Here is a 71,194-nt window from a genome sequence, read left to right as displayed (position 1 = left end):
TATTACCACCCCAACATAATACATGTAATTTAAAATAATTTTTCAAATTTTTTAAGAAGCATGAATTAGAAACACCGGTTCCCGTATACATTGGGAGTTAGAACTTAACCAAAATATCTTCAGGAATTTGGGGCCAGTTCCTATGCGTCAAGTTCAGCACTGGTGCTTAGGCCTTCCCCTGACCTTACTGGATGGCATACAAGCCATGTCCAGGTTCGGTTATCTGGTTCTCTCAGCATTGTTTAGGGTTTATGGAGAATTGCTGCTAAGAATCAATGATAAAAAAGCAACTCTGTTTTTCCAGGGGAGAATCTCACCAGGAAACATTCAATGTCTGCTGTCTTTCCTAGATCCCTCAACTTTGCTGAAGTGTAGTGTCCTATGTCTAACTCTATTAAAGCAGTTCTCCTCTGCCTCACATGGCTTACCTTATAACTTAAAGGCCTATGTCTCCTTCTATGTACTTCCCCCTAGAATGTTTGCTCCATGTCTTGTTCTCTCTGATTCACTAGGCCCATTTCCTCCAGAAGCCTTGCTAAATGTATAGCTCTCTTTCATGTCAGTTCTGATTCCCAAGTACCTTGTTTTCCATCCTTCCCTGAGTTCATATTTTCTCCTGAGAGCTCACCTTCTGTGTGTCTTCATATGCTAAATCCCAGCTTCTTACTTGTGTCTTCTTAGTGATTTTTATGGACTCATGTGTGGCATCCCGCCCAACAGAGTAGGATATCCCATCATAGGGAGGGCTATTATCAACTGGGATCATTTAATCTCAACTTGTCGATCACATAGAGTCCGGTCGGTGACTCTGTATCTCAACCTCTCTGAAGCTTTCAGTTTGGGTTCAACCAGACAAACGAGCTGGCTATACATTAAGAAGGCTTGGAATTGGTTCCTGTGGTTGGGGCTTGCCTTAGCAGCTACAAACCTGAGCACACAGACACATGAGATTTTCAGCTTCTGAATAGAGGTGTTCCGGATAGCCCCAGGAGACATTTCTCGCCTCAGTCTGTAAAATTTTATCTTACAGAGTTAGCTGGGGCCATGGCGGCACTTCTCCAAAGAAGAAATTTATTTAAATGGTTAATAATTACATAATCACATGGGATTTTGACTTAGTTGGGTATGTGTTACATGTCTATGATCCTAGCACTCTGGGAGACTGAGGCAGAAGAAGGGCAAGTTCAAGGCCAGCCTAGGCAAATTACTGAGACTTTATCTCAAAATAAAAAGTAACATGGAGCCTGAAGAAGCCAGGTGGGACTTCCAGAGGAGGAAGGGGCACACCAACCCACCTACAAAACCTTTGACCCCAAATTTGTCCTGCCTAGAAGATATGCAGAGATCAAGATGGAGCTGATTGAGAGAAAAGCCAACCAATGATTAACCCAACTTGAGACCCACCCCAAGGGAGAGAGAGCCAACCCCTGACACTATTAATGATACTCTGCAATGCTTGCAGACAGGAGCCTAGCATAACTGTGTCCTCTGAGGCTACATCCAGCAGTTGATGGAAACAGATGCAGAGACCCACAGCCAACCAATAGACAGAGCTCAGAGAGTCTTGTGGAACAGTGGGGGGAAGGATTGAGAGAGACAGAGGGGTCAAGAACACCACAAGAAGACCTACAGAGAAAACTAACCTGTACCCATGGGGCTCACAGAGACTGAACCACCAACCAAAAAGCTTGCATGGGCTGGACCTAGGCCCCTACACATTTGGAGCAGATGTGCAGCTTGGTTTTCATGTGGGTCCCCTAACAGCTGGAGCAGTGGCTGTCTCTGACTCTGTTGCCTGCCTTTGGATCCCCTATCTGGGCTGCTGTGCCTCAGCAGGAAAGGATGCACTTAGTCCTGCTGTGGCGTGATGTGCCAGGGTGGGCTGCTACCCATGGGGGTCCTTCCCCTTTCTGATGAGAAGGGGATAGGGAATGGGGGAAGGGAGTGTGAGAGTGGGACTGGGAGGAGGGAAGGGGATTCGATCAGGATATATAGTAAATAAATTAATTAGTTAATGAAAAAGAAGTAAAACAACATCAACAGCAAAAAGTCCTAAAACCAAAAACCAAAAAAACAAACAAACAAACAAAGAGGCCAGGGCTACCACTCAGTGCTAGAGTTCTTGCCTAGCTTTAGGCTCTGGGATCAGGTACCAGGCTGGACAGATGCTTTGATAGGTAAGGATGCTTGTAACAAACCCAACCACCTGAATTCAATCTTCAGCCTCCACAGGGTAGCAGGAAAGGACCAACTCCTGAAAGTTTTCTTCTGACCTCCATTTACACGGTACACGGTTAATCAGTCAATTAAAAGCCAAAGCTAGGTAAATTTGATTACAGCTGTGGAGAAACTTAGGAGCCTCGTCCACCGCTGATGGGAGGGTTTTGGAAACTCTTCAGAAAGAAGACATAGAGTTGGAGCGAAATGGAGCAGCTGAGTCGAAAACATGTTCAGACAAAATTCACTGAATGAACATTGGTGAGAGTATTTTGTAAAATTTACAAGTTAGAAATGGCCCAAATGCCCACCAACCAGTGAATATGCAGACTCCATATGGCACAAACATACAGTGGGCATTATTTATCCCCTACAAAGAGTCAAATTTTGGTAGATGTGGTGGACACAGGTGATCTATGAAAACATTGGGAAATGCCACACTTAAAAGACTAGGTGTTATTTGATTCCATTATGTGAAATATCCAGAGTAGGAAAATGCTTCAATATGGCAATGAGAATGGTTGCCAAGAGCAAAGGAAGGAAAAGAACATTTATGTCTTCTTAAATATTTACAGTCTTTTTTTTTAAGTTGTGAAATTGTTCTGTATCAGATAGTGCTCGAGACTGCTGCAAATTGTAAATGCACACTAACATTTGTAACTGTGTGAATTTTATCTCATTAAGCATATCACATAGCTGGAGACATCCAGAGAGTCTGATTTAATGAATATGACTCAAGAGAACTGGCACTGGGGTTCTTTAAAAACTTCCAGGTGTGTGTAAGGGAGAAGCAGACATCCCGGCTTGCTGAGAGTGGAGTCTGGTGGGGTGAGCTTCCCTGGCTGGCAATACTCCATAGGCATCACCGTCCTTACCAAGGGAAAAAGCAAAATCTGCCCTTGTGACTCTACAGGGCAAGGACAACTGGGCTCTCTGTGGCTTGAGCCTTCTGGCCCTTTGCCTCGGCACTTCTTTTTTTGCCAATTTTTATGGATCTCTGGTTGCAGCTAAAAATAAAAGCCATAAGCATGGATACAATGGCTTTTCTGAGTTCTGCAAGTTCTTCTAGGAAATGTGAGCATGATCGTGGGGGATCTCCCAGGTTTCACAAACAGGATGATGGGAGAACAGAGAACTCCTAAGACACTCATCAGCATGTGATGTAACAGGAGCCTGCCCAGAGTATGTTCTCATCCACATTTTGTGAGCTGATATAGCACAAATATCCGGAATTTAGAAACACAAATTCTGAAGGTTCATTTGCGAAAAGCTGATGGTAGATATACAACAAATCATTCTTTACCACCAAGGGTCTCTCTCTCTCTCTCTCTCTCTCTCTCTCTCTCTGTATGTGTGTTTATGTATGTGTGTGTGTGTGTTTTATTTTGAATTTGGAGATGCTACATTTGACTAAGTCAACCAAATTATTTTAAAAGATTCATTTTTGTTTGTATGTATGTATATGACTGTGTATATATGTGCATGTGTGTTGGTGCTTTTCAAGACCAGAACAGGTGATAGGTACACTAGGCTGGAGTTACAGGCGGTGGTGTGTCACATATCTATGGATGTGGGAATCTCACAGTGTGTATGTGGAGGTCAAGGACAATTTGCAAAGTTAGTTTTTACATTCCATTGTGTGTATTTCAGGGTCTGAACTCAGGTCAGCATGATCGGCAGCAAGCATCTTTACCTGTTGAGACATCTCAGTGGACACAGATTTTCAATTAATGTACAAGCACACAAACTTTTCAATTATCAAATATAATGTCTGCATTTAATGACAGAAAAATATCTTCTGCAGTATTAGATATTGTTATTTTGGTTGTTTTAATTATATAATTTTATTTGTCCTTATTAGATAATGTATTTGGCCTTTATGCTTTTGTAGAAACCCACTAGGGCTTATAATAGCTCAGCCATGCGTTCTAGACCAGATTTACAGTACCAGACATGAGTTTCCTCCCATGGTGTGGGCCTCAGATCCAATCAGAAAGCTTGTTGGTTGACACCATGACTGTCATGCTCCTATTGTACTAGTGGGAATATTTGCCAAGCAGGTCACTACTGTAGCTCATGGGGTCCAAGCTGGATGGGACGATTGGAGACTTTTCTTTCCCAAAAGATTACATAGCATAATTCCTTGGAAGGTAGTGAGCAGAAAAGAAACTTCTACCTGAAATTCATCCTGCTTTCTCAGTGGCTTACAGCCCAGGTTCATGGTATCCTTAACATTAGGATCTTATGTTACCGCAGACACAATAACATTTAACATTCTTAGGATTTAACAGACAGCAAACTCCTAAGGGAGAAACAATGACTTCTCTTTGCCTGCCCAGTGCTTTGGTTGAAATCAGGGCCTTGTCCATAGTAGGTAAGTGCTGCCACAGCCCCAGTTAACTCTGTAAGATAAAATTTTACAGACTGAGGCGAGAAATGTCTCCTGGGGCTATCCGGGACACCTCTATTCAGAAGCTGAAAATCTCACTTGGCAATTTACTCTACTTCTAAACTCTCCTCCTTCTTAGTAGCCGAGACTAAGTAAAACCAAGCAAATTAAGATATAAAAGAATCCATCTTAAAGTAAGTCACTAGCCAGAAAATTCTGCAATGCTTTGCTCCAGTCATTTACATAATTACATTTACCTCCCAACAGTATGCAAATGAAGTATGGCTCTGACACTATGGTATGAAAAGCATCAATTAGCACAGTGGTATAAATGTATTTCACATGTCCTGACTGTATATTAGCTTATAAGTCATTGGACATAATTTAAAAGATATAATGTTATTAAGAAGAGGCTAGTTTAACCAGCGACACATGAAAAATACAAGTTTCTTTTGTTTTTTGATCCTTACAGTCACCCTTGCAGGACAGGTGGATTTGAAACAATAGGCCCAGACTAGAAGATATTTACATTTGAAGAACCCTATACAATGTCCTTGCCAAACAGGTGGGTGTTGGGCAAGGTAGAAAGAATTTACATTTGAGTTGGTGCAAAGCTCAGAGCTGCCTCATTGGAAGCTTGTGAGAAACTGCTTTCGTCCTGCAGACCCCACCTAGGGGGTCTTTGGCCAAAACAATATTCTTAACTTATTCAGATGTGATTCAGGATACTTATTACTCACAGAGACTCATTTAGACTCAGGGAGTTTGACAAAATGCCCTTTAAAATCTCTTTAAACGTTTATATCAAGAAGAATGTTGTTGTCTGTGTACGAGCTTCTAAATTTGTTACACAGGAAAATGTTTTACCTGGTTGAATTTATACTTCCTTGTGCCAAATGGTTATGCTAATTGTTCCTTGGGCCTGCTTTACTGGATACATCTTTTGATATGTAAATGTCAAACCCTCACACTTAAAGGCTCATGCTTCAAGACAAAAAAATACACTCAGATCCAAAAACCATCTCTGTGTCTGTGCATCATTTTGCTGGACCTGTGCCTTCCTGGACCAAAGAATCCTGGTTATCCCGCAGCTGAGTTTGGTCTGCGGCAGAGAAGCATCTTTTACACTCCTTTGCCCTTTTAAAATTGTGTCTTCTTTTTCTTGTCGAGACACAGAAACTCTTTACCTACTCTGACTTCTAGTCTTTTTTGTTTTTTTTAGAGACTGGGTCTCTCTACATAGCTTTGGCTGTCCTGAAACTCATTGTGTACACAGGTTATCCCTAAACTCACAAAGACCTACCTGCCTCTGCCTCCCAAGTGCTGGGATTAGAGATATATACCACTACATCCAGCCCAGTCCATTTTTAGATTTATGATTTGTAAAGATTTTCTCCCATTCTATGAACAACCTCTCATTTTCTTGGTCCTTTGATGCATGAAAGTCTTTAATTTTGATGGAGTCCAGTTTACTTATTTATTTTTTATTCTATCTGCTTTTTACACCACGTTTTAAAAATGAGTATTTAATCCAAGGTCAAAGATCCATATCTCAACATCTTTCTGAGAGTCTTTATTTTGAGAGAGGTATTTGTTTTGTTATGCTTTTATTGGTTATGTCATGTGTCTGTGCGCATACACACAGGCCACTCACACATGGAGGTCAGAGGAACCTTCAGGAGAACCTTGGGTTCTGGGTTGAACTTAGTTTATCAGAGTTGCATAGCCAACGTCTTACTGACAAAGCCACCCCACTGACCCACTGAGTGAATTTTTCATAGGATGAGTGTAGGGAATCCACATTTACTCTTTCATGTGTAGAAGTCCAGGGAATTTTCCAGAACCATTTATTGAAAACACACCCCCCCCACTTTGATTGATCATGGCATCCATGTTACATGTGCAGATCATGTTGAAATAATAAAGTGGCGGAGGGACATACAGACTGTGTCATTATGCCAGCTCATTTGCATAAACTATATTTGCTGAAGTCAAGTGTTTAAGTTAAAGCTTTTGAAAGATTTTCTCCTCCCAATAAAAATATATACTTGGTCTTGCTCAACCATTCAAAGCACGCACTAAGTAATGATTTATGTACCTGTGAGAGACACTCAGTAAAGGGCCTTTATTTACCAGGCATCCAGAGCAGGCTTCTGCCCGAAAGAACTTTCAAGGCAGAGTTGGGCTCATGAAGCCAAAACCCACAGTTACATAATACAAGAGGCAGGTCAACAGGCAAATGTTTCAAATTTTTCAGTTCTGTTGCTTTAAAACTCTGTTTTACATTGTAAAACAATGGACCCTGAAAAGCTGCAGGTTCTGCTTCATAGGAATATTCTGCACAACAGGGGGCACTTGCGGGGTGGGTGCTTGCAGGGGAGGGGGTGACTGGAGTCCCTTTTCGGTTCAGTAAAGAACTTTTTTTTCTTTTAATTTTCCTAAGACACACTCAGGCTAACTCTACCTCCTGTTTCAAACTCCTGAAGGTGATAAGCCACCACACCCAGCTCAGTGATGAACTCTTTCTATTCTTTTTTTTTTTTTTTAAAGTCAGGGTCTCACTCTGCAGAAGTTCAGGCTGGCCTTGAACTTGTGGCAATCCTCTTGCCCAGGCCTCCCAAGTACTGAGTCCTGGCTCTCACCACCTCCTTTTGCTCTGTTATAAACAGCACTTCAAATCATAAAACTGGAATAGCACAAGGTTATATCAGTAAAATCTCTTCTCTTCCCTTTTCCCTAACTCTACCGCATTTGACCATTCTTGACTTTTCTGTTTTCATCTTTCCAAAATACATACTGATGGCTGAAAAGCAAGTCCACAATCAAAGATGTCTAACAGTGAATGAAGGACTAGCTCCTGCTATCTCACCAGCCTCGTCATCCAGAGAGACTTCACTGCTCATCTCCCAGTGCATATTTTCCCACACTTCTGTGTTTATTCGGCACATAGTCCAGGTTATCCTTGAACTTGCAATTCTCTTGCATCAGCCTCTTGAGTGCTGAGATGTAGGTGTGTGCCTAGCCCTTTGTGTGACTTTTCTTGTATAACCCCTCTCTGTTGCTATTTATTTCTTTTTTAATTTATTTTTATTTCATGTGCATTGGTGTTTTGCCTTCATATATGTCTGTGTGATAGTGTCAGATCCTCTGGAACTGAAGTTATAGACAGGTGTGAGCTGCCATGTAGGTGCTAGGAACTGAACCCCAATCCTCTGGAAGAGCACTCTGTGCTCTTAACCAGCTGAGCCATCTTCCCAGACCCCTCCTATCTTTTTCCCAGTGGTGGGGATTGAACACAAGGCCTTACCCATGCTAGAAAGTGCCCAACTGTGACTCTGTACTCACACTCTAGATTTTAATATGAATAATGTTATTAACAGGAACCAAGGCTAGTTTCTTCCTTCCCTGTTTTCCACCTCTGTTCATGAAGATCTGGTTTGAAGTAATGGACTCTGGTCTCTACCTACTACTCAGTCTGGGAGCCCTCCAGCTCACCGCCTTTTCAGGGGCTCGCTCCGTTTCACTGGCACGGAACAGAACGCTCCGTCTGGGATCTATGTGGGTCAGTTTACAACATCACCATGTTGACAGTTGGAGTTCTAGGTTTCATAACTGACTAACACAGAACAAGATGAACTCTGTAACTCAAAGCCTCACTAACCCCAAGATGGTCCAGAAAATGTATTCCAAAGACTTCAGCTCTGAACTGATGCTGCGCTGGGAAGACCTTTGAGTCTCGGTGTCTCTGTCGAGCTTCTGCAGAGTCAGAGTGTACGTGTATCCTGAGTCTTCCCCCAGCGCTCATCCCATTCCTACTCAGTTCTCATTACCGTCGGAGCTTATGATCTCCTGGATCGGTTTGATGAGCGAATGTTAAAATGCCAACATGATTATTAAGAAAAATTTGCATTATATAAATTATTATATGAAACCGCTTATGCACATTGACCTGTATTTTAAAATACTCATATGGTTTGTTTTCTTACATTTACTTTGCTGATTAGTTTGGTGATAAAACAACATGCTCCCCCACAACACCTGAGGATTCTATTGTGGTCAGATTGCCAGACCACACAGCCATTGTTAGAGGCTTGCTTAAATGATTATGTGGATTTATTTCTACAGCAATTGTGTTTTACTGTCCTTGGTGGTCCCCTGCAGTCTCCCTCCCTCCCTCTCCCTCCTCTCTCTCTCTCTCCTCTCTCTTTCTCTCTCTCTCTGTCTGTCCTCATTTTTGTTGGATGCAGCTCTGACTGCCACAGATCCATGGTAAGTTCTTAGCGAAACCCTAACCCTGGCTGCATGATCCCTTCACTGCTTTCCTGGCTTCTAAGCTGAGTTATGGTGCTCTGGTGTCTGGGGGGTGGCGATGAGTCTATCCTAGGCCTACCCATTCATGTGTTGGACTTGAGGGAGACGCCTTGTTTCCTGATTTGTGTCTATGTGTTTTAAAGTTTGTTATTTGAATTCTCCAATGAAGAGTCAAAAATTATGTCAATGTTATACAGTTAAATCCACCTTGCCAGACTTAAGATGGAAATTCTCATCTTTGTGAGTTGTCTGATGATTCAATACTTTTGCCCATTTCCCTGTATTTTTTGTATTGATTTGTAAGGGATTCTACACATGAGTAGTTCGTTAGAGACTGTATTTATTTTATCTGGTATGCCTTTTCTTTCCACCCTCTGTGCCACTGAATGAAAATAAAATCCTTAATTTAAATGCCATCCGATTGACCTATTATTATAAACAGCAATATATTTTATAAACTATTCCTCATGGAGTCTCCCAAACTTTTATTTTATCTCTCACATTTAGGCCTATGATTTATCTGGAACAGATTTTGGGAGTGGCATGAAGTAAGAGTGATGTTTTCTTTCAGTTTATGCGAGTAATTCAAGTAATAAAACTCCTTTATTCAAAAAGTCATTTATAGAGAAAGTATCTTATGTCTGTATGGATGTAGGCACCTGTCATTAATAAATCGCTAAGGCAGGCTTAGGCAGGAAACAGGAGGTGAAACATCCTGGAGACAGAAAGAATTCTGGGATAGAATGAGGTGCCGGCAGTGACAGACAAGTGGACCAATGGAATAGAATTGAAGATCCAGAAATGAACCCACACACCTATGGTCACTTGATCTTCGACAAAGGAGCCGAAAACATACAGTGGAAAAAAGATAGCCTTTTCAACAAATGGTGCTGGTTCAATTGGAGGTCAGCATGCAGAAGAATGCGAATTGATCCATTCTTATCTCCATGTACTAAACTTCACTCCAAGTGGATCAAGGACCTCCATGTAAAACCAGACACACTGAAACTAATAGAAAAGAAACTGGGGAAGACCATTGAGGACATGGGCACAGGGGAAAAGTTCCTGAACAGATCACCAATAGCTTATGCTCTAAAATCAAGAATTGACAAATGGGACCTCATAAAATTACAAAGTTTCTGTAAGGCAAAGGACACTGTTAAAAGGACAAAATGGCAACCATCAAATTGGGAAAGGATATTCACCAACCCTACATCTGATAGAGGGCTAATATCCAATATATACAAAGAACTCAAGAAGTTAGACCCCAGGGAACCAAATAACCCTATTAAAAAATGGGGTACAGATCTTAACAAAGAATTTTTACCTGAAGAAATTCAGATGGCCGAGAGGCACCTTAAGAAGTGCTCAACATCATTAGTCATTAGGGAAATGCAAATCAAAACAACCCTGAGATTTCACCTTACACCAGTCAGAATGGCTAAAGTCAAAAACTCAGGAGACAGCAGGTGTTGGTGAGGATGTGGAGAAAGAGGAACACTCCTCCACTGCTGGTGTGGCTGTAAGATGGTACAACCACTCTGGAAATCAGTCTGGCGGTTCCTCAGAAAACTGGACATGACAGTTTCGGAGGACCCTACTATACCTCTCCTGGGCATATACCCGGCATGCAATAAAGACACACGCTCCATTATGTTCATAGCAGCCTTATTTATAATAGCCAGAAGCTGGAAAGAACCCAGATGCCCCTCAAAGAAGGAATGGATACAGAAAATGTGGTATATTTGCACAATGGAATACTACTCAGCAATTAGAAACAATGAATTCACAAAATTTTTAGGCAAATGGTTTGATCTGGAAAATATCATCCTAAGTGAGGTAACCCTGTCACAAAAGAATACACATGGAATGCAATCTCTGATAAGTGGATATTAATTAGCCCAGAAGCCCTGAATACCCAAAGCACAAATCGCATAACAAATGACTCCCATGAAGAAGTATTGAGAGGGTCCTGATCCTGGAAAGGATTGACCTAGCATTGGAGAGGAATATAAGGACAGAGAAAAAGGAGGGAGGTGATCAGAGAATGGATGGACAGAAGAAGGTTTATGGGACATATGGGGAGGGGATATCCGGGAAAGGGGAAATCATTTGGAATGTAAATAAAGAATATAGAAAATAAAAATATTAAAAAAAAAAAAAAAAAAGAATGAGGTGCCGGAGATTCACCGCGAGAAGATGTGAGGAGACACACACATGGTGCCTGAGCACAGGTGATCAGCCATGTGTCAGAATGTACACAGAGTAATGGGGTTCTAGTAAGTCATGCTCTAGCCAGACAGGAGCCTAGCTGTACACAGAGTAATGGGGTTATAGTAAGTCATGCTCTAGCCAGACAGGAGCCTAGCTATATGGTCAAGACTATCTTCAGCTGAGTCTTATTTCTGGGAACATGGTGCTGGGAGGAAGAACCAGACTAACTTCCACAGTCATTCTTTCTTTAACATTTGTTTGTGCTGCTGGGGCCCCCTTCCTGTAGACTGGAAGGCAGTTGTTTCTCTCACTTAGATCAGTTGCTATTGTGTCTCCATTTACAATACATTGTAAGTCTGTATAGAGAGAACCTTAAATCCCATGACTGTCTAGAATTATCTTGGTTATTATTGCCTTTTGGAATGCTCATGTAAATCTCAGAATTTTTTTTCATTTTAAAAGTCTTTGCAGTATTTTAACTGTGCATTCAATGTGTAGCTCAGTATCACACATGGAAGCTCCTCTAACCCTGAACAAGGTTTGTGTCTCCATTTGTTAAGTCTCTTAATTTTTTTATAATATGTAATTTTCAGCAGATAATTTGCTAGATTTATTCATGGGAAATTAATGCATTTTAACCACAGAATAATAGAGTTTTTTTAACTCTTACTCTCTTGTTCTCTTGTTCTCTCTTGCCCTCTTGGGCTCTTCCCTTCCCCCTTTACCTTCCCTTCCCTTCTCTTTCCACGTGGTCATGGCCGGACTCTACTTCTCTACTCTCCCCTTCTCTCTGCCTTTCTCTACCTCTACTACTCTCTTAAATCCCCTCCCTGTGCCCTAAATAAACTCTATTCTATGCTAAAAAAAAAAAGAATTTTTAAAAAACTTTTATGATATCTAAGGCCCAGACGCTTAATTGAACGGCTCTCCTCTTTCTAGGCCTGGGATGAAGCAGTGTAAGCGAGGACAGGGGTGGAGAGAAGGAAGAGGACCCATCACGATGAACTATAGCCAGCCCATTTGCCCTGGTCATCATTCCCTAGCCATGGATATATTTCCAAAGTTCCACCCCTCCCACAAAGGACAAACATCATTTTTTGCCAATTCTACCCACTAACTCTAGACCCACAGACACTTAAACTTCTTGATATTTAGCCACCAAATGATTCTCACAAACTAAATCTTTCCATGCACTCTTCACTGGACCAAGTTAATGACTTCATCCAAATCACACTTAGTGGTGTCCGAGTCTACCAGTTTGCACTAAAGATTGGTGTCCTGGCCCTTGGTCTGGAGGAAGCAGTCTGGGTTTTGCCTCAAGAGCAAAAATTAGGGACCGTGGTTGTGGAGTCCATTGCGCCATCTGCTGGCTGATACTATGTAGTGCAGAATGAGAGAATCCCTGCAAAGTTCACCTTTCTTCCCTTAATCTTCACAACACAATATTTCTAAATGAATACTACCCTTAGTTCAAATGCATAGTTTATGAATGGCCTAGCTGGTGTCTTTGCTTCCAAAGCCAAAACTCTTTCCTGCAAACCATGCCACACCTCACAAGAAGTCAATGTCTGTCTCTTTCTGCACTTTCCCCCTATGCTGCACAGAAAGATGAAAGAGGAAAAGCACCCAGCATTCCTGAGCAGTGGCCACAAATGTGACTCACAGCACAGCAATGCACTCGGGATGATTTCTTCTGCTCTGTGCAAAAAAAGAGAAACTCTTCCCTGTGTATCTTCCTTCTGGATGGTTGAGCTTTCTCTGTAACCCCCTCTTTCCCTAATCAGGTACCTAAAGCTACTCATGAAATGCCTGAAGTCCGGGTGGGGGCGGTATTCCGAGGCTGTCGCCATTCTCCTGGCCTGTGGGTATGCATGGCTGCTAGGTGTGGCGAGGTTTCTTCTGGAATCTCCCTGTGGAAGTCTTCCCTCACAAGCTCTGTCCATTCTTTCTTAGCTTTTTGCTTTCATGTAAGTTGCTTATGCTCCCAGAGTTTAGGTTTCCATATAATTGGGTCGAGAATATCTATTTTGCTGCAGGAGAGAAGAGTCCTCTCTTCAGAGCAGGAACTGAACTTTTAGAGAACCTGAGTTCAGTTCCCAGCAACCACCTAGGGCGATTGATAACCACCTGTAATTCCAGCTCCAGGGGACTGGTGCTCCCTGCTGGCCGCTGTGAGTTCCTACACTCACATGCACATACCTACATACTGACACGTGCACAATTTTAATTTTTGAAAAATAAAATAAAAAAATTAAGAATACCCATTTCATAGTGATGTCATGACAAATGGATGAGTCTTCATGTGAACCATTTATCTAGAGATGACACAATAATGTCTTGGATAATGGTAGGGAAAACACAGGAAAATGAAAGTGAGAGTGGCCTGTCTCTGCAGACATCCTTCATCAAGACGGAGTGTTACTCATATATGAAGAGAACCCACCATGTTTAGAATGCTGTGAATCTCAAATGAAATCCTAGAAAGTCTGCAGCCCTCTCCTCTTCTACCTTGGGCTTCTTGCTACAGGTTTGGATAGTATCTGTCACCCAAAGGTTCATGTATTTCTATCTTGGTCCCCAGTGTGACGGCATTGGCATGGGGAAGGGACATAATAGATGTTAGCTAGATCATTAGAGTCACACCTCTGTAATATCTGTCTCATGGGTAGGTTGAGTCTTGCAGGAGTTCGTTAGAATCGCCTGTCTGGAGTGAGTTGTTATAAATGTATGTGCCTAGGTTTTCCTGACCCCTCTCTTCCTGAAACACCATGTGATCTCTCCTTTCTACACGGGCTCCATACCAGGATGCCATCCATTCTGTTTTGATGTAATGAGAAAGCGCTCAACAGAAGCTGACAAGTCATACCTAATCTTCTGATTCTAAAATCATAAGCCAAATAAACCTTTTAAAAAGAGAGAGAGAGAGAAAGAGAATTGCCCAGCTTCAGGTATTTTGCTATTGCAACCGAAAGCAGGCTAATACACACCTCACTGACAGTCCTCCATGCAAAGCCATGGCACTGTGGCCCTGCTCACATTTATGAGTTTTAATACCTTTTAGACCTGCTTCACAGGACCCTTTAGAAGGTAAGAAATGTTAGAAAACCCACACAGTACACTATGCCAATGACCCAGTGATACTGTAAAATGGAAAATATTTTTACTGGCTACAACACGTTTGAGAAACAGTAGTGTAAAGTTGTTCTGTACTGTTTGGTGTTTTTAAGAGATACACAACCTCATGCAATACACCACTTCCCTAAAAGACTTATGGTCATCATAAGAAGAAGACTTAGCAATACTGTTATTTGGTGAGATATTTTGTAGCTCAGGCTGGCCCAGAACTCACTAAGCAGCCCAGGCTAGTGTCAAAGTCACAACAATCCTCCTCCCTCCACCTCCACAAGCAGGCATTACACATGAGCCACTACACTTTAGCTGGCCATCAAGTTCTAGGGCTATACTTCTGCTAGGCATTTTCTGATTACTGCTTTTAAATCTCAGCACTTTCCTGCAACGTTTCCAGTGTTATTATTTTACAGGTGAAGGGACTGAGGCAATAGACAATGGATAGGAAAGATGAGGTCTGCCAGGAAGTGTAATGAAATTAACACGAGCCATCTACAGTTGTCTCCATTGATAAATTAATGTGTACTTTATAATCTGATTATCTATTATGTGTAACACTTGTGTCAATACTAAATAAATCCTATTTTTTGATGTTTTTTGTTTTTTGAGACAGGATCTCCCTGTGAAGCTCTGTCTGTTCTGGAACTCACTCTGTAGACCAGGTTGGCCTCAAACTCACAGAGATCCACCTGCCTCTGTCTCCCAATTACTGGGATTAAAAGTATATATCACCTTGTCTAGACTATGCATAAACCTTATTCTTTGTGGAGTTTATGAGTTCAAAAGAATAGATTTACTGTAATTCACTTAACCAATAACCGCCTATGACCATTTCATTTACTTGACATTTTGCTACTGTGCTGATTGCTATAGTGAACATCATGTTGTTGAGGCCTGACCTTTTAACACAACTGTAGCCATTTTGTGCTCAGTCTCCCGTTTACTTCCCAGAAGTAATTATCTATAGCTGACCCTGAAGAATGCTACTAATAAGCCAAAAAGTTATACTCCTTTAGCTCAGTTTACTGGAACTCCCGGCTCACTGCCTCCACCTCCCTCCCCTCTTACCTCATCTAGGACCAATCGGCTCAAAGGTTAGCTGATTGTCTAGTTAGCCAAAAAATGTTGTATGACTTCTCTTCTCGCCTTTGAACTTTAGACCCTGGCTTTCCCTATAAAAAGCCTGGCCTGAGGACAGACTTGCTGCATTCATTGATTAATCCGCTCTAATCTCCCCAGCACTGACAGCACGAGTTCCTTGCTACCTGCCCTGCCCCTGTGTTCTGGGTTTCCGAATGAAACGCACACATGCAGCCTTATATTTAATATGCCTTAATCAGCTCAATGGCTGGGCCCCTCCCAAACTTCCATGTTGCTAACGCCTCCCCTCTGAGACTCCTGAGTTATTACTTTGCTACCCTAGGGCCCCCTGGGCCCCTCTTCCCCAGCTCTTACGTGATTGTTGGGCTCTCTCTTCTGCAGCTCTCAAGCCTGGATCTTATTCCTTTCACGGCATAGTCATTCTCTTTTCCTCTCTTGTCCCCTTGCCTGCAAACCCTAAAGTCTTGCCTCTGTCTCCCTGCCCAGTCATTGGCCGCCAGTAACACCAATCAAAGCCAGCTGGGGACAAGGACCCTCAGCATCTTACATGTGGAATCTGGGGCAATCTTGGGAACCCAATTAACTTAATACAAACGTTAACCAACTCCACCATACAGACTGGTCCTGATCGATCAGTCTTGGGGAGTGTGTTCAATAAACTATCCTAACTTAACTGAGATCAATGTCCCCACGGTTTGTGTGGCGATTTCCTGAACCCCAACAGTGTAACACTAATACTTGGTATTCTGGGGAGATTATTCCTGTGAATTACTAAGAATGAAATTGTAATTATAAATAATTATAAATACTATCAAACCAAGAAGCAAATGTGGGATCATAGATAGTTTCCACTCATTGTATTTAAAAGTAAAAACTTTATTGAGTGTACTTTGACAAAGGAAACACTTATTTTCCAGGCTCTATACTAAATGCTTTGTGAGATTTGCTTCTTTGGTCTTTAATGTCTTTAAAAAAACACATGTTTCTACTGATGTTGATAATACTCTGAAACATAAAGATTAGAGCTTTCCCATAGTCCTTTGGGAATGAGAACATGACTCCTGAGAGACTGTGGGGAGCAGTGGTGCTCCTTTGAGACATACTCCAGAATTACTAAAAGCCTCACAGATAGACGTTTCTTCAGGAGAGGAGGATGTTATAGTAAGCCTTTCAACAGAGAACTGCTCCATTAGCTAAAGGTCGTGGTTACAAAACCATACATTTTTTTCATGATGCACATAAAATAAATTATTAAGCGCATCATCTTTTTCTTTTGAGGTGTGGGGCGAGTGAGACAGAGTTTCCTTCATCCCAGGATGGCCTCAAATGTATCGCTTTCCTATGTAGATGAGGATGATCTTCTTCCACCTCCCAAGCATCCATTCATACGCTGCTGGCCTACGCCACCTAATTAAAACAATGTATCTAAATTTGGGGCTTATGGAAGGATTCTGATTACCCCACAGACACCTGACTCCTTCGTATACCCTTTCTTTTTTCCACAAAAATAATTCAATCATAATACAGTAACTATATAATATAATGTATAGTTATAACATTATATATAAGTTTTATCTAGATGAAAGACATTGTCATGTAAAGTACATTTCTGTAGAGGAATTTTAATCTAATAAAACGGCCACTCTGGCAAAGGATCACATCCAAACACCTTCTAGGTCTGTGTAATCCAGCTATGATGACACACCTTTAATTTCACTGGCTGGAATACAGACATGCCCTTATTATACACATAAAGTGGAAATTAGTGGTTTCTTTGGGGATTCAGTTAGGTTATAATGATGTTTTGCTGGGGCAGACATGCGAAAGAATATTTTGCTAAAGCCAACACAGGTGAAAAGGATGTTTTGCTATAGCAAACATATGAAAGGACACATGATGTTTAGAAAGAATATAAATATGAGGGCTGGAGAGATGGCTCAGTGGTTAAGAGCACTGACTGCCCTCCCAGAGGTCCTGAGTTCAAATCCCAACAACCACATGGTGGCTCCCAACCATCCGTAACGAGATCTGATGCCCTCTTCTGGGGTGTCTGAAGACAGCTACAGTGTACTTACATATACTAAATAAATAAATCTTTTTTAAAAAAAGAATATAAATATGAATCCACAGGTGGTGGGAGCTAGAGCATTGGTTCGCTTTGCTCTGCCTCACTAGACTTCACTGACAACACTTATGTATTGATTCACCTTACATGGGATCACTGAGCTTCACTTGTGGTGACTTTACAGAGAGAAATTTGCCAAAGAACTTCTTGTGAGATTCCTGTAGCTTCTTGTAGCTTCTTTGACCTTGGGCCAATTGGCAAGCCTCACATTTTCTCCTGGATTGAACAGACCTTGCTGTTTTAAGTGTGGTGTCTGCCAAATGGACTGACTGGACTGTAGCTGCCAATTTGTGTTTGGTATTTGCAACTGGGCTGGACTGAGAACAACAAAGATTGGAATTGCTCCCAAAGAACTATTTCTAAACAGGTCCACTTCCACCATATCCTAATAACCATTCTTTTCCTACCTATCTACCTACATCTGGTAGATGGGGGTAAGGAAGGAGATTGAACCCTTATTAAAGTATGTTGTGAAAAATATATGCCCATACACACCTTTAATCCATAACAATGAAGGCAAAGTTAGTCTTTACAAGGAAGCACCCATGTTTGAAAGTGACATCTAATTGACAAGCAACAAAATGACAAATCAGAGGAAGGTGTGACAGAATGGGTCATGAGAACAACTCAGGAGCTACCTAAGAGAGCAGCAGGGGTCAGGGAGGAGACACTTTTACAAGGACAGTTTTACAGAGACCAGTTGATAGGTTGTAGGTGAAGACAGAACAAATTAGAGAACAAGGAGACAAAGGATTAGAACAAATTGCCAGAGTTAGTTTGAGGCCAGGCAAAGGAATTCAGTGAGAAGCCGAGAGAAGCCAGATCAAATCCGCCATCTTGGAGAGGTGTTGAGCCAGAACAGCTGAGTTGAACAAGCCAGCCAGAGTTCAGAAAAAAGTAGAAAGGCTGAGCTTATTCAGCAATAAGTCTCCGAGATGACAATTACATATTTATCTCCAGAACAGGCCAATCTGGATGTCAAGATTTGGGGGAAATTATTGTTGCATCTGCTCCTGTGTCCACTAAACCTTCCATTCCAATGACATTTATCTTTATTTTTAGCTCTGCTCTCTGGTCATCTATATAAGTTTGCTTAGAATACGTGTTTTCTGGTAAAGCTGCTCTGTCCTTATTACATCCAGAGCAGTCTTGTTTTTTTTTTTTTTAACAATAGGCATTAAATCTTTTAATTGCTCTGTGGATGAGTTTTTCTGAAGATGACAGAAAACAATTAAATTGAATTTGATATCAGGGATCTTAGGGTTTCTCCTGATGGCAAAGGGTTACTTTGTCCCTTGTTGATCTGCATTCATTAGTCCAGTGCCAGCCTTTGACACACCTTCTGCATACTCCAGAAGGCTTCTTTTTGTATTATCCCTAGGAAAAAAAAACATTGTTTCTAGGAATACCTTGTCTACATTCCCTTTTCAAATGACCTTGCTTACCACAGTTAAAACTGCACTCGTTTTTATTTTTCTTAAAATTTTTAGAAATTACTTCTCCTATTAGAGTAGCATCATAAACATGAGATCCATTATCTGCCCTATTTCTAATCCACTCATCTGTTTCTCCATCAGCTTGTTAAATGCTGAGTTCATATGAGACTGACAGGAATATCTTACAGAACTTTTAACCCAAAACACTTAGTTCTAAGACTGCCAAATACAACCAACCTGGACATTGTGGAAAGCTTGGCAGAAATAGATTCATTTTTGTAAATAGTTTTACTGTGTTATAGTTAAAATCTTTTCTTTTTATTTAGACGAAAGGGGGAAATGTTGCAGAATATTTAGTCACATTGTAAACCTTGAGATTGTATAATTTACTGGAAAAAAAAAACCTGTTTCTCTTTGTAATGTGACTCAACCCTACAAATGTCTTTAATCCAAGAGATTCCTGCTTGAATATTGTAAACAGGATTAAATAAAATCAGCCATAGGTCAAGGGGCAGAACAAGCAACCAGTTGACAGGGAGTAGACATGGAAAAAAATCATAAAGAGTGAGAGGAGTCAGGGGGACAGATAGAGAGATGCACAGGAAGTAGAATGGGGGGACATTCAATTTGAGGGGTTTTGAGGTGGTGTGGAGAAGGAGCCCTTTCCTTTGGGGACATCAGCTTGGCAGAAGGTTAGCCAAGTGCTTCTTCTGCCTCTCTGAGCTAGCAGGCTTTCACCCCAGGGTCTGGCTCCCAAGTCTTCATTAGAAAAAAAATGAACAATTGAGATTTTGTCTTTTTAAAAATACCACATTTTTATTAAGATACATACATTAGATATAGTGAAATGAACTATATCCTATTTAAACATTACAGAACTGCCACCTGGTGATTGGACAAGACTAATGTTTCCCCAATCATGTGGTTACTAAAAGTGCAGCAGAAATCTAGCTGCATCCTTGTGACTTCCCCTGCCCTTCTCAAAGCATGAGAACCTTTGGATGTAGTTAACATTTAAATCTCTCAGTGAATACATATTTATCCATACGCATTACGGGAAGGCTATCCATCTGTTAGATTGGATATTTTCTTTATTTACATTTCAAATGCTATCCCCTTTCCCAGTTCCCCCTACGCCCAGAAGCCCCCATCCCATCCCCTCACCCCTACTGAAAAACAAGATCTTAAAGAAAGCTTTAATGCCACCATCAAAAAAGAACCATCCTTATCTTTTTGGGCCGCATGTTTCTTTTCTTTCCTGTTGCATAGCATAATCATATGTGGTTACAATTTGTGATTTTCCTGGATTTTTTTTTTACTAGTATATATAGAACCACTTTCTCAGACCTGCAACACAAGTTAACATTATTTCCAAACGAGATATTTGTAAAAGTGGGCACAAAGACACACACACACACACACACACACACAGAGAGAGAGAGAGAGAGAGAGAGAGAGAGAGAGAGAGAGAGAGAGAGAGAGAGAGAGTTTTCCTTTCCACCATAAAATATATTTAAGTTTTTTCTAATATTTTCCTTATCATTCATACCTGCATGCTTCCATGAAGTGTCAGAGAGTTAAGATGTTAAGTTGTGTAAACCATAGGTTTCTTGGGCAACCACTCAGCCCTGCCGCTGCAGGGAAAAGTCAGAGGATTTATAAATGAAGCACTCTGACAGTGTTGTTCCAGTAACTCTCCCTCTTCCCTATTTCCTGGAAGCTTTTCCCATTTTTCTGAGATGAAAGCTGGCTCACATCCTGCATCCTTCCTGTGCCTTTACTCAGCTAAATCTTATGCTTCCCAGACTTAAAAAACAAACAAACAAACCTACAACAACAAAAAAAAACCTTTCTTTCTCAGTAAGTCCTGCTGATGTCTAATTTGACCAAGTCTAAAATTCCCTGCTGAGCCCTGGTCCCTTTATTTCCAGGCCATTGCAAGTCACCCTCTGAGTAGCTGCTACTGAGTACAGGAGCCACAGAACATATTATTAATGCCATCAAAGTGATGCAAAGTCTTTATCTTTTCTTTTCTTTTCTCTGTTTTTTTTTTTTTTTCATTTTTGGTAGGGCCTCCACTGATATCTGATTGGGTAAGGAAAGGCTCTACCCTGAGAGTTGACTCTCTAAGTATAAGTAACAGAAGCAGACAAATAGTCAACCAAGGGAAGCCATTTCTTCAAGAGGGCACATGTGTGGCACAAGGACCACTCCTTGCCCCCTGCACCTTGTCTCTATTTCTCAAGTACAGTCCCTAGCACCTGCTGCCAAGAAGCGACTCAGGTATTTCTACTATTGCAACAACACAGGGACAGAGGCCTTGACCCAGCATCTTAGGTGTCTGCCCTTGACTGGGGTTTATAGCTGTAGTGACACAAAGCAGCTTTTGCCTTTAGTCAGCCCTTTGTAAGGAATAGATAGGTACAAGAAAAAAATGATGCAATCATAGAAATGCAAATAAAAACCACGGGAGACACCATCTCACCCCAGTTAGAAAGACTTTTATAGAAAGCCCCCAAATAGCAAAACTAGTGAGGCTGTGGAGAAGGGGAACTCCCGTTGGGGAACTCTCGGTAGAAATGTAAATTAGTACAGCTATTACAGAAAACAGCACAAGAGTTCCTCAAAAACGCGCAACAAGGACGCCATCTGATTCAGCGACCCCACTGCTGGGCATTGAAATGAGATGAAACTGTTATATCAAAGACATATCTGCAGTCCCCGTTATAGCATTATTCACAATGGCCGGGATATGGGATCAACCAAGGTGTCCACTGGTGGATGAATAGACAGTACATATTGGTGGTAGGACTGTGTGTAGTTATGAAGAGAATGAAGTTCTATTATTTGCAACAACATGAACAAAACCAAAAGACATTGTGTTAAGTGAAGTAAGTCAGGCTTAGGAAGACAAATGCTGTGTGTTCTCCCTCATTATAAGAATAAAATGTTGATAACATGCAAATAGAGAGCAGAACAGAGGTTGTCGGGGGCTATCTAGGAAAGCTATAGGGGAGAAAGTCTTTGGATAATTAACACCAAAACACAGTAGAAGACTGAGTCCTTGGTTCCAGCTCACTCTGAGGTCCACAGTAATTTCTTGTCTATAACCATAAGACTAGTAAAGATTGAAGGCTCCCAAAACAGTGATCAGTGTTTGACACACATGTATATATGAACCAAACTATCACACAGTATACCTAAGTATGTACACATGATACATGCTAATCTATAACTTTAAATTTTATGTAAAAGTTAAAGTGTTACAGAACTATAAGTCAAAAGATCAGCTCTGTCTGCAAGTTTATGTTTTTGAAATGATCACCATTAATAGTTTGGTAGGCATTATCTCATTTCTTCTATGGTATGTCAGTAATTGTGCTCTTTTATATTACATCATATTTCATATTCCATTAAAATCTATAATATACTGTGTAGGAGTAGACCGGTTTCCTCATTGCCATCATGCTTTCAGGGACATATCTCAGAGGTTTGTCTGTGCTCATGGTGTCTTTTCTGTCTTCAGAAACCTGTGTGGGCTGCTGCCAAGGGACCTGGGTCTGTGGGATAATATATCAAGAAGGGACATACATGGTCATGTCTGCTCTCCAGACTGGGAATCAGGTGGAAGCACCAAGCCCTGCCCAGGTCCCCTCCCCACACAACCCAGCGAGCACATGTCAGAGCCAAAGTCAAATGGCTCTGCCCTGACTTTCCCGACTTCCATGGTTAGTGCTCCAGCTCTCTGCTCTCAAGTCTGTCTGCTGGGGTGAAGAGGAGATCACGGAAGCGTCCCAGACTTTTTTGAGCACAGAATACTCTGCTCTTACCTTATTATACAAGTCATATGTATTTAAGGTGGGAAATTTCAGAAAGATTATTAACCTGCCTTCTCACATAAAAAGTCACATTGACATTCTAAATGAAAGCTTCTACACACATAGACATACACATACATATACATACATACACATACATACACAAACAAACATACATACACAAACATACATACATACACAGAAACACATAAATAAGGCATACACACAGACACACATATACATACACATACATACACACATACATACATAGACACACACACACACACACACACATACCCTATACTGTGTATCCATGGCTAGACATAGCCCAACCTGCTTGATGTCAAAACCAACATCACAGCAGTAAGCCCTGTCCTGACACAGCCTTGGTGTCTGAGAATCAAGACATACATCATTCCTCCATGGTCAGAAGACCATAAAGACACAGATGGATAATATCTTGCTCAGAAGGCATTATAAAGTTGTAAAGGCTGGAAATACTCTTAGTAAAAACAAGTTTAGATAACATTAGGATATCAACTTATTCCCAAATATCAATTTATTCTTATTCTCAACAAGATCTGGAAATTGCAGTGTTGTAAGGAAGTTAGCCCAATCCTTGCTCCCCAACCCTTATCTTTCATTCAAGCTGTCAACATCCTGGCATTTGTGCTGCCACCTGGTGGATATGACTGTCACTGCACCTCTGGACCTCCTTTCCTGAAAGCTTAGGATTGACTGTTGGCACTGTAAATCTAGGAAGTGTGTCAAAATGACCTGAGGCTAGAGGAACTGAGACTGAATGTAACCCCAGAACAGCTTGAAAACACATATTCATTCTCTCAGGCTTACGGACCAAGCTTAGATATGCGGGCAATGGGAAGAGAATGCTGGAGAACCCTGCTGATGGAGGTATCTCACAGTGCCAACTAGATCCACCCAATGTATTCACTTAACATGTGAGTGTAGACTCCAGTGTGCACCTTCCACACTGCTAACTTGAGAGAGTAAGATGGTGTTTAATGTGTTGCTGTACAGCAAGACCATGCTGCTGGGGGAAGTGTCTCATTAGACTCTAGATTACTGCTTCAGTAGGTCTGGTGTGGAATCTAAGAACCTTCATTTCTTCCAAGGGATCTGAGAAATGGACAGACACTGGTGGCCTGTAATCTGCACTTATTTCAGGCTAAGTGTAAAGCACTTGTTAACCTTACCTTTCTCTCTGAACGTCACTGTCTCATTCTTGTGCTGAAGTCCTGGAGGGTCACAAATATTCCCTCTCTTGTGTGACTATATATATATATAAAACTACAAATCGCCCCCCCTTACACACCACCCCAAACACCTGCCACCTCACTAGGCTTTGACAAATGTCCACACAAAGACCCGTGTGATAAAGGCACCATCTTTAGTCTCTGGCACCACTCAGAGATGGTGGACTATCTTGCAGTGCAGTAGAGTTGGAGGAGGTGATTGGAGGCATGAGCTTGAAGCAGAAATGGGGACCACTCAGTGCTCCTCCCTCCTTTTCTACCTGCTGCCTGCCCTGAGGTAGGCAAACTGTTCTCTGCCCCAAGGTCCAATCATGACACAGTTTTGCTTCAGGCCCGAGAAGGAATGGAGCTGACTGACTGGATGGAAACTTGCGAAATCCCGAGCCAGAACAAACCTTGCCTCTTTGTAAGTTGTTTGCTTTAGAGATGTGTTAATTTCATAGGAAATTATCTAGCAGGCAGCACAAAGTTATGGCAGAATTACAGAATGGGTTGGTGCTATTTAAATGTAGTAAGAATGTGGAGTTCCTCAGCGACTGGCCTACCACTGTTACTCAGAAATAAAATCTCCACACCCCCTGTTCCCCTGAGGGTGCAGTATGGGGCACTGTCAGCATCCCAAGTAGTTTAACCAAGGAAGGAATTTTGAGTAGATTGATCCGTGAAACATAGAGGAAGCCAGTCCCTATCCCTTGACTGAGCTCTGAGATTTGGATGCCAGGTGACTGGAAGCAGGAGCTATGCAGACACTCAGGTGTGGATAAAGAAGCTCACGGAGGGAAGGTATGGAGAAGAGAGCGTGAAGACAGATGGGTAGTTAAGCTGAATCCGGCTAAGGAAATGACTCAGTGGGTAAAAGCTCTTGCTGGACAGATATGGGGCTATGAATTCACGCCCCTCACCCACACTAAAATGAAGGTACGGCCGTCCTTCTGCCTATACATTTAGGGCACAATATGTATGGGATGGAGGCAGGAGGATCGTGGGGGTTGGCTGGCTGCCAACACAGCTCCACTTCAGTGACAGGCCCTGCCTCCAGGGTAGAGAGTCATAGCGTGGGACACCTGCTTCCTCTTTAGCTTTGTTTCCATGAACACATAGGTGTGTGCACTAGCATATACACACGGGTTGTACACCAATACACACATAGCCCACACACGTGAAAACGAGGAAGAGGAAAAGCAGGAGGCAGCAGCTGTGGTTGGGCTAGGTATGGCCTGTTTGAGATGGAGCTAGATCTTGAGAATTTTGTAATAACAAGAATTGAGCTGGGAGATACACATGTATGGTGCACATGTGTGTGCATGTGTGCGTGCATGAATGTGCTATGCACATTCAACTGTCCAGTGTGTACCGATTCCCTTTCTCCCCACCCCATGTCTCTCTGCCAATCAAAGTGGAGAGCTCAGCCTGGGATAAGGACTGTGCTCAGAGGGCAGGTGAACACTCACTCCCTTGGCTCAAGTCTGCAGCGTGCTTCTCCCCCGGCTCCAGTCCTGATGGCCTCTCGGTCTACACAAGAGGAAATGAAATTTTTTGAGGCACTACACACTCCATTTCACTGGCAGCATAAAATGATCTGGCACAAGTTAAATCTGGCAAGGGCATGTGTGCACTGAGAGCTGAGAGTGGAGAACACGTCGCCCAGGCAAAATGCAAATGGAGTCACCCTTGGTAGTCTTGGGCAAGCAAGGTGACTTTTGGTTTCTACTTTTCATTTCTGTAAATAAAGCACTATCTGTCTTAGTGGGGGTTTCTGTGGCCGTGATGAAACACCATACCATAAATAACTTGAGGAAGAAAGGTTTTGTTGTTGTTTTGTTTTGTTTTGTTTTGTTTTGTTTTGTTTTTTTAGCTTACAACTCTCAGGTCATACTCCATCGCTGAAGGAAGTCATGCAGGGGCCTGGAGGCATGGCTGACGACGAAGCCATGGAGACGGGCTGCTTCCCGGCTTCTTCTGCATGGCTTGCCCCCCCCTGCTGCCTCCATTGGAGGCACTAAGCCCTGCACTGAACACAGCTACGGCACACGCTAGCAGATGCATGAGCTGGGCTCAACATGAACACAGTTCTTTATTGGCTAAAATGAATTCTTCTCTACCTACAGCCACACTTTCAATGGTAACAGGCTGGGATTCCAGTGGAGGTTTATTGAGCTCCAGTGCTGTCATCTGGGGTGTGTACCTTTATTGAACACCCAGTCTGGCAACTTCAAGAACCCAGTATGGTTAGAGAGAAGGTTGCCCAACAAGAGAGGTTGAGGGGAGGACAAGAAGCTGAGGTGAACCTACCTAGAGCCCATACTGGGTTCTTGAAGTTGCCAGACTGGGTATTCAATAAAGGTACACAGCCCAGATGACAGCACTGGAGCTCAATAAACCTCCACTGGATGTCACCACATTTTGGTAACTATGGGTTATGGTCCATAACTTTATCAGTGTATGGTGTCAGTTGTCTGTCAGAAGGACCTCCAACTTGTGGCATGTAAGATCTGTGACAAAAGAAAGGAAGAGACTCTTCCTGCAGTTCCAGAATTAGAAACCATAGTCCTTGTGAAACGTGAAGTTCTCTTCCTTCCTCTCTCCTCTCAGTGTGTGTGTGTGTGTGTGTGTGTGTGTGTGTGTTCCTAGAAATTGAACTTAGGGTCTCATGTCCTCTACCATTGAAATCAACCATTTTCCCAGACACCTACAAAGGGACAACCAACTGACCCTGCGACTTCTCACTCTCCCTCCTGCCCGCTGCTTCTAGCTCATTGCATGTTAAGGTATTTTATGAGATGCAGTATTTGTCTTAGTCAGGGTTTCTATTACTGCCATAAAACACTATGAGCAAAAAGCCAGTTGGGGAGGAAAGCAGCTATTAGGCTTACACTTGAAGATCCTTGGAAGAAGTCAGGACAGGAACTCAAGCAGGGCTGGAGGCTGGAGGCAGGAGCCATGGAAGGAACCGGATTACTGGCTTGCTCAGTCTGCTTTCTTAGAGAAGCCAGACTACCAGCCCAGGGATGGCTCCACCCACAATGGGCTGGGCCCTCCTCCACTGATCACTCATTGAGAAAATGCCTTACAGCTGGATCTCATGGCGGCATCTCCTTAACTGAGGCTCCTTTCTCTCTGATGACTCTAGCTTGTATCAAGTTGGCACATTATGTGTACCCTTCCCCCACCACCAGGGAAATAAGAGAGTATCTCCCCTGGCATCCAAACCACGGGGTAGTCACTCGTTGGATTAGCAGGCGTGTCTACAAGGAGGAGGAAGTGAACTTCACACCTGGGCTGGTTGTCACTCTCGCCTCATTCCCCAAGTCCTGCAGCAGTGGTTTAGCCTGGGAGGGTTTGATGTAGATATTGACGCCTGGGGTTCCCCAAAATGCAGAGATAATGGCATCAAGGCAGAGGAAAACCACACTAGCTTGCTGTCTCCTCTACAGGTGGCAGCACCCCACTGGCTCTCCCACTGCCTCTCCCTGTCCTTGGTTACAGGAATAATTGTCTTAGAGCAGGGAGGGAGACGTGAAAAAGCAGATGGTATCCTTGCTGACACCCAGCTCCAGGATTGTAATTCCCCAAGGACACATTCCTTATCGCAGCTCATTCCTGGCCCAAAGTAGATCTCTAATACCTCGTAGAAAATGAATGAAAGTCCCTTCCGCACCCGGGCTTTCCAGCCTTAGGAGGACTGTGTGTGGGTCAGAGGAGCGTGTTCTTGGCACGGAGCTTGGTTTGAGTAACACGGCGAGCTATCCAGGACACGCAGGCGGGGCTTTGGCTTCCGTGGGGCGCAGCCCCGCCCCTAGCCTTGCTGCCTAGCTCAGTGGGTGGGAAAGTTTAAATCCTAGCAGCCCTTGGCCCTTACTCGTGCTACCTAAATTCCCTCAGCAGCAGCATGAAGCTGGGAGCCTTTCTTCTCTTGGTGTCCCTTGTCACCCTCGGCCTGGAGGTACAGGAGGTGCAGACTGCCGTGAGACCTCTGCAGCTTTTAGGTACGTCCAGGCAGACGGCTGCCTTATTCTTCCTGAGTGAAGGGTCAGAAGTAAGGCGTCCAGACCCAGTGTGGGAGGAAGGGGGGCAGAAAATGGAGGAAAGAAAGAGTTCTCTTTAGGCTCCTCCTTCGTGGTCACCTCTTAGTCCCCAGGACAGAACCCCTCTGCCTTCTCTCTCCGTCCGCTGGGTCACCTCACTGGACTCCCCCTCCTGCTTGCTCCTCAGGCACTCTCCATCCCCCAGCATCTCCTGCTCTACCAGCATCTACCTTGACCTGTCTACAGAAACTATTCTCGTAATTATGCTAAACACAGGTCAATCTCAATCTTCTTTACCAACAATGTTCTCAGAAAGGGTTTTGTTGCCATGGGGTTTTACTGTCGATTGTGTGTGTGTGTGTTTGAGACAGTCGCATACTGCAGCCCAAGCTGGTCAGGAACTTACTTTGTAGCCCAGGCTGACCTCGAACTCATGGCCATCTTCCTGCTCCATCCCGCTATGCTGGGATTGCAAGCACAATCCACCTCACCTCATTTGGCCTCGAAGGATTCTTAATCCTCTGCCCATTCTTCCCTTCACCCTTTGGTGACCACGGCCTCGTTGGTGACACACGCTTCTCAGGTCCCCTGGATGAGCCTCCTGACTCTTCTCTGTAGTAAACTCTCACCTTTGCAGCCCTGCTGCTGTCCGCCCACCCCTCCCCCACAGCCCCTATCCTGAGCTTGCTTTTTTCCTGGATTATCTTGGACTGAGATAGAGCTTTAGGCTTTTCATCTTCACTCCATCGACTACCTGTTTTTGAAATAGTTTGCATCTCTTCCGTCCTTTGCCCTCTGTTGCCTCACTGTGTCCATCCCTGATTACCCCATGGCCCTGCCATTGCACTAGTTTCCCAGAAGCTCTCTCTGCCCCTCTCTTCCTTCTTCGATGTGCTTACTAGTCGAATCCTGGTTCTGTCTATGCTTCTGCAGCAGATAGTGCTCCCAAGTGACCTTCTCTCGGTTTATTAGCGAGGTCCTGATGGCCTGCTTGCCCCCTGCAGCGTTTACTTCTCCTGCTCCCAAACTTGCTCAGACCTCTGCTTGTCAATCCTCCTGACTCCTCCTATTCCAGGGAACCGAGAGTGACAGATGATGTGCCTAAGGGGCAGGACTTGAAGGGTCAGTCTCCAGTCCTGGGAGTGCCTAAGTCCCACCCTACTACTTTCCCCCTTGTGACGTTTTGCATCTTTCCTCACAGTGCTCCGCCTGCTTTCCCCCACTACTCTTCCTTGAGAATATCCCTGCACTCCAAGGCTTACTTTTTCTGATGAACAAGAAATAAAGTCTTATGTCCTCTGAGCCCGTTGAGTCCTCTGGATCCACCTTGCAGGACACTCGTGACACACTGCCCTGTCTCCAGTACCTTAGACATAAGTCTTACTTGCATTGGAAAGCTATAAAAGGCCCTTATGTCAGTGTCCTTCCTAAATGCTTTCTATATAGCAAAAGATCATAAGTATTTAATGATTGATCAAACTACTGTGAATAGGGGCAAGGGGTCTTCAGCTTTCTCACCTCAAAGCAACAACAGCACCAGAAACACTTAGGGATCGTGCTGTAAAGCAGAGCTAGGGAAACTAAGCTCACAGAGTGACTGTAAGGTAACCAGCGAGTCTGAATATCTCTTTCTCTGCTCCATGTACTGTGATGTGGGGGAGTGATTTCAGTTAAGCAACCTTCTTCCCTCCTTTCCACAGAGCAATCCCTCTATCCATGTCTCTAAAGTAGGCTTGCTTTAATAAGATTATGTGTGCCCATTGTTTTAACAGAAATAGCCAGAAACACTTTACAAATGGTACTATGACTTCAGTTAAAAGGAACCAGTGAGCTGGGCAGTGGTGGCACACGCCTTTAATCCCAGCACTTGGGAGGCAGGAGGATTTCTGAGTTCGAGGCTAGCCTGGTCTACAGAGTGAGTTCCAGGGCAGCCAGGAGAGAAACCCTGTCCAAAAAAAAAAAAAAAAAAAAAAAAAAAAAAAAAAAAAAAGCCGGATCTGTGAAATGTACTCCTTAATCCCTTAATCAAGGACTGTCATCCCCAGCACTTGAATCTAAAGCACAGAGGTTTTCAATAGTCTGTCTGTCTGTCCTATGAGAGGATAAACTCATTGAGTAATCCAGCTTGGCCTTTAGCGGATGATCTGCCTGCCTTAGCCTATGAGTCCTGGTATTAAAGGTTTATTCCACCACGCCTGCTTTTAACTGATCTTTTCTGACTTAGGTACCTGTGCTGAGCTCTGCAATGGTGACTGGGACTGTGCGCCAGGGGAACAGTGTGTCAGTATTGGATGCAGTAGCAACTGTGTTACAAACTAAGAAGAGGTAAAAGACTTTAGTGTTCCTCCAAATCTTCCCCAGACCAGCAGGCTGTACAATTCACTTCCATGGGACGATCTAGAAGTTGGTAAAATGGAGCCTCTGTGTCTCCCTATATCTTCTTCTTTTTTTCTTCATGAAGAAGCAACTAGCACAGGATGGTGCTTTCCAAACGTTTAGAATAATTTCCAAACCCAGTCTATCCAGGAGAAAAATCAAACTATATTTGAGCAAGAAGATAAAAATCACCCCAAATGATGTCTGTATATGGCTGTGGTTCATATTTAACTATGCACAAATATATAATATATATATTTTTAAAATGAGAATCTTTTAGCTATTTCATTTGAAAATAGTTGGTGGGCAATTTTAATCTCACACTTATCTCCGGATACCCTCTGCCATCTTTGTTTTCTCTGTACTCCATTGTATATGCTCTCCTACCAGCAATCACTATAAATGTACACTTAAAATCTTTATTTTATAATTAACATAGCTGTATTTTGAATATGAAAATGCCTGTACTAATTCCTTTGGGATATAATCCAACATGTATAATCAACGACCAAAGAATACTCTGTTGGTCCTTTGATGTACAATGCCATATTAACCTAAGCAGATCCTTTTTCTGTAAAAATATTTTATGGGATTTATATTATTGCATGTTTCCCTATTTAATTTTCAGTACCCACTAATTTTTTCAAAAGGATAAAAAGCTACCATGATTAAGTTGTATTAATGTGATTAAATTGTATTAGCAGATTCAGCATGAACTCTAAACACCAAACCGTTTGAGCCAACAAGCTTGATCAGTAGGTAAAGGTTCCTGCTGCCAAGACTGGTGATCTGAGTTTGATCCCTAGGACCCACATGGTGGAGAGAACTGGCTCTCAAAAGCTGTCCTCTGTCCTCTACATGTGTGCCATGGTAGGCACAAGACTGCACATGTACACACATTTCTAAATATATACACAAATAAAAACACATTTTGAATTAAAAACAAAACCCAAAGTGTCAGGAGTCATCACAGAACAAGCTAATAACTAGCAGGTGATCTTCCTGAGATGGTCTGCCTCAGATTAAAATAACCCATGTCAATTTGCTCCCATAGGATTTGCAATGCTCAGGAGAAAATCATTTTAGGAAAGATTCCTGCTATTAAGATGTTTTTTCTGTTATATTAAATATATATAACAATCACTAGATATTAGCCCACCCTTTTAAGCAGATTTCTGCAAATCTACAAAGATGTACTGCCTTGTAGTGATGCTATATAGACAAATAGATGACTTAATCCTTTATGATGATCCTATAAGAATTCCTAAAATTACTTACTAAGATCTTTTATAGTGAGACTGCTATTAGATCCTTTTCTGATAGTCAAAGCTACAATGAGAACTTGTCAGTCTCCCATGTGTCACCAATTAATTGCTTTTAGATAGAAACCAGACTTCCTACTACTCAGAGCACATTCCAAAAGGTTGTAAAGCCATTAACCAAAGGTCATGAAAAGGGAACTAATGACTTATAAGTGCTAGGACAGAAGATAAAATATTGACTGGATTTATCTATACAAAACTTCACTAATAACTTAGTTATGGTTTTTAACTCTCAAAGAACTTGTGGAGCTGTAACAGAGGATAAATGTTTAGTGGGATAATCACTCCTAATGGATATGCATATATTCTCTGTTGTAAACTTCTATTTCAATTTATGATTTGAATTTGTATAAACTTGGGATGAACTTTTACCATGTGATCATGTATTCTGAAAGATGTCTAAGTGCTGAGCTAAAAACAAAAAAGACACAGAACTGAGCTGAGGAGAACTTTTTAGACACATCTGAACAGAACTTTTTAGAACAGAATTGAGGATAATGATTTGAGTCAGGACAGAAGAGAACTTTTTAGACAGAACTGAACTCAAGAAGAACTTAGAAGTAAAGGCATAGCATTGGTTGAAAAGGCATTGAGAGTTAGAGTATTACTGTGATATCAGAACAGGAGGAGAGAGCAAGATTAGAAGGAGAATGCAGAGTTGGAATAACTTAGAAACTATAGTTAACATAAAAATCTAAGAGAGCAGTGTGCAGAATGCACAGGGAGAGAGGAAAAAAGCTGCGGAGAGCAAAAAGGAGCAGGCAGGCTTCTCCTTACCACGGGACAGAGCCGGTCCTTTCTTAATAACAAGGCAGGCTGAGGCTTATTAAAGGAACAAAGCTTTCTTCTCACAAACTTGGGTTTAATTCATTTAGCATTAAAAGGCTAGAAGTGTTTTCTTTCTCTATGCAACAAAGATTGGAGCTCATTTTCCACCCAGAATGACTGAGTTCTTTCTGCATTGGTGCTTGGTCTTTTGCTCTAAATGCATATGTAAGTATAAACATGTGTGTATAAGTATGTAATTATGAGAACGTATGCAAGATGAACCCAACTGGTTTGAATGGAAACGTATAAATGAGCACATGTGAATCTGTGTATGAATTTATGTGGATTTATGCATATTTGCTTATGTAAAAGTTTTTCCTTCTGTGAGTGTTATTCTCTTCTCCTGGTTCAATAGAAATTTACTGCTCCAAACGTCCCCGTAACCTGACAAGCAAGAAGTATATGAACAAAAGGGAAAAGGCTCTAGCAATTAATCCTTTACTTAATCTCCTGCTGATATAGGATAAGGTGCTAAGTGTCAGAGACTATAGTTTCTGGCCTCAGAAGAACACAGAAGGCAGGTCAGCTACAGTAGCAAAGTAACTTAGACTTAGATAAGTGAACTTTTAATCATTATACAACAACCCTAAATATCTCATAAGACAAAAGTCGTACCCTTCACCAATGCTCTTCCCCCTCTGCTGCCTCAAGGTGAACCGGCAAGAAAGAAGATTCCACTGGGGCTGGTCCCCAGCACCAAAGTGTTCATGTTCAGAACATTTATTTATTCAGCCCACCTATAGTGCTTTTTGACTTCTTGATAGTGCTATGGATTTCCCAAATCAAGAACTAATGTTTCTCATTGCATTCTGGGTAGTAGCCAAGTACCCAAAACAGCAGGTCTCATGTATAATTTTTATATCTGTTTCTCCAACAAAGAATTTTCTCAAAGGCCATCTTCTCTAATTACTGTTCATTTCTTCCTATAGCTTCTACCTAGAAAAAAATGTGCCTGTTTGGAGCTCTGTGGCCAAGAAAACAGTTGAAAATGGAGGCCATGGATGGAGATTACAAGCAGTACAGTGGGGATGGACAAGAAGGTGTTTGTTTTAATACATTTTTAATGTAAAAATCTCCACACTACCTGAGTTATTTGCTTGGAGGTTGTTATGGTTTGAATATGACACGTCTCCCTGGTCCATAGCTGATTGCACTATTTAGGAAGGAGGGGCCTTGCTGGGGGAGGTAGGTTAATGGGGTATTTTGTCCTAGGCCTGACATGTTTCTTGCTGTTTCCTGGGTGCTATAGGTGAGAAGCCTCAGCCATGTACTCCTGATGTCATGATAATTCTGCTTACTACAGAGCAAAACAGGAGATCCAGCCAAGCATAGCCTTAAACCCCCTAAAACAGTACACCAAACAGTTAATAATAATAATAAATCCTCCTTCTTTTAAATTGTTTCTCTCAGTTATCTAATCCTAATAGTGAAAGGGCCAATATGTTAAGTTCCGATAGCATATATCCTTGTGGGTGGCAATACGGGTCCACCAAGAAAATTAACATACCTATTCTGTGGTCATCACCAACTGAAGGAGAAAAAAATATACAGAATTCCCAGGGAGATCGTTGAAGACTTCCTGAATTGACTTGAGTTACATGGTAGGTGCCCCTACATCCCACCTCCCACCCTGAGACTGGAAAGCCACATCTTAACATCAGTATACTCTCTAATACCAAGGCCAGTCAGGCTTGAATAAAACTTTATGTGGGTCATATATGTCATTAAACCCAGACAGTTCACACAGTCTCTTTATACCTTTATGGTGATAAGAACCAGGCCCTATATCCTAGCTCAGTGCAATATTTAAACATGTCTTAAGTATTGCTTCAAATACTCTGGGATTTAAGCAAGGAGAACCATTATTATAGCAACCCATTTATCTTTCTGGATGAGGGTATGTTGTGCCTGGTAGTAGGGGGAAATCAAGGACTCTGATAAGATGTCCTATCAGAACATCAAAAAAGAAAGAAAGAACATAGCTAACTTTTCTGTCACTGCCATCAACAACAGTGGTCTCCAACTCCAGCCAGAATCTGAAACTCTAGCAACATCAGCCCTGCCCAGGAGCAAACTTTCTGTGAGGGTAAGGTGTGGTGGGTAGCAAGTTTCCAAGTCACCTTTTGCCTATCCTAATCACAGCAAGGCTTGCAACCTGTAGTACAAGTGAAGGCTTTCCGGAACTAGAGCACACATCGAGGCCCTGCCCCAAGCGGTGCCCCGGAAGTATTTCCCAAGCTATCGCACGTAGGAAAAATGGCGGCGGTGCAGGTCGCCGCCTCTCTTCCTTGTGGGCAGCCGCGAGAGGCCCCGCGGGAGCTGTCGCCGGAGCAGGACGATGGGTTCCGCCGCTTGTCTGCCAGGCTCCGCGCGCTGCAGCCGGATGACAGCACTATGTCCCGCATGGAGATTCATCTGCTCTTCGACCAGCTCATCTCTGAGAACTACAGCGAAGGCGGCGGAGTGGCCCCCGAGGTAGGCGGCGCGCCTCATCCCGCCCGGACAACGGCTGGTTCCTCCCTCCGGCCCCTCCGGGTCTCACCCGCGTCCCGGATGACTTAGTTCCAGGCTGGCTTTCTCCCTCGGTCCGTGCCATATTCTCTGCCCTCCATCTGAAAGCTTGCAAGCCAGCATCTTTCGAAGGCGTCTGCTCTAACGCCTTCAGCTGCCATCCCTGGTGAGCGACTCCAGGAAGGTCGAAACGAGGATAGTCTTAGTTGATTTCGCTGATGTACGCACTGAAGCTCACCCAGCGTCCCGGTTTTGGCAAATGGCAGAGCTAGATTGGAACCTAAATTTGTCGTAAGGCCTGTATTTTCTGTTTTGTTTCTGCACCAACTCTCGTTTGTCCCGACTCCTGCTGTCAGTGTAATCTCATTCATATACATCAAATCTTGTATGGCACTAATTCCCAGAATCCCTGAGCCACTCCTACCCACGAACATCTCAAATTTTATAGCTCGTATAGAGGAATACATTGTCTCCCATACTCCTAATCCCCGATTCATTCTACCCTACCCCATCCCAAATACACACAAGGCATGCACACTGCTTCTTTATCCTGGAGCCTGCTGGATTAAAATTCTTCAGAGTCTGTCTCAAACATGTTTCTCAGTTCCCTCTTCTCTATTCTCTTTGGCTGTGTTTTAGGCAGAACAATTCTTTCCTGGACTATTCCCCTGGTCTCTCACCGAGTTTCCTCCATTCTAGACCCATTCCAGACTGTTCTTTGCCAGAGGCAAAGAAAAAAACCAAAACAACTCATAAAGTGTAAAAGTAACCAGAGATTTTGTATGTATATTGGCAAATGGCAGAAGCAAGCTGCTTAATAAGATGATTCATACAGTAAGAAACAAACGCTGCCTAGTAAGAGACAAATATGGGGCTCAAGGCTATAAAGGGATATATAAAATCCAGAACAACTCACCAAGGGTAAGGGAGCAGCATGGAACTAAGTGAAATTAAGGGAGCTTTTTATTTACATACTTTGATATTTTGTACAACAACAACAACAACAAAATCTGTGCCTTTACAGTCTTCTCTCCTGTTTCTCCTCTTGGGTTCAGTCAGTTGGAACTTGCTGCCTCATGTTCAGGCACCTGAGGACTTCCACATCTCCGAGGCTTCCCACACTCCATTCCCCCACCCCCACCCCCTTTTTTTTTTTTCAAAGTTCTATTCATTCTTCAAATCTTCTTTGTTACCTTTCTGTCTGTCTCTTGAGGAGACAAATTATCTGTGGTTCAGGGAAAAATGTTTGTTTCATCTTTGGAGTGAAAAGACCTAGCCTACTGCCGGACACATACTAGATGCCCAGAGCCTTTCTATTCATTAAGCATCTATTTTCTAATTTTATGTAAGCGTTGTTTCTGATTTTCCCAGCAGCATTGCATGTCTGGCTCACTTGGTATTTTTAGCTGTAGCATGTGCTTTTCTGTGCTGGAAGCCTTTCTTTCATTATTTAATAGTACTGTGTGGTAAAAGCTCTCTTCCTTCCTTTTAGTATTTAAGTTTTGTTATTTCATCCCTCCAGCCCCCACTTTCTGCCTCAACTTTGACTTGGATATTTTTTCCTCGTTCAGTGTGGAACAGTCACTGAGCTTTCCCATTTGGCTGTGGGATTTTGGGGTGCTCACTTGGCTAACGGGTACATTTATCTTTGTTACGCTTTTTTTCTTTTAACCAGGATGTCAGTGCTCTTCTTGTACGAGCTTGTCAGCTGGTGCCTCTTAATCAGAATCACCTTGTGAGCAAAGTGTCGCAACTGATCCATCGTTTACTTAACAGATTACAGGTAATCATTTATGTAACTTGAAGGCTCAGATCGTGAAATACACACCTGTTGTAGGCTCACCTTTTGGTTTTGTTCTGAGATGGGATATTAGCTCAGTTTGGCCTGAGAACCTTCTAATTATTTTGTTCACTTTTAAAGTGCTGGGGTTACTGATGTTTGCTGCTAAGCCCAAGTCAGTTCTCTAATCTTTTGAAAAACCTGGAAAAGAAAAATGTCTTGGGCTGTGAATGTAACTCAGTGAAATGGTAGAGCCCTAGCCCTCTGGCACACATGAGGCCATGGGTTCAATCCCAGCATCAGTCCCACCAAAAAAAAACAAAAAACAAAAACAAAACAAAACCAGTGCTTAGTAAGAGTACGTCATTAAATCCAAATGTAACTGACATATTCTGAGAAATTGTAGGCTTTTGCTTATAAGAAATATTCTTTTATGATTGGTTCAATAAGCCAACATCATTCATCCCATCTTAGTTTTTTTTTGTTTTTTTGGGGGGGGGGGTTGTTTTGTTTTGTTTTTTCATGAAAAATAGAATTAACCAAGATATATCCCAGAACAAAATTACATGATTCACCATTTCTTTTCTATCAATATTTTTTCCCTAAAACTATTATTTTTGCAATCTACATAAAACCCCCAAAGTAGCTTGTGAACAGAGAGCCCCAGGATAAAAAGTCCGTAGTTATCTCTGGGAAGGTCTGTTCTTCAGTTCTCCATCTGTAAGACTTCTGAATGAATCCCTGAGTGGATGAATATACGGATATCAGTCAGCATTGTGTCAGCCAGAATCCTTTGCACTGCTGGAGAGGAGGGCATCCAATCAAACCAGAACCCTGTGGTCAGGGAGTAAGATGCATGCTGAGGTGTAACCAGCTGTGTGAGTTACAGGAGCTGAGGAATTTCCAGAATGTCACAGACAGCTGTGGGGTAGCTTCTGAGTTCTTATTGTTGTCCAGTGTGCTTTATCTTCGTGTCACTGGCAGTTGGAAGACTTCCCGTCACCTGGGGCACCTACGGCCCTTAGCCAACTTCTAGCATTCGATGATACTATTTATGGACTTAAATGTCCGTAACTTGATTTTTGCTTAGCCCCCTCCCTGTCTCAGGAGGATTATATAAACTCTGTGGGGACAGGAATGTATCATATCTTCTGGGAGTATTCCTCACATCATGACAAATACATAGTAGGTATTTAGCAGATATGTTTATTTGCTGTGTATTAGTTGAGTAACTACTATGTATTAAGTCAATTTAATTGAATTGAGACATTTCAGTGTATTAAATCTTGTATCTGTATTTATGTCTGTCAGTTACTGATTAGTTCCAGGAAAAGTTACAAGGACTTAGTAGATTCTACTTTGGAGAGATCATGGGGGCAGAAGTGATGGAGACCCTGGGGCAAGGAGGTATCCCCTATCCTGATGAAACTTGCACATGCACTCTCTTAAGTTAGAGCATCTCTGTTTTCCCCTTTCTTGGCAGGTGGTTGTGGATGAGCAGAACTTAGATTTCCTGTTGACCTATACGATCTCAGCTATTCAGCAGTGTAGCTCTTGGACACACATGGAAATTCTTCAAGCCCTGGCAGCTCTGGTTTATTGCAATGGCTCAAAATGTCAAAAGGTAGTGTCTTAGGTTCTGTTCTGTGATTCGCATAATGAACAAAAGCAACTTGGGGAAGAAAGGGTTTATTTCATCTTACAGCTTATAGCCCATCGTTGAGAGAAGCCAGGGAGGACTATAGCAGAAAGCATGGAGAAGCGGTGCTTACTAGCTCGCTTTCTCCAGCTGCTCAGCTATGCTTTCATACATCACAGGCCCAATTGCCTAGGCCTAGGAATGGCACCGCCCACGGTGGGCTGGTACCTTCTACATTAGTTAGCAATTAAGAGTGTGCCTCACAGGCATTCCACAGGCCAAGCTGATGGGGAAAATTCCTCAGTTGAGGTATCCTCTTCCCAGATGACTATAGGTTTGTGTCAGGTTAACTACTGAGACTGAAGATGACAAGCGCTTTAAAGTATTATGTCTTTCCTTCCAAAGGCTAGTAGCACAGACTTGAGAGCCAAGATGCCTATTTTCCAGTTTCCATCCTGTCACTGATTAGTGACATGTGTAGCCTCGGAAAGTTCTTACTGAGTCCCTTGGGGCCTTGTTTATTCATATGTAAGATAGTTGTTCCAAGGATGAAGTGAGGTAGCACTTGGCACTCTGTTAACTGTCAGCCATTGTTATCCTCACCCTCTGTCCATGTGGCCAAGACTAAAGACCCCCAGCAATGACCTAGTAATGATTCTTATTACTGATTTCTGGCATATGTTTGGGTACCCATTGAAGGATTTACCTAATAGTTCCTTTTTTGATAGTTAACTGCCTTTTAGTTAAGAAACTATTGTCTAACAAGTACAGTCTTCCGAGAAGCTGTTCTTAGACCCACACTATTGATGTTTTGTTTCAGCATCTCCCAGACTTGCTAGGCAAGAGTGGCCTCTTGATGAAGTTGAGTGACTTGTCTCACTCTGACCCTGAAGTCAGGAGAGCTGCAGTGCATTGCATGGCAAACTTATGTCTCAGGTATGGAGATCCAGGTTTCCCAGTCGTGGAAGGTAGGACCACCCTTGGGCCCTCTGTAGGTTGTTCTGTCTGCCTGAAGCCAACTTGGAAAACTGACCTAGCTTAAGCTGTGCCTGGTAGCACATTCCTGTAAACCTAGCTTAAGAGGCCGAGACAAGAGGAAGCTGTCCTGCATAGCAAGTTCCAAACCAGCTTGGGCTATAGGCTTTTATTTTGACAGAAAGAAAAAGACCCTCGTTTCCCCAGGAAACTTGGAGGAGTCCTACCAGCATGTCTGCTTCCCAGCTTTCTTGACCATTCCCCAGGCCATTCAACGAGGTTGTCTTATTGTTTGTTTTTAATTAAAGACTATCAAGAAGTGAAGGGAGAAATGCATTCTAGAAGTGATAATATATCAGTTTTATTTTCCGCTGGTGTAAATTTTAACCATATTCTTTCAGAAAGAATATTCATGTGAACTCAGGTTCTTGTGAGAGTCTCTGTTAAGTTCAGTTTCTTCTTTAAGAAGATGGAACGGGTCTGTCGTATGCAATAGCAAACAGACAGCAAAAACTTTGACCTTATCTCTGGGTAGCACTGTGCTGTCCGATGCCTAGGAAGGCAGACTCAGTCGTGTTGTCTGAAAGATCTGCCTGTGTTATTTCCCTCCTATGACTGAAGGGCAGAACTGAAACAGATCAATCATTTCTTCCCCACATTTCCTGGACTACACTTCTGTGACATTTTCCTGTAGAAATTTCTCTTCCTCCTTCATGCATGTCCAAGCCAGTGCCAGTAGAGCAGTAAAGCAGTGACTAGTCAGCCAGAGTGGGTATTTAGGGCGTGTTCCAGACTTAGTGGTCTACATTGTAGTTGCTAATGCTCACTCTTCTGGAAGCACCATTTCAAAAGTGACTGAATTGTCTCCTCTACATGTGTTTCAGTGTGCCAGGGCAGCCATACTTGGAGGAGTCCTACCAGCATGTCTGCTTCCAAGCTTTCTTGACCATTTTACAGTCTCCCAAGTTGTCTGATATGGATGATATAACATTTTGCATGGTAGGTGGGGCTGCTCCTTGACATCAGAGTGTTGAAAGCATAGGACAGAGGCTTCAGGATGTGTGTGTGTGTATGTGTGTGTGTGTGTGTGTGTGTGTGTGTGTGTGTGTGTGTGTGTGAATGGCGTCTATATGTGAGTGGCACTGAAGTCACACCTTTGGATTCGAATGATAAGGATCAGTTTTGCTTGCTTTGTTTGCTCTCAGTTTGTTTTGACAACTTAAAAGCCCATATTCTTTCTCTTCCCATGTCTAAAAACAATACAATGATTATGACTGACTTTAGGGTAAAAAGGAGAAAAATCTGCTCAGCAATATCCTTTTTAATAACAAATATGATGATATATGGGCATATTTTAAATTAAGAAGCATACATTTCAAACACTGTAGATCCAAGATAATAAAGTTATTTTTGGCACCTGGCCCATATCCAAGCCCTGGAAATGATTGATTCTTTGAGCTGAATGAGCAGAGCATTTATCATTTGATGAACTGTTTCACAACCCTCCCGTCTTTCTATGTTTTAATGGCTCTTGGGCAGCCTTCCAGTGCATACTTAAATACACATGTCATGATTTCTAATGGCAACAGGTGGAATAATTTGGACAGATTATGCCCTGGTGCCTCCATGTTCTGCCCTAAAATTGGACTGATAAAACCATATTATACACTGCACAAGATACAGCATTTACAGTGTGTGACCGAGACACATCCTTAACTTTCACAGTTAGCAAGCATTAGTTTCTTGTATCATTGTAGCCATAATCATGAACATTAACTTTCCCCACTATTTTAACAAGTCTCCAGGTTACATACGCCCTGCCCTGTGTGGATTATTCCTGAAGGACAGAGCCTGGAAGAGGAGGTTACTGAGCTGAGAGCTCTGGTGATCAGAGCGGCCCTTCCACCCTCCCATGCCTCGCCTTCCCAAGCACCCTAGGTGTTTCTTACAGAGATCTTCCCTTCACCTCTCTGGTCCTTTAAAAGTTTTTACATGGCACTTTAGTGTGTGTGTGTGTGTGTGTGTGTGTGTGTGATCGTGTAGGCATGCCGTAGCACTGGTTTTGAGGTCAGAGCATGTTAGAGAAGTTGTTTGGTTCTGTCCTTCTATCATGTGGGCCCTGGGAACTGAAATTCAGTCACCAGGCTTAGAAGCAGGTGACTGTATCTGCTGAGCCTTCCCACAGGCCCTCAGTACCCTTCCCATGGTGCTCCAAAAAGGTTTTCACCATCTAGGGGACTTGTTCCTCTTCCATTCTAACTGCTACCGAGTTATTCTGCCTTCTAACTTGCATCTCTGCCTCCCCACCCTCAGCTGTTACAGAATGCGCTGAAAGGCATACAGTCGCTCCTCAATGGTGGGAAGATGAGGCTGACGCAGACCGAGCACCTGGGAGCACTTCTCGCTGTGCTAAAGGTGAGGCAGGTTTCTACCTCAGGTCCTCGCTCAAGAACGGGGACCGCCCTCTATCCTCTCTCCTCTCTTCAGCTAACTGTGGGGTGTAAGAATTTCTCACATGGATTATAAGAACAGAATAAATCATGTTCAAGCATTCTCAGATAAAATTAAGAGCAGAGGACAACCGCCATCAAGTAAATATATCAACATTTTAAGAATTACTTTTGAATCTTAGAAAGAAATCTATAATGAGATATGATCTGTAGATAATTTAGTTACAGATTATCTTGAACCTACCTTCATCTATGTGTTCTGAAGGAGCAGTAGGCTGCTGTTATTAGTTTCTGAGCCTACACACAGTAGGAAGGCCAGGTCACCCTGAGAGGCCCAGCACCCTTCGGTTCGGCCAGGAAGAGTCAGAGCCTCAGCCTTCACCTCAGATCAAAGACATTTGTTACAGTCTATCTTAGTGACCAATATCTTAATTATTTTCTCTTAATCCCTGAATAAAGACAGACAGATATTGTGATGGTTTGAATATGCTTGCCCCAGAGAATGGCACAATTAGAAGGTGTGGCATTGTTGGAGTAGCTGTGGCCTTGTAGGAACTTGTATCACTGTGGGGGTGGACTTTGAGACCCTCCTCCTAGCTGCCTGGGACACAGCCTTCTGGCTGCCTTTGGATCAAGATGTAGATAGAACTCATGGTTTTTCCAGCACCAAGTCTGCCTACAGGACACCATGCTTCCCTACCATGCTGATAATTGACTGAATCTCTGAAACTGTAAGCCAGCCCCAACTAAATGTTGTCTTTTATAAGAGTTGTCTTGGTCATGGTGCCTCTTCACAGCAATAGAAACCATAATTAAGATAGAAGTTGGGTGGCTGGAGAGATGGCTAAGAGGTTAAGAACACTGACTCCTCTTCTAGGGGTCCTGAGTTCAATTCCCAGCAACCACATAGTGTTGTGATGGGATCTGATGCCCTCTTCTGGTGTGTCTGAAGACAGCTATAGTGTAGTCATTATATATAAAATAAATAAATAAAATATTTAAAAAACAAACAAAAACAAAACAAACAAACAAAAACCCACAGTAATTAGTGCCAGGGCCTGGGGTATTGCTGTGATAGACTTGACCATGTTTTTGTTTGGAGGAATGTGGATTTAGGGACTTTGGGTTTGGAAAGCAGTGGAATGCTTAAAGTGGGGCTCAGTGGGCTATTTTAGTAGGAATATGGAAGACATTAATGCTGAGGATGATTTGAACTGTGGGGCCTAGCTCTAGATGTTTCAGAGGAGGATTTTAGTATGTGACCTAGAGACTCTTCTGATGTTTTGATGAAGAATGTGGTTGCTTTTTGCCCTTGTATGAAAAGTGTGTCTGAGGCTAAGGTGAAAAGATTCAGATTAATTGCACTGACAAAGGATGTCTCAAATCAATCAAATTTAGACTCTGTCCTGTGGTTTACTTTTAGAAAGGAAAAATATAAATTTTATGGTTCAAGTATTAAGTGGGCACCAGGAAATGCAATGGAGCTAAATCCTGTGTTCAAGGATTTTAAATGGAATTTAGGGAGTGGTGACCTCAGGACAAGATCCCACCCAGCTAAGCTTATTGTTTATGTGTTTGCAGTTGAACAAGGGATAGTCATATCATATTGGTCATTATTATTACCTAATTATTGTTTTCATTTGGACTTTTAATATGAAATGAATTCAGTCCAGAAATGGAGGGTACAACTGTGATCCAGATCTTGAAGCATAGTGGCCATGAAACGTTTAGGTCCAAGCATGGTGGACCATGCCGTTAATCTCAGCACTTAGGAGACAGGGGCATGCAGATCGCTTGAGTTCACGTTCTGTCTACAGAGCAAGTTCTAAGACAGCCAAGCTTGGGCAGTAAAGGAGTACACAAAGCTGGTGACGATGTGACAGAACAAGGGGCCATGTTCCAGCCCCAGCAGGCAGCTTTCACCATGTGGCTCTGGCTTTAGAGTCAAGAATAGAAGGGACTCTGGGGACAATTGATGCTGGTTAGCTGGAGCTAAGAATTAGCGGTGATGAAGAAGAGGCCAGTATCACTGAGCTGACATCTTCTGGGAAGTGTTTTCTGAGAGCACGAAGAAGCTGTGTTCCAGAAATAGCCAAGGTTGCACCTCGTGCTGCAGCTAGACTTGATGACATGGTAAGAGTCACCCAGATGGTACTGTTTTGAAGTCATGAAGGATCATGGAGAGAAGCTGAGGCTTGGCACTATGAGGGTCCAGGAAAGGCCATTATTGGTGAAGGTACAGCCTCAGTTGCAGTTGATAGCTCAGGACTAAAGGGGTCGTGGAAAGAAGCTGAGGCTTGGCATCATGAAGAGAGCCTATGAGAGGCTATTGGTGAAGCCTAGTTGCAGGAGAAGACCCCAGTGTGTTAGAGTTGCCAGTACCATGGAATGATTACGAAGAACAGCAGCAGCAATGGAGTGGAGTCAACCTGACCCTGGAGTGCTTCAGAGAGCAGAGCTGGAGAAGCGACCCAACCCCTTTGGAGGAGCCCAGAAGATCGTGTGTGGATCCCAGACACTGAAACAAGAAACTGTGAAGTTCAGGTTACCTTAGAGACACCAAGATATTAAAGATGCCAGAGCCATGAGATACATGCCAAGGAAAACTGCCAATAGGGAGTAGAACCGGCCCAGGAGAAAGAAGCTGTTGCCATCAACAAAGATGAAGGGAGTTGTAGACCTGGTTGGATTTATGATTAATAAAAATAACTGGTTAAAAGTTATTTGATAAACAAAAATTACAGATGCTCTAGAACAATGTCTAATCTGGTGTGGCCCGTGCAGATCCAGCTGCATCTAGATGAGACTAAGCACTTCTCCCTCCCAGTCCTTGCCACACCCAACCCTGCTTAGCTTCCAAAATCTGAAGAAGCCAGGAACATAGGGGGAGGGGGAGGGGAGGATGAGATTAAACACTCCTTAGCGTACCCCCCTTCCAGTATTTACTGTCTCATTTTTATTCTGTGCTGGTTTTGAAACATTGGTCTGCTCGTGTTCTGATGAGAACGTGTGGCTTATGTGCTGTTTGTTTCCCCTCACTCTGCACTGTTAGAAAGTCATGTTTCACGGACTCCCTGGATTAAACATAGAGATGCCTGCGGTGCTCTACCCTACTCCACTTCCTCAATATGATGGGCGGTCACCTGTTAAGCCCCAGCAGCCGGAATCCACTCCTGCTCGACCATGTGTGGTAGGTGTCTGTCTGCTGAGACGTCAGCTGTGGAGCATGCTCTGTAGTGTGGATGCATTCTATGATTTCCTTCCCAACTGCCTCAAGAGGCCACTGAGAGCTTGTTTGCTAGTTAGTGTGGTTAATATAGAAATTTTAAATCATCAGGTTTCCGAGAATACCAGCTGGAGCCCCGTGTGCTTCAGTGGTCTGGGCCGTGTGAGTGCTACAAGCATTTACTTTACATCCAACACTGACACCTCATTCCTCAGCCTCTCCAACCAAGAAGAATCAGTACACTCCTGTTTGTAAAGGGCTGGCTGTCACAGGTTCCCTAGTGCAAAAGCAGGTGGGGGACTCACGGAAGAAGTCGCTGGGTGTGGCTGCATTCTAGTAAACCTTAGTGATGGAAGCAGCTGCAGTTAGCCTTTGGGTCATAATGCGGCAGTTCTTCTCAAGAGCCATTGAAGTCCACCTGCCTGTCAGGTCACTGCGCCCACCATGCTACCGTCATATTTCCCTGCATCTCTAGACAACTGTCTCCTCCCTCAGTTCCCTAAGACTCTGAAGCATACAGGTGTATGTCCAGTGGTGTGCATCATGCTTCACGCCAAGTACATATGCCACTCTCTGATTTTTCTCTTCACCTTTCCTCAGCATGTGTGAGCAAGTACCAATGATTTCAGTTAAAAGTAGTTTTGAGATGACTATCATAATGTATATGTGTAAATATATATTTATACATATGTGCGTGTGTGTATATGTATATATTATATCTTTGTTTGCCTCTAAAATCAGAATAAAAAGAAAAAACACAAAGTAAAAACAAAGAAAACCCATCAAGGAGAGAGAGCGGAGGAGGAGGAGGAAGAGCCCTGTAGTGAACCGGAAGCAGCGCCAGGGCTCAGCATGGACAGGGCGAGCCCGTGCGGCCAGAGCGCTTGGTGCGCCTCCCCCTGGGGCTCCCAGGGTTTGCCTGTGGATGGAGGCAGAGTGGCCGGAAGAGAGCAGGCCTCCTCGCCCTTTGCCTCCTCCAGCTGGAAGAGAGTCAGCAGCAGTGAGTCAGACTACTCGGACGCAGAAGGAGGCGTGCAGGGTAAAATGAGGTAGTAGTATTTTGTTATGTTCTACCTGGTGTCTGCAGTTGCATGCGACTTTAGAACGTGCCTGCCAGGGGCACTGGCCCTGCCGTCCCATGTGCACCCCTCGGGTTCATGGCCACTTGCTGGCTCTGCCTCGTGAATGCTGCTTTCTGGCCGTCCCTCCTGATAACCTCTAGTCCTCTCCACACTGCACTCACAAGTCTTTTTTTTTTTTTTTCTGGAAAACTTTTTTGACACCTCCATTCTGGCGTAGGTTCTCAGTTACATGACCCTGTCATTAATATTTGCCCTACTGCCATGGAAAGTGTGTGACAATTCATTCTTTCTTTTCTTTTTCTTATCTTTTTTTTAAAGATTTTATTTGTTCATTATGCATACTGTGTTCAGCATGCATGTATGTCTGCATGTCAGAAGAAAGCACCAGATGTCATTACAGATGACTATGAGCCACCTATGGTTGCTGGGAATCGGACGCAGGACCTCTAGAAGAGCAGCCAGTGCTCTTAACCTCTGAGCCATCTCTCCAGCCTGACAGTTCTTTCTTGAACCATCTGTCACTGCCACTAAAACTTACGTCAAGGGCAGGGTCTTTGTGCATGGCCACCTCTAGCACTGAAACCCATATAAGGTCACTCAGGGTATCCACTGAGCAGAAGCATGGATCCCTGGCTCTAACTCTGACAGGAGTTAGATCTCCTGTCTAACTCTGGTTTCCTTGTCAAAATGTTACTCTCTTATTCTCTACCTGCTTGCATTTTAATCACCCTTAATAGCTTGGAGCAAAAATACCTAACATGTTTTGATCATACTTTGAAAGAGATGATAACAGCCTTCAGGATATTCAGGATGCTTAATTTCTCAAAACATTTGAACTGGTTAGAATAAATAGCCTTTCCATTCACATTTCTAAGAACCTCTAAAAATATTTTTCTCATTCTAAAAGGTCATACCAAGCCAAGGTTCGCCAAGGGGCATTAGCTTGTTTTCTTTCTACTATCAAATCAATAGAAAAAAAAGTTCTATATGGCTACTGGTCTGCCTTTGTTCCTGACACGCCGGAGCTTGGAAGCCCACAGTCTGTGTCCTTAATGACACTCACTTTAAAGGATCCATCTCCAAAGGTAAGGATGCTAAGCCAAAGCTTTATGAGAAGAAGTCACATTTTGTGTCCCTTTTCTTCTTCTGACTGATCAGTGTGAATCATCTTGAAATTCCAGACACGTGCCTGTGCTCTTCAAGTTCTGTCTGCCATCTTGGAAGGCTCAAAGCAATTCCTTTCTGTTGCTGAAGATACCAGTGACCACAAACGGGCTTTCACGCCCTTCTCAGTCACAATTGCATCCAGCATTAGAGAGTTGCACAGATGTCTTTTGTTAGCTTTGGTGGCAGAGTCCTCATCCCAGACCCTTACTCAGATAATTAAGGTAAGTCTCTGGTTACCTGCAGAATTCCGTTAAATAGGGTATAGTGTTACACATCATCTAAAAGTAATTTGACCTAAGAGATATAATAGTTATATTAAAGACATCTACCAAACAGATAGTCTATCTACCTCTTTATCTAATCTAACAATAGACATTAAAAAGACTGGTTTTCAATTAGCGTGAGGACCTTTAAAAATGAGGTGAGGGAGGGCTGGTGGGATGGTTCAGTGGGTAAAGGCAATTGCCAGGTTTGATCCCCAGAATCCTTGTGGTAGGAGAGGACAGATTCTCACAACTGCCCTCTGACCTCCACATACACACTCACAGAAATAAATGTAAAAATACATATATATTTTACTTAAAAGACCTTTTAAATTAAATATTGTAAATGTATATTTCTATTCTGTTGCAGTGCCTTGCAAATCTAGTATCAAATGCCCCCTACAACCGGCTGAAACTTAGCTTGCTAACCAAAGTCTGGAACCACATAAAGCCTTACATCCGCCACAAAGGTTGGTAGAGCAGACTGCTTCTTTATATCCATCAAATGTAGAGTAGCAGTGTTTAAAAGAAAGAGAAGTAAGTATTCAGCACCTCTCTCCAGCTCTGGGGTCTCTGAAAGTCTGTCTTTCAAGGCTATCAACCATTGCTAGAAGGCCAGGTGGGAAGGGGATGAGCAGGAGAACTGACGTGAGTTGAGAGCCTGACTCCTCAGTAAAGAAGCCACCTCTCAGATTAGGAGTGAGCCAAGCGGGAGCAGTGCAGAGGACTCAACATCTGTAGGCAGAGGTGGAGGAAAGAAGGATGGGAGGGTGGATGGGTGGATGGGAGGGTTGATGGATGTATTGGGAAGAAAAACTGTAGGACAAGAACCTGACTTCTGTACCGTGATCTCTGAAATCCACATAAAGCCCTCTAAAGTTAGTTCACATCTCTAACTGTAGAGTTAGTGCTGTGTGTCTTGGATTTTTCCTGTACATGAGGTGTATGAGCTGTGAGCACCTGCCTTTAGAATGTTCCTTTTCATTTGTTTGCAAGATTGTAAATCAGACTTACTCTTAGTCTGAGTTTTCAGTCAGAGTTACAGAGTAAGGAGGCAATGGGGGTGTTTTCTGGAATGCTGTGGAAGGGACACTGGCCCTGGAGTCAGTCTAAGGATCTACACCAGCTCCCACCTCTCTTCTCATATCCATGGTCATGCCAAAACCAATTTCCTCCTAACAAGAACACTTGTACCTGTTCTGTAAGGTTATTAAGGTTCAAATGATTGGCTGAGTTCAACCTACTCCTTACACCAGTCTGTAAGCGAGGAAACAAAAGGATAAGTCCTGAATTGAGACCTTTTATTAGTGATAGCAAAAGCACAGTTAAGAACCCAACTCTCTGCTGGGCGATGGTGGCTCACAGCTTTAATCCTAGCACTCTGGAGGTAGAGGCAGGCAGATCTCAGAGTTCAAGACCAGCCTCGTCTACAGAGCAAGTTCCAGGACAGCCCAAGGCTACACAGAGAAATCTTATCTCAAAACAACAACAAAACCGAAAGGCAAACAAACAAAAAACTCAAAGTCTCCTGTTGCAGGTAGCTGCTAATCTTAACTGTATCTTGTTTCTCTTTATTTGCATCATCAGCCCCCAGGAAATGGATACATCTCAATAGTCCCATTCAAATGTTTGATTTTATACTTGAATATTTTCATTATTAAAATGTTCAAAGTCTAAAATACTTAGGGGTGAATCTAAGAAAATTTATAGAAGATTCATATGGATACTTACAAAGTAATGGATGAAATGGAAGAGCCCTTTCCCAATCAAAATACCAACAAAAGGTTCTCCAGTTTATCCAGCAGAAGACCTAGAAAAGAAAACACAGTATTGATAGAGAAATTAGGCTGACAGCTTTGTGCAGCGGTAGAGCACTTGCCTAGAATGTGCAAAGCCCTGGGTTCAATCCTCAGTGTTTGCAGGGAGGACAAAGGAAAACAATCTGAGCATGTCAATACCTTAAAACCTACTATAAACTGTTGCGTGTAGCTTTTTGCTACCTGCCTTGGTCCAGGAATGGGCTGTGCTACCAACACCGCCCAGCTTCCCTTGAATCCACAGATAAAAGACACACACACACACACACACACACACACATGCACACATGCGCACGTTCATTTTCAACTTGCCTTCTTGACACAATTGCTGGATGCTGCTATCTCTCACCTAGAAAACATGCCCTTATCATTACTCTTAGCTCCACTCCTCCCACTTGCCCTAACTAGTCCACTGAATCTAGTCTCTGCTAAACATCTCTGACCACCCACCTATAGGAACGGCCACAGCCTCCTAAGACCTCATATGGTTGCTGGGTGCTTTCCTCTCTAAAGCATAGCAAACTCTCTCTCCTTCCATGCATCTCCCTTTTCCTCCAGGGACCTGGAAGTCCCACCTGTACCTTCAGCTCAGCAATTGGCCCATGGCTTCCTTTACTGACAGATCATAAACCAACTGGGGAACAGGACCTTAGCATCAGAACTACCCCTACAGTTAACTAAAGTCAGTATAGAGTGAAGATCAGTAGAAGAAAGAACCCACAAGTTTATCCTTGGCACCTGGTCACAGCAAAAAAGCCAAGACAGCTCTTCACTAAATGGTGCTAGGGCAGGTAGATGGGGGGGGGGGGGGGACTGAACCTAAATGCAGGCCTTTCAGCTTTTCCTTTTTCTCATTTATTATGCATGTGGGGTGTGAGTGCACGTGTGTGTATGTGGTGTGAGTGTGTGTGTGTCTGTGGGCATGTGCTTGTGAAGGCCCAAGCTTGGCATCAGGCATGTTCTAAAGTCTCTCCACTTTATTCATCGAGATGCTGTCTCTCTTTGCACCCGGAGCTCTGGCTGGACATTTTCCTCCCGTCTCTTGTCTTCTGAACACTGGAATTAGGAGTCAGGCATACTCACACAGGAGTTTTATGGGTTCTGGGGATCAAACTCAATTGCTTCAATCATTGAGATATCCCTCTAGCCCTGGTTTGATTTTTTTTTTTTTTGTTTGTTTTTTTATAGTTTTTTCTTTTAACTCCCAGGATCATTCAGGCCCATGGATTAATAACATTTTGTTCCTGTGTGAAGCACTCTAGTGTTTCAGTTATGAAATAAGGTCTCCCTGCATAACCCAGATTTGCCTCAAATGTACTCCTATCTCAGCTTCCTGAGTACTAGGATTATAACGATTCATTTGGTTTTGCTTTTGTGACTGTGGGTAGGTATATGGTGTGTATGAGGCCAATAGAGGACACGGAGTCCCCAGGAACCAAACTCTAGTGCTCTGCAGGAGCTGGTATTAGGATTCCACGAATCTGGCTCCATGCCTGGGTTCTGTGCTTTTTTAAATGGAGAAACCCCACCAGCTGTTAGTGGCTTTTCTCATCCTCACATTTGGATACTCCTAGTCAGTTGTCTTGTGGAATGTCTAGTGTTCTTGATTTTTCAGATTGTTTCTTCATGATGTCCCATCTTTTCAATGAACTGAAATTAGAAGCTTGATTATATGTAATTTAAAAAGAATCTAGTAGTTCTTAATTGCTAGCAAGAATGACTATAGCCCTTATGACAGTGGTTCCATGGTGATAGGCCCTGCCTTTCTTTGGACAGATGTTAATGTTCGAGTGTCAAGTCTCACACTCCTAGGAGCTATAGTGTCCACTCATGCGCCTTTGCCGGAAGTCCAGCTGCTTCTTCAACAGCCCTGTTCCTCTGGGCTCAGCAGCAGCAGCTCAGCAACCCCTCACCTCAGCACTCCTGATGGCTGGAAGACATTCCCTGCAGGACCGGCTCTGGAAGAAGCATCGCTCAGTTCACCAAAGGGGTCGTCAGAGCCCTGCTGGCTTATCCGACTCTGCATTTCCACTGTGGTGCTGCCCAAGGAGGATTCCTGCTCAGGTAGCGATGCTGGCTCCGCCCTGGGAAGCACCTATGAACCATCCCCCATGCGGCTGGAAGCACTACAGGTAGGAAGTGCCATGTCCCCCTGTCTGAAAGGAAGGGACCATTCTTTCTCAGGAGAGCGACTGAGGGGCAGGTGCATGAATGGCCTTGCCATTTGGTGTGGCCTTGGCTCTGTTGTGTTTGGTGCAGTCCTTGTAAAGTGTTGAGTGTATTCCCTTGATCTTTTGTTCCAGACTGTTGTAGTCACGTCAAGTATTATATGACAGATGTAATGGCTGAGACTGACTTCTGCAACTTAGAGTTCATTCTCGATAGATTCTTCATTGTCGTCTTATATCTATTTATTGAAACAAAATGATTGGTCCTTCGAAGGAAGAAAGTACCCCTCGCAGGGAACGCTTGGAGGCAGGCAAATCTTTGTGAATCAGAGACCAGCTTATTTTACATAATAAGCATGCATAATAAGCATGTTCCAGGCCACCCAGAGAGCTACATAGTAAAAACTCATCTCAACAAAGAAAGGAAGAAAGACAGACAGACAGGCAGAAAGCTTTTGAAAAGAAAACATGCTTGTACTTAGATGTAGTTTAAGACATAGGCTTGTGTGTAGTCAGGGTGCTCTAGAAGATCAGAACTGACAGTATGTTACATATATAAAGGGGATTTAATAGGCTTACAGGTAGCCCAACAATGACTCTCACTAATGGAAGGTCCAAGAATCTAATATTGGCTCAGTGCATGAGGCTGGTATCTTAGCTGGTCTTCAGTATATGCCGGAATCCTAAAGAAGTAGGCTCCAATGCCTGTAAAGAAATGGACTTGCCAGAAAGAGTAAGAGCAAGCAGGCAAAGAGAATGAGCTTCCATCTTCCATGTCCTTTATGTAGGCTGCCAGCAGAAGGCGTGGCTGGATTAAAGGTAAACCTCACCACCTCAAAAGACCCAGATTAAATGTGAGTCTTCCCAATTCAAATGATTTAATTAAGAGAAAAATCTGTCAGAGATACCCAGCCGCTTGGGTCTTAGTTAATTCCAGATGTAGTCAGGTTGACGCCAAGAGTAGCCATCACAGCTCAGGTCTGCAGGCTGTTGATCATCCCAACACCAAACACACCCTTTACCCTTGCAGTTCAGTTCTGCCAGCTATAAACTCCAAAAAAATCTACATCAAAGACTTATTAGTTTTAAGTGAGACATTGCAGACCAATAAAGTGTCATGGAGCTGATGCCAGCCATAGCTAGGTAACAGCTGTTTCTCACCTCCTTGGCGTCAGAGTTACAGACCATGTGAGCTGTGAGTGCTTGCTGAAATGTGGGAGCCCTTATGGGTTGTGCAGCCTTGCCCGCCTTTAGATGAGCTAATTGCCTGTTCTCTATGCAGGTTTTGGCTCACCTGGCAAGGGGCTATTTTTCAATGGCTCAGTTGTACTTGATGGAGCTTGGCGAGGTAATCTGTAAGTGCATGTGTGAAGCAAACCCATCCATTCAGCTCCACGGTGTGAAGGTAATTTCATTACAAGTGACGTGTTTTCTTTTGTGGTTCCCCAGGTTTCAGGTGAGGAGGGGCACATTCCCCTCCTGGTTTGTCTGCACAGGGTTAGCAGAAGCGTGCGGTGTCAGTTTTACTCCCTGAAAGAATAGCTCTGTCATAGTTGCTGAAAAGAGAAAAACCAGTTAGAAATTACTTTTCCTAAGTTGTGTATATGCCTTTAATTCCATATGAGGAGGCAGAGGTCACTGGATCTCTTAAGTTCAAGGCCAGCCAGGACTATAGAATGAGACCCTGTCTGGAAAAAACAAACCAAAAGGAAAAGAAAGGAAGAGAAACTACTTTTTCTGTGGATTTGAGATGATACAAATGGAAGCACAGTATTTACAGCCTCTGCTCTGACATCTCATTTCTCATATCTTGGCAGCTACTGGAAGAACTGGGTACGGGCTTGATACAGCAGTACAAGCCAGATTCCAGCACGGCCCCTGAACAGAGAGTGCCGGTTCACCGGGTAAGCGCCTCCAGCCTACACTGTCCTCCCGCTTCGCTCTAGTCCGCTCAGTAACGAGCAGAACAGGCGGTGTCCTTTCTTCCAGTGTTAAAAACCAGGGTGCACCAATGAAATGGCGCTGTGGGTAAAGGGTATGTGCCACCCAAGGCTGCACACCTGACAGTCTGAGTGTGATCCTGGAACCCACATAAGGAGCCAACTCCACAGAGTTTTCTTCTGATGGACATCCCCATGTACACCATGACAGATGTGGCCACATATGTCATACATATGGACACTAATAACAAATAAAATTCAGAACAAATCTGCTGTTTTCCTGTTGTGAGATAGCACACCAGAATTTATTATAACTAAGATATGGCATGTGTGCTAATGTCCACATGTGGATGGAGGTTAGAAGATGATTTGGAGAGTTGACTCTCTATGGCCACTTTCACGTGGGTTCCAGAGATTGAACTCAGGTCACCAGCTTGCACAAGTGGCTTTACGCACTGAACCATCTCACCTGCCCCAGGACTTCTTACCCCTGTTGAACTATAAGTTGCTACTGCTGATTAACCCTGTAGCTACCTACCTCTGCTCTCCACCACCACCACCACCACTACCGTCATTGTCACTATTTCTGTCATCTCAGTTACACTGTAGTGTCCCACTCAATGTGGCTGGTTATTTCAGAACTTATTTCCATTACTGTGGAAGATGACCAGTGAAAGCACATATAAAAAGCTACCGCTTTAGCAAAACTCTTCTCATCTGCAAGGCTGGTCTAGTGGGCATGGCTTCAGCAGGGCCCACACTGGCCGTTGTCTCTGGTTCTGACCGTGCCTTTGTTCCAGGTGGTGATGTTCTGGACTGCGATGCTCAGTGGTCCTCTGCCCCGAGCCCTGCAGTCTGCAGAGCACCCGACTCTCCAGGCGAGCGCCTGCGATGCCCTGTCCTCCATCTTGCCAGAGGCCTTCAGCAGTCTGCCGGTAACCTGCCACAGGCCCTCACTCCTGGACTGTGCCCTGGGCAGCGGGGCCCCAGTATGATTCTCTGTTCTGAAATCTTTTCAGCCTCCTCTCTTAAAAAAAAAAAAAAGAAGAAGAAGCTGTTTCCATTAAGTTTGTGTTGAGGGCCTTGAAGTGTTGCTCCTCCAGGAAAACCCTGCCTCCTGGGCCTTAGAGGGTGTGGGTGGCAGAGCTCCAAGGGCGGATCTCAGACGCATACCATGTCCTGAGATGAGAGTCTTGGGTCCGCATCCCAGCCATTCCTCCAGCTCTTTGGCTCCTTGAATTTCCTTAAAGCCTTGTATCATCCTCTTATCAGAGGAGTCACCTGAGAGGTGACTGGTGAAAATCCTGGTTATGAGGCCTTGACCCGGGGTCTTCGCTCTGCCCATACTTTCTGACCCGTCGCTCTGGGTGAGGATCTTATATCTGATTTTGGCCGCTCCTGTTCTTCAGTCCTCAGTGGCTTCTGATCTGTTCTTAGCTATGCAAATTAGCTTTTATACAGGAGGCAGCAGTAATGAAGCAGAAGGTCTAAATGACCTTGTTCACAGTGTTGAGAGGTGCAGTGTGTGCCTTGCCCACAATCTCTGCTTACTTCCCTGCCCAGGCGTCAGGTACCTGCCCGTTACTGGAATCGGCTGAGGGTCACAGTGGTGAATTAACCCGGCACGGGCGGTCTCCCCACAGCTGCTCGTGGAGGACCGGCAGGCGCACAGTTCTCCCTTCTCACCTTTCCATCTTCAAACCTTCTCGTTGCAGAACGACAAGCAGATTCTGTGCATTACAGTGCTGCTCGGCCTGAATGACAGCAAGAACCACTTAGTGAAAGCCGCCACCTCCAGGGCCCTGGGAGTCTACGTGCTTTTCCCCTGCCTCAGACAGGTGAGGGAAGCCAAGCACGCCCTCCTCCAGTTCCCCAGCCCTGTACCGCTAGGGCATTAGAGGCGTGACGCTTCTGAGTTGGCAGTGAAGGAGATTGCCTGTTCTATGGTGGGATGTCCTCAGCTGCTGCTACACTGCGCAGCCTCTGGGCTCCATTTGCTAATTTGTCAACACACTGCCTGGGACTTCAGTGTGCAGCAAGTGTTTAATTAGTGAATGATTGGCTAAGGATGGAAAAGAGGATGTTGCCCCATGGAAGTAATGATTGAGAAGTGGTGCGTTTGGGAAATGCTTTCCCTGTCAGAACAGTGTTGAAGGAGGCGGACGTCAGCCCAGGCACAGAACGCACAGGGGACGGTCACAGGCTCACCTTGTTCCATAGCAGACCTTTAAAATCAAAATCAAAATGACGGTCAAGGCTACAGCTTTGTGTGAGGATGAACTGTAAGGTTCAGAGGCGACAGTGCGGACTCCTTAGTAATATACCCTGGTTTGTCGTACAGGACGTCATATTTGTTGCAGACACAGCAAATGCTATATTGATGTCACTTCAAGATAAGTCACTAAACGTGCGTGCCAAAGCAGCCTGGTCCCTGGGCAACCTGACAGATACTCTGATTGTCAACATGTAAGTGACTCACTGCTTTCCCTGAGTGGCATCTGTTTTAGAATTCCTAAAAGGTATCTTTCATCCCTACTATGAAAGAATTGGCAAGAATTATCCCCATATTATTCAGGCGGTTTTGCTACTTTTTTAAAATATTCCTCTAAGCAATAAACCCAGTAGGTTTTTTTATGTATTAAGAATACAGATTGCTCTATTACAGTATATGTCTTCAAAAACACTATGTGCTGTCATAAGTGTAGAAAATATCACAGTAGAAATTCAAAACCCTTGTAACAGTTGCCCTGTTCTTAGAATGCAGAAGTTTTGAGGGGTTTTGTTTTGTTAAATATTTTTGCATATAATATTTTAATTATATATTCCCCCAACCAACTCCTCTTGGATCCCCCCACCTTCCTACCCATCCAACTTCATATTCGATCTCTCTCCCTCCCTCTCCGTCTCTCCCCTCTCTCTCTTTCTCTCCCTCCCTCCCTCCTCCTCTCCCTCCCAAAACAGGAGCCTGCCCTAGTGTATATTTAATATACCCAGAACATTCTGTTAGAGAAAACACTGGAGAAAGAAAAAAATTAATTAATTAAAAAATATATATATGTATATGTGGAATATTTTCACAGGCCAGAAGATTTTGAACAGTACTAAGGGGTATGCAGTATAGAATCTGCCTCCTTGCCCAGAACAGCCCACCCCTCCCGCTGGAGCTGGCTGCCAGCACACTGTCTGTCACTGAACTCTGCATGAGGTGTGTGCAGCACGTCCTCTGCACTGAGTGTTTAATGAACACCTGCTGCACAGAGCCGCCAAGGATGTGTCCTTCTCCATCCCCTTCTGGAGTGCTTGTTTAGGCCGTGGGCTGGCAGTTGTCTACAGGCAGGGAACACTTCTAGGCATGAAATATCCATTTTGAGATATCCCCTGTGATTACATTCTTAAGTGTGGAACTGCCGGATTGACACCTAGGTGTGGTGGCATGTGCCTGTAGTCCCAGCACTCAGGAGGCTGAGTCAGGAGGATCACAAATTTGAAGTCATCATAGGCTCCACCCTAAGTCCCAGGCCAGTCTAAGCTCTGTAATGAAGCCCTGGCTCAAAAACAAGCACACGAAAACCAAGAAAGACATGTCAGTTCTTGGTGTGATTTGAAGAGATCAGTCAGGCTGTTTTCCCGGAGGTTTTACTGTCTGTACTTGGTGACTCTCTGACGCACACTCCTAAGTGGTGTTCCCTTTTCATCCGCCTTGTGCCTTGGGCGGGACAGGGACATACCAGACCCAAGTTTCCAGGATGAGTTCTCTGGACTTCTGCTCTTGAAAATGTTGCAGTCTGCAATACAAGCCTCCACGGACAAAGACAAGGTACGCGCAAGATGGCGAGGGTGCAGACTTAAGCACAGCTGCTCCAGCAGGGCGGTCTGACTGTCGGCCGTCGTCCTGTGTTCCCAGGAGCTCTGGGCAGGCGCTGCCCACCATACACTCAGACAGTTTATCCTGCTGCCTGTGTCCCGTGGGAAGCACCAGCATTGCCTTGTAGTTGATATTACTGCATGATATAATCATGTTTATCTGCTGCTTAGACAGGGAGAAAAGAAAAAAAATGCATCTTTAAGTGGAATTGACGTGTGCCTGTTACTCAGCATTTAAAAAGCGTGGGCTCTGGCGTTAGGTCCGGTGAGCACGCACAGTTCTCGGACTCAGCGCCCTCTCTGGGTTCATGACCTAGGGGGGCGGGAAGCTGACGTTTTAAAGGTGGAATTCATACTTTCTGAAACATCTCTGGTAAAATAACTGAGGTAAAATAACATTTATGTTTCATTTCAGGTCAAAAGCAATGCGGTCCGGGCCCTCGGGAATCTGCTTCATTTTCTACAGCCCTCTCACATAGAAAGACCCAGGTTTGCTGAAATCATCGAGGAGGCCATCCAGGCTCTGATCGCCACTGTTGTAAACGAGGCGGCCATGAAAGTCCGATGGAATGCTTGTTACGCCATGGGAAATGTTTTTAAAAACCCTGCTCTTCCACTCGGTAAGGCTCTCCCTCCCCTTGCCTGTCTGGAGCCTCTGGGGAAGGAATAGGCCAGTCTGTGGTACTGCTAAAGATGCAGCACAGTGGCTTTTGTCACAGGAGTAGAAAAACAGCAGGAACCAGGCTTGGCAGGACAATGAAATAAGTCAGTGTTTGATGGGGTGTTTTATTGCCATTTAAAAAGTTTATTTACAAAGCTGCTTTTTATTAGCTGAGAAAATACTTGTGTTAAGCAAACCGAAATAGGAGTTTAGCTCATTTCTACTATATCACCTCATTAAATATTTAGGAGAAAATATAGAAAGGAAATTGGCCAAATCCACAGAGTTGCCTCTAGATCAGAGGTTACAGGTTCAAATCTCACAAGTTCTGGGTTCAGAAATGTCTGTCTCCATCATACTGCCCTGAACACCCTGAGCCTTGCTTGACACGTCATCTTGGGCCAGTAGCTTCTGTGTACAACCCCAGCCACTGGGAATGCCTGTCACCACTGGCTCTACATCTCTGCCTCCGTCACCCTGGAGAGCTAAGGGTGTGTCCCTGAGAGAAGGGGGACAGCCATGTGGACCAGCAGAGCAGGTACTGCATGAGGGGCAGCAGTGTCCATACCTCCCAGGATGTCCCGGCAGAGCAGCCCCTGGGAGACAGTGGAGAAGTTGCTGGGGGCTGCAGGGCTATGAGGGGGCATAAGACTGAAGCAGGAACAGACTGTCAACAGTGAGACCTGAGGCCCTTGTAAATGTCACTAGCATTCATAGAACAGAAGAGTCTGTTTTTCTGCGGGGCAACAAAGAAAGGGACGGGCTGAGAGGACATCCGTCTTGAGGAGGGGTGCTCAGGCCAGAGGGCTAGCAGTACCTCTAAGGAGGCAGACTCTTGCTGATCTGGGGGTGGCCACAGAAATGGGAAGAAGACAGATGTGAGCATCTTATCCTTGAAGCTAGAAGTGTGTTTAACTTCTTAACAACAAAATGCATGATGTGCTATGGCAGGTTGCTGCCCGGAGCTGGCAGAAGGGGGCTGCTGCCCTCTCGGTCCACCCTGGCTCCCCTCGCCAGACTTCCCCACATTGGAGGCCGTGCTTCAGGTCTGTCTAGGGAAACAGGGAAGCCAGGGGTCAGTACTCAATCCCTTCTCTGGGATCCCCCAGGTCGGCTTTTGCTGCCCTGGTCTAATGACAAGTCTTAGTCACTGTTCTGTAGATGTGAAGAGATACTATGACCAAGCCAACATTTCCAAAGGAAGGCATCTACCTGCAGGCATACTTACACAGGTTTAGTCCGATATCCTCATGGTGAGATCATGGTGGCACACCTGGCGCTGGGACCAATAGCCGAGAGCTCCATCCGAGTCCACAAGCAGAGGCTGGGCCTGACGTGGGCACTGCAGAGCCCTCCCCACATGACACACTCCTCCTAATCCTTCTCAAACAGTGCCAGTTCCCTGATGACTGAGTGTTTGACTATATGAGTCTATGGGGCCGTTCTTATCATAACTAGCAATGGAGTAACCGTGAGAGTGGAGCGGCCACAAAACGCACCCTCCCTTCACCCTCCCCTGCCCACCCTGCTTGTCTCCAAACCTTCACTAGTTGCAGTGACTGTGAATTCTTCCTAGGGACAGCCCCGTGGACTTCCCAGGCCTACAAAGCCCTGACATCGGTTGTGATGTCATGCAAGAACTTCAAAGTGCGCATCAGATCTGCCGCAGCCCTCTCTGTTCCGGGCAAGAGAGTACAGTACGGGTCCCTAGAACAGTTCGCCCAGATCTGGAGTGCCCTGGTCACTGCCCTGCAGAAGAGCGAAGACACTACTGACTTCCTAGAGTTCAAGTACTGTGCCAGCCTGCGGACTCACATCTGCCAGGCACTGCTTCACCTCCTGAGCCTAGCCAGGGCCTCAGACCTGCCCTGCATTCAGGAAACTCTTAAGCTGAACGGGGATATGATCCGGTCCTACATCCTACAGTTCTTAAAATCAGGAGCAGAGGGAGATGATCCCGGAGCAGTCCACACCCCACAGGAAAGGGACCAGATGGTCAGAGTGGCCCTGAAGCACATGTACAGTGTGCAGGCACTGGCTGGGGACACAGCCCGAGGGGTCATCGTGGGCTTCTTAGAGGACATCCTGACCATTCACTGTGACTCCTCAGGAGGACAAGTGGTACTCCATGGGCCCTCAGATCAGTGACTTTCCCACCATCCCCTCACACGTCACGAGTGGGAATCAGACACCGAACCTGTGCATTTGATTCATGGAGTTTCATTCAGGCAAGAGCATCTGTCAGCATTTATTTAGAACGGATTAGTGGGGATTTAACTTTTTCTCAAAGGGCTCTGCCACTTTGGAGAGTGGTTCCACTACTGGCCATTCTAACCCAGACCACCAAGATTCAAGGAGTAAGGATTTCTGTAGCCTGGGCCCAAACACCTGGAGGTCTTTTAGTCTCAGAAAGAAAGAAAATAAATTTAGAAATTAGAATCTTATTAGAATTGTTTTTTTTTTTAATAATAAACTAATTTTTAAAAAAAGAACAGCAACCAGCGGAGCAGGTCTCATGCAGTGTCTGCTGGCGCAGCTGCAGCAGCAGCAAACTCCTGCACGAGTGCCCCGTGATGCGTGTGCAGCTGCTCCTGCACGAGTGCCCCGTGATGCGTGTGCAGCTGCTCCTGCACGAGTGCCCCGTGATGCGTGTGCAGCTGCTCACCCAGCACCTGCATGCACCCCGGCTCTTCCACCTCCCCACAGCTGGCCACAGCACACCAACTGTTGTCTAAATTCACAAATGACCTTCAGGATAATATGGTCCCATACAGTAAGTATGCTGTTTGACCAACCACCTTTTGTGTATTTTAGGTTATGCATATAATTTAGATGGTTTGAGAGATTTTTAAAATCTATTTATTAATGTCAAACATTTGTTAAAATAATTTCTGGCCAATTAATTGTTTACATTTAGATATTGTGCTTTGGACCACATAATAATTTAGTAAAGTTATTTCCATCCAAAATGTTGGGTTATATAAGAAAGAAAGCACTCCACATTACTTATATTTGATGTGGGATAAATTAAAAGATGCAGAGTTTGGTTCTAGTGGTATTTGTTTAATTGTGAGGTTTTAACCAGGCTTGGTCGCACAGTTCTGCTATCCCAGCACCCTGGAGACCGAGGCAGAAGAAGAACTTGAGGGCAGCCTGGGTTATACAGCAAAACCCTGCCTCAGAAAACTGAAGGAACGCTGGGTGCGGTCCACACCTGTAATCCCTGTACTGAGGACTCAAGGCAGGAGGCCCGGGGTTTGTAAGTCTGTCCTTGGCGGCCTAGTTCCCGCCTGAGCTACGTGAGGACAGTCTGTCAAACAAACAACAGGAGCTGGGGAGTTGGCTCCATGGTAAACGTACTTGTGCAGGTGTGAGGAATGTAGTTTGAATCCTCAGAAGCCACCAAAAAGCCAGGCGGCCACCATATGAGCAAATATAGCAAGCTTTCGGTTCAGTTGAGAGACCCACCTCAGCGAATATAAGGCAGAGGGAGACCAATGGAGAATGAATCCCGACAACCACCTCAGACACAGAGAGACAGACAGACAGACAGACAGACAGAGGAGAAATACAGCCGAAACCAAAGTTGTCATTTAGCTTGAAGTACACACTTAGGCACTTAAGGGCATCTTCGGTTTTTCACCTTTGCCCCTAATTTCCATCTTTTTTTTCCTTTTCTATCATGGTTCAGAAACTGCCGTGTGGACAGTGACTGGGGAACATCTCACACTGACTAAAGTCTTCATGTTCCAATGGTAGAGGGCTAGCCTGTCTAAAGGGGTCCGCCTGTGCAGTGAGGGGCCCACACAGAACATTGTGTCAACTTGCATTTCTTCAGTGGTGATTCTGAAATGGAGGGCGCAGGGGTGAAGCTGACCTGCATGGCGTCCTCGCCCCGTGGGGTGTCCCCTCCTCTGCAGCCTCAGCTGCTGGCTCCTGTCACACACATCCCTGGGCCAGAGAAGCTGACAGGCTGTGGTTCTTCTTGAGAATACTTGGGAGGCGGGATCTTATGGTGCATTTGGGGTCTGCTCCTGTCCTTTGCCTTGAATAAAACCTCACATCCCTTTGTAACCTTTGGTTTCTGGGTCTCAAATGTGGATGTCAGGGTTCACCTAAAGGGGAAAATATCGAAGCACCTCTAGATACTGCAGGTGTCCCGGTCCCCATTTCTGTCTTCAGGGGACAGGTCTTCATTGAGGTGTCCTGGGCCTTGCTTCTCTCAGGCTGCCCGGTACGGGAGCAGCCAGCAGGGCACACTGGCACACAGACTGGCACACAGACTGCATCTGTAGATACGCTGTGATACAGAGAACAGGAAAGGCATTGGATAGCATGGCCCTAAACTCCACTCTGGTGTAGCTCAGAGCTTGCCTACCCTGCCCTGTGCAGAAAACCAGGAAATGAACTCAGAAAAATAATAACTATATAAAGAGCCTATAAGGCAGTTGGCTAAAAAGTAAAAAAAAAAAAATGCCCAAATCGGTAGCCTTTCCATGTAATAACCAACCAACAGTAATCAATTTGGTTTTTTATATTAACATCCACAGTGGCAACATAAATAATAGAATACACAGGAATAAATACAGTGAAAGTCTCTGCACGTATTTTATGATAGAAATAAAAATTTTTACTTAAAGTCATAAAAAAGACACAAAAGGAGAAAATAAATTCATGTTCCTAGGCTGAAAAATAGTATAAAAACTATATACATATTTTTGTTATAATCAAAATTACATTTTGTGTGTGCATATGTTTGTGTAGTGGTGGTAATGGAGTGTGTGTGCCTGTGTGGGTGTGTGGTAGTTGTGCATGTGTGTGTGCACATGTGTATGTGTGTCTTTGTGCATGTGTGTGGTAGCTGTGCATCCGTGGGTGTGTGCCTGTGTGTGTGCACATGTGTATGTGTGTCTTTGTGCATGTGTGTGGTAGCTGTGCATCCGTGGGTGTGTGCCTGTGTGTGTGCACATGTGTATGTGTGTCTTTGTGCATGTGTGTGGTAGCTGTGCATCCGTGGATGTGTGCCTGTATGTGTGCACATGTGTGTGTGTGTGTGTGCATATGTGTGTGTCTTTGTGCATGTGTGTGGTAGCTGTGTATCCGTGGATGTGTGCCTGCAGAGTTCATTCAGAGAAGGGCATCGTATCGCTGTTCTTCTCTTGCTTGCTGCATTATTCCTTTGAGACTGAGTCTGTTGCTGACCTGGAGCTAGGCTGGCTGTCAGCAAACCCCAGTGGTCTATCCCTTCTCCACTTGGCATAGCTCTGGGGTTGCATGCACGTTATCATACCCAGCTGTTTTATGTGGGTCCTGGGGATCTGAACTCGGGTCCTCAAGATCACATAGGAAGTGTTATTACTCACTGAGCTGTCTCCCCACCACCAATTTTTTTTTTTTTTTTACCATTTCACTTTTTGTGTGTGGGTGTTCTGCCTATCTGTATGCCTGTGACCAGTATTGCAGTACCTTCAGAGGCCAGAAGAGGGCACCCACACACCCCATTGCAAGGGCTTGTGAACTGCTTTGAATGAGTTCGGAATTAAACCTGGGTCTTCTGCAAGAGCAACAAGTGCTTTTAACCACGAAGCCATCTCTTCCTGCCCCAAAACCTGTATTCCCCACCAACCCTCATCACTAAGTACCCATAGTCAGCAATGCATCAGGAAAACAGGACTAAATATTCTTGACTAAATTAAAGCAATTCATTGACAATGAATCACTGGTACAAAACAGAGGAGTTATAACTTACACTTCATTATAGCGGCAGTCAGTAACACTGGCTGCATTTTATTTTCCAAATACTCCCAGGCTCTCATATGCTTTACCCTAATTTATTTCAAACTCTTAGGCAACCTAGAAATAGGAAATGATATGATTTTTACATGTGCTTACTACTTAATATTTCATCTCATTGGTTCTTTTTTATCTATTTAGCAAACTTTTTAAAAAGTAGCAAGGTCTTGGATATATACCAAACTGCAGTTGAACTTCTGCAGTTTGGTATAATGGCCAGCAGGTGGAGACAGAGATCACAAAGTTATTTAGACTGGACATGAGTATTGGGGTAGGGAGAAGTGGGGAGGGGCTGGGTACCCAGTTCTCATTAGAAACAAGGGTGCAGAGCAGACTTAGCGTTGAAGTCACCTGGGACAACTGCAATGCCTTGTGACAGCTCACAGATTCTGAGTCGAGTGGTCTGAGGTATGTTGCCTTTATATTGACTGTATTAGTGTCTCTACTTGCAGCAAAGTCTAAGACTTCAGAACATGCCACAAGGGAGGGTTGGTGTGTTACAGAATCTTCTGGAGAATTTATGAACCCCTGATGTAGTCTTTGTTCTGGAAAATCAGCATATTCTTTGATGACAATATCTTAAACCTGAGTTAACAGTCTAATCAGGCTAGGTGTGTGACTAGCGTCTTTCACCCCAGCACTCAGAAGGCAGAGGCAGGCAGATCTCTGAATTCAAGACCAGTCAGTTCTACATAACAAGTCTCAGCCATCCAAGGCTACATAGTGAGACCCTGTGTGTAAATAAATAAATAAATAAATAAGAATTTTGTTAACAAAAAGAGAGAGAGAATAAAACAATATAGTTAGTACTGACCTCGTTCTCACAAGATCCCAGTCTAGAACAGTAACTACAGGAGCCATATGTTTCAAAGTTTTGCTTTGCAGTGCTGCAAGCAGGAGCTGGGGGTCTTCTACCTCTGATCCATCTCCCCAGCCCCGGACACCATCAGATGGGGAATTTTTGATAAGGAGACTGTTAACTACCAGCTCTATTTTCCTCTGGCAATGGCGGCACAAGCAGCCTGGCCACCCTGGGCCACCTGTGGCACCCAGACATTTTCCTCCCCTGAGCCAGAAGAGCTCCTTTCGGTGCCAAGGGGTTTATAAAATCGTGTTCGTCGCCCTGTGACAGCGTGTGAAGGGAAAGCCCAGTGTAGTCCCAGTCTGCATGGGCTCTGCTCTCCAACGCTTGCCTTCACGTCTTTAGATGAAAGTGTGTCCATTACTTTTATATTACATCCATTATAAGTCAATTTGTAAATAATATCTATTGCCTTCCATGTTTCATAAGTAATGAATCTTTGCAGAAATGAGAAATTAAGAAAGATGTGGGTAGAAATAACATCACTACTGACATAGAAAGGACATTACTACTGACATTTTGATGCATTTTGTTACAGGCTTTTTTTTGAAGACGTGTACATATGTGAATCTACACTCTACATGTGGACTCATAGTCCAAACGTGTGTGTGCACGTGCACATGATACTGTATACACCCTGGGTGACTGAGCTCTAGAACTGAGGCTTTGCTTTATATTGTTTGCAGTAGGATGTTTTGCCTACCAGGTGGTGACCATTGGCAATTCTTCTAATTAAAGACTAGTTTGTAGTCCGCACGCAGTGTCTTAACCAGCTTCCTGTTGTGGGATGATGTTTTCTAACCTCGGAGTGATTTACACATAACTCTGGTTTGTGGGGTTTTTTAGGGAGGGGTTTTGGTAGAATTTGATTTTTTTTATTTTTTGCCTGTTTGTTTCATGTGTGTATATACTTTTCTGTTTGTATGTGCACATGTGTGCCGATACCCGAGGCCAGAAGAGGGCATTGGATGCCCTGAAGCTGGGGATAGCATTGGGAGCCATCGGATGTGGGTGCTGGAAACCAGGCCCAAGTTCTCCGTGAGAACAGCAAATGTTCTTAAGTGCTGAGCCTCCTCTCTAGCTCCAGTATTTTGTTTTCTTGTTTTTTGTTTGGTTTTAGGGAGTAGGTTTTGTTTTGCGACAAGCTGTCACCATATGCAGAGGAACTGGAGTGACATTCTCAACCCTCCTACCTTAGCCTCCCCAGTACTGGGATCACAGGCTCCACACCCAGCGTGTAACTCTTCAGTAGATGTTTGGATCTTTCAGTAACAATGGTGCCAAGCAGGGACTTTACCGATTGTCCCTGGTGTTCAAACCATCCTGCAGCCTCTGGAATCTCACTTGTTCCTAGGTTACAGCTTTATCCTCCTGGAGCCTTTTCCACTTTGGCACCATTTTGAATGAAAGTAACCTGAGGTAATTCCACCGAATGATCGGCATTGGCTTGACAGCTTGCACTTCCCGATGGAGAGGAAAACTCTTGCTCCCCCAGTTCCCATCTTCCAGAACATGCTCTACCACACACGCTGGTGTGTCCACCTGCCTGTTGATCTGTTGCTCTCTGCTGGATATGTCACTTCCTGTCCTGTTGGCCTTTCCCCGCCTGAACGGGTCCTGGCAAGAGTCTGTTGAGTGAATTGGAAAGGTATGAAACACCCCCCTTGTATCGATGAGCACTGAGGCCTTGTAGGGGAGATGGGGGCCCCCATGACCAGCTCACCAAGGGGACGGCGGGAATGGAACTCAGGTCTTGGAGAGTTCTTTATCCCATACTGTCTCATACACGACTCTGCAACCGTGCCTGTGTGAAACCCAGATGTGGGGGATTTAACATTTAAAGAATACTATTTCAAGCTTTGGGCTTTATTTTTGCTTTTATCACATTTGAAATCCCAAATATGACTTTTCCTATCACTCAGGTCCCAAGATAAAACTGTCATAAAGGTTTGTACTGAGACAAAGACAGTGTAGTGGACCACAGCCTTGTCAGTCATCAATGAGAGGGGGACAATCTCTCCCTCTCACCCTCGCCCTCTCTCTCTCTCTCTCTCTCTCTCTCTCTCTCTCTCACACACACACACACACACACATTTTATTCTGTGTGTGTGGGTGTTTTGCCCACATGCAGTGCATGCAGAGGCCGGAAGAGGGCATTGGATCTCCTGGAACTGGAGTTACAGGTGGTCGTAAGCTGCCATGTGGGAGCTGGGATTCGAACCCAGACCCTCAGAGATTGATGGTGAGACAAGGGACAGGTAGCCTTCCACTCTCCCCTGGCTCTCTGAATGGAGACTTGTGGCCTGTATCTTCAGGTTGGAGCTTTCGCCCTGAACTTCAAGGACTGTCCTACCCCGACTTTGCAACTCATGCTTGGTACTGGTGCTAATGGCTAGAGCAGTGACGGACACACACTCCAGCCTGGGGAAACGCTGGTAGGTGTCTCTGTGGCAGGAAAATGAAGTACAACTCTCAGCCAAGGGAGTGCCTGCCCCACCCTTCCATTATCACAGAGACTTGGGGCGGCTGGCTAGGCCACGCCCATGGCCCCCCTCCTTCCTGAGCAGTAGACACTCAGCTTCCTTCATCCCTTCATTTACCACCCCACCCCCAACTCACAGCAAGAGTAACCTACTAAAAAACCAGGCAGGTCCAAGTTTTGCAGATTCAAAGGTCCAAGCCAGGAGGCACTCCCAGAGGAGTGTGGTGAGGGCTGGACCGAGGCCAGCACAGGACCAGAGAGGAAAGCCAGCCAGGCAGTTCTTCCTACCTAGGGTAGAAAGGGAGGAACTCACATCCGAGGAGGGAGTGACCTACCCCAAGGCAGGGAGGTTTGAGCAAGCAACTAACCCTCCGCTGGGTTAGTTGGTGACACTCAACATGTCGAGCCGGTAGAGAGGCAGGGGCTGTGTCAGAGAGGCCTTCTAGACTTGTAAGTATCTCATTTAGGGAGCACTCAGGTAGCAGGTGGAGCACGAACAGAAGGGAGGAGGTGAGGGTTCTCAGCCATGGCTTCATTGTAGTTGCTGCACGTGTAGCCTGAGCCCTGGGATATTGAAACTCCCTTCCTTGTGACTGAGGTGTCGGTCATCGAGGGCTCCCCCTTGGGAGGCACAGGAGCCTCCCGGGTGTGAGGTGTGGAGGTTAGGTAAACCCAAAGGCAGCGTGGACTGAAGCTCCGCCCTTGGCTGCCTGTGGAGCCTGTGGAGCCATGACACAAGGAAAGAAAGCGCGGGGTGTGAATCCACAAAGCTAGGGAGAAAGCAGCTGGCAGACCCTCCAGAGTGCCCATAGTCACCATGTGACTCAGCAACTCCAGGTGACACCCCAAACAAATGATGTGACCAAGGCCTGCAGTGCCCACAGCGGCAGCATACAGGATAGCCCCAAACTAGCAACAACTGCTCAGCTGGAGGCTGGAGAGCGGCACGTGGTGTGTCTGCTCGATGGAATAGTACTAGGCTGTAGAAAAGGTGAAAGATCAACGTACTCCGCATCGTGGGTGAGCCTTTAAATGCTATGCTAAGTCAAAGAAGCCAGCCACAAATACTGTAGGTTTTCATTTACATGGGCTGTCCAGAATTGGCAAACCCCACAGTCAGAGACATTTAAGTGTTTGCCTGAGCCTAGGGGGGCAGGTGTTGGGGATAATAAGGGAAAGTACCTGAGCTGGGTTCCCAGGACCCATGTCCAGTGGCTCCCAGCCACCTGTCACTCCAGGGGATCCAGCGCCCTCTACTGGACTGGGAGGGCAACTGCACTCACATGACACAAGCTCCGGAACAGTAGGATTTTCGCTCAGTTATTCATTCATCCACTCACTGGAGAAGATACCTGGAGAATTTATCAAATATAGTGTAAGAATCAGGCAGAAGAAAATATCAGGGAACAAGAGGAAAAAGTCTTCCCTGCAGATGTCACACTTGATCAGGATGGTAAGCTAATACAGTCAGTGACCTGGGGTCTCGGGGGTCAGAGGCAAGGAAAAGCCGATCGTGGCAGGATAGAAAGCTCTGAGCAGATTGTAGCTTGGCATGAGGTACGAGGGGAGTTCTTCCTGGGAAGATGACCTTTGAGCAGAGGCAGGCTGGAGGTGAACTTTGGGGTGCCTGCAGAAGATCTGTACAGGCAAGCGGCACGTAGGGCGCACGGGCTCTCATAGAAGGGCAGAAGGCAGCAGCAGAACGGCAGGTGGGACCAGGAGGAGGGTGAGCGGGGTAACTGGTGTGTGGGACCCTCCTGGCCTTGTCCACCACCGTGAAGAGGAGGAGCATAGGGACCACGAGGGGGGCGGAGGTGAGGCTTGAGCAGAGCTTTGCTGTGACCGGAAGACACTCCTTATGGAAGGTCCCCTCTGAGTCAAGGTTTTCAGCCATAGCACTGTTAATTCCTGGGACGGGCTGGTTCCTTGTGGTTCCTTGTGGGATATTTGTCAGAATCTCAAACCTCTTACCAGATGGCAGAAAGAGTCCCTCCCCCTGACTATGACAACCCAACGTATCTCATGCTTTGGAAAATGGGCCCTGGAGGCTAAGAAACCCAAAGTGGAGAAGTACTACTCTTCTCTGAGCCCTCGCTTGTAGGTGGCATGGGTCCAGGGCGCTCTGGTTCTGAAAGGCTGGATTTGGGGTGGTCATGAGATCTATAGGATAACATGTCTCTCAAGCATGAGACAACATCCACCCTGGAATGAGTGTCACAAATAAAATAAAATAAAATAAAAAATAAAAGCAATGCCATAATGCTTGGTTACCCTTAATGCCTTGAACAAGGATGATGTGTAAGGTGCCAGAGAAGGTACCAGAAGAGTCTCTTGAGCTTTTGGCCCCACCTCACAAACCTAGCAAGGTGAGAGTATAGGGAAGGGAGAGGTAAGGGGCTGGAGAAAAGGGAGAGTGAATCCTAGTTGTCTAGGAGGGAAGCTCATCGATTCTTGAGGCATTTCGTGAGTATCTTCTATACGTGAGGCAGTTTCGCTAACATCCTGTCAGCTGAGAACAATATTTAACAGTGAGGCAAATGCTATCCTTCCTGTTTTGTGACTCACAGATTACGAAACTTCTGAGTAACAGTCTCAGATCACGGTTGGGACACATGCGCCTTCATGTCAATGCCCGATGCTGGCTCCTTGAAGTGTCTAAGTGTGGCTTATGCTAGCATTGAAGGCAGAGTTGGTTGAAGTGGGGTTGGGAAATGGAGCAGATGATACAGCGGCTCGAATGTGGCTTGGATGGGGAGTACATTACAGGGATTTGGGACAGGGCTATTTCTTAAAGTGTAGGGCTTGTTAATATCAGTTTTACTTGAGGGAGGGAAAGCTTAAAAGTATGCTTGCGCAGGTCAAAGGACAAGGTATAGGGGATAGTTCTCTCCTACTGTGTGGATCTCAAGATCAAACTCAGGTCATCAGGCTTGGCACGGTTTACCCACAAACTTTTCCAAGCTACACTCTCAAACACACATACACACACACACACTGTCTCTGTGTGTGTGTGTGTTCTCTCTCTCTCTCTGTGTGTGTGTGTGTGTGTGTGTCTGTCTCTGTCTCTGTCTCTCTCTCTCTCTGTGTGTGTGTGTGTGTGTGTGTGTGTGTGTGTGTGTGTGTGTGTGGCCTGTGTAATAGTACTCTCTGTAACACAGGGCAGGGATGATGCTTGATGCTTGCGGGTCTGATATGCTACCAGCTAGTGTGAGCTCTATTTGAACTGTCCCCCTAAGCCAGGATGCTTTTCCGAACCTTCCCTCAATCAGCTGACACAGAATCACCTTGGACCGTGACAGGTGCTTTTCCAGAAGTCTCTCCCAGAATGGGCCTGATGCCATAGACACTCTCCAAGCTGTAACAGGAGACATGCTAGGACTTCTGAGGTGATTAGGTTTGAGTTGTTGCTTTGTTTTATGTTGTTTTGCTTTGTGCAGGAGATGGTGAAGGTGATGGACAGAGTCTGAGTGATTTCCAGCACCAGACTCATTTGCATACAGAATGCATCCTGCTACGACCTTCAGATCTGAAGAAACTCAGGTTCCATCCTTCTGCAAAAAGCCTGCCAGCATCCCAATGCAAAAAAAAAAAAAAAAACACAAAAAACCAAAAAACCAAAAAAAAAAAAAAAAACCAAAACAACAACAACAAAAACCGTTGTCCATCATTCTCCAAGAATGGAGACCAAAACACATGGGTGAACACACACTTCATTCATTGAATTTGACAAGATGAAATCAAAGATAGACCAGCAGCCGGGGTTAAAGTCTTTACAGGTTTCTCTGCTTTAAAAATGTTAGAACGGTTTAGTAAAAGAAAACTTTTAAATTACCAGGCATGGTAGTGCACACCTTTAATCCCAGCACTCTGTAGGCAGGGGCAGGAAGAATCTCTGTTAGTTCAAGGCTAGCCTGATTTACATAGAGAGTCCCAGGATGGCCAGGACTAT

The 71,194-nt window shown here is 44.3% G+C and overlaps 2 protein-coding genes across 4 annotated transcripts; both read left to right on the top strand.

Annotated features, from left to right (window-relative positions):
- The first annotated feature begins 27,829 nt into the window (after positions 1–27,829).
- Positions 27,830–33,967, top strand: LOC127693765 (protein Wfdc21-like). The gene is made up of 4 exons (XM_052194875.1): positions 27,830–28,000; positions 30,264–30,364; positions 33,495–33,605; positions 33,815–33,967. Exons 1-2 carry the CDS (start codon positions 27,904–27,906, stop codon positions 30,356–30,358), a joined length of 192 nt encoding a protein of 63 aa, XP_052050835.1. The 5' UTR covers positions 27,830–27,903; the 3' UTR covers positions 30,359–30,364; positions 33,495–33,605; positions 33,815–33,967.
- Positions 33,968–34,733: 766 nt separating this feature from the next.
- Heatr6 (HEAT repeat containing 6) lies at positions 34,734–60,552 on the top strand. 3 transcript variants are annotated; one of them, XM_052194874.1, is made up of 21 exons: positions 34,734–35,040; positions 36,752–36,859; positions 38,340–38,480; positions 39,316–39,431; positions 40,355–40,469; positions 41,784–41,885; positions 44,973–45,110; positions 45,888–46,195; positions 47,136–47,313; positions 47,410–47,616; positions 48,029–48,128; positions 51,252–51,607; positions 52,926–53,048; positions 53,461–53,547; positions 54,384–54,518; positions 55,299–55,421; positions 55,925–56,049; positions 57,304–57,400; positions 57,863–58,067; positions 59,060–59,154; positions 59,685–59,818. In XM_052194874.1, exons 1-21 carry the CDS (start codon positions 34,822–34,824, stop codon positions 59,721–59,723), a joined length of 3,117 nt encoding a protein of 1,038 aa, XP_052050834.1. In that variant the 5' UTR covers positions 34,734–34,821; the 3' UTR covers positions 59,724–59,818. The 3 variants fall into 3 exon arrangements, with proteins under 3 accessions (XP_052050834.1, XP_052050832.1, XP_052050833.1); XM_052194872.1 differs by lacking the exon at positions 59,060–59,154 and having other exon boundaries at positions 34,743–35,040; positions 59,685–60,552; XM_052194873.1 differs by lacking the exons at positions 34,734–35,040; positions 59,060–59,154 and adding an exon at positions 35,069–35,367 and having other exon boundaries at positions 59,685–60,552.
- The last annotated feature ends 10,642 nt before the right edge of the window (positions 60,553–71,194 follow it).

Source organism: Apodemus sylvaticus, chromosome 10 (assembly GCF_947179515.1).
Source record: "Apodemus sylvaticus chromosome 10, mApoSyl1.1, whole genome shotgun sequence".
NCBI lineage: Eukaryota > Metazoa > Chordata > Mammalia > Rodentia > Muridae > Apodemus > Apodemus sylvaticus.
Note: the sequence above shows the minus strand (reverse complement) of the source record. Positions and strands in the feature narration are given on the sequence as shown.

Excerpts from the sequence above, each read along its gene's own strand:
- LOC127693765 (XM_052194875.1), top strand. The coding sequence starts at position 27,904 with ATGAAGCTGGGAGCCTTTCTTCTCTTGGTGTCCCTTGTCACCCTCGGC. Across the intron at positions 28,001-30,263 it reads GAGACCTCTGCAGCTTTTAG|GTACCTGTGCTGAGCTCTGC; the intron begins GTACGTCCAGGC and ends TTTCTGACTTAG.
- Heatr6 (XM_052194872.1), top strand. The coding sequence starts at position 34,822 with ATGGCGGCGGTGCAGGTCGCCGCCTCTCTTCCTTGTGGGCAGCCGCGA. Across the intron at positions 39,432-40,354 it reads ATGGCAAACTTATGTCTCAG|TGTGCCAGGGCAGCCATACT; the intron begins GTATGGAGATCC and ends CATGTGTTTCAG. Across the intron at positions 53,548-54,383 it reads AGAGAGTGCCGGTTCACCGG|GTGGTGATGTTCTGGACTGC; the intron begins GTAAGCGCCTCC and ends CCTTTGTTCCAG.